Source organism: Carettochelys insculpta, chromosome 28 (assembly GCF_033958435.1).
Source record: "Carettochelys insculpta isolate YL-2023 chromosome 28, ASM3395843v1, whole genome shotgun sequence".
In the NCBI taxonomy this organism is placed as follows: domain Eukaryota; kingdom Metazoa; phylum Chordata; order Testudines; family Carettochelyidae; genus Carettochelys; species Carettochelys insculpta.
In genome coordinates, this window is record NC_134164.1 from 10,577,604 (window position 1) to 10,648,895 (window position 71,292).

At 50.1% G+C, this 71,292-nt stretch overlaps 1 protein-coding gene across 1 annotated transcript; it reads right to left on the reverse strand.

Moving 5' to 3' along the window:
• Positions 1-24,871: 24,871 nt before the first annotated feature.
• LOC142002632 (corticotropin-releasing factor receptor 1) lies at positions 24,872-59,852 on the reverse strand. Its single transcript, XM_074978875.1, has 9 exons — positions 59,804-59,852; positions 56,821-56,941; positions 52,614-52,767; positions 50,864-50,924; positions 49,102-49,174; positions 39,537-39,622; positions 35,039-35,174; positions 33,769-33,810; positions 24,872-25,349 (listed from the first exon to the last, which is right to left on the reverse strand). Exons 1-9 carry the CDS (start codon positions 59,812-59,814, stop codon positions 25,209-25,211), a joined length of 825 nt encoding a protein of 274 aa, XP_074834976.1. The 5' UTR covers positions 59,815-59,852; the 3' UTR covers positions 24,872-25,208.
• Positions 59,853-71,292: the final 11,440 nt, after the last annotated feature.

The following is a 71,292-nucleotide window of genomic DNA, read 5'->3' on the forward strand; positions in this document are numbered from 1 at the left end:
GCTTGATAATAAGCCAGCCTGCAGGTTGGAGGTGGGCCCTGCTGAAAGGGGCTGGTGAGGGTTAATGACCTGGTGCCTTCCCTGCACTGCAGTAACCAAAATATTGGTGTTCAGTCAGTACTTCAGTCTACATGCTGCCAGGACCCCTTTTCAACCAGACTTTCCCAGCAAAACCTGGTAACTCCTAGCCCTGAGATTTATTTCCCTCCCTTGCAGAATGGGGCCTTGGTCAGTTGCAGATTTGAGCTAGAATAAGTGGTGGATTCTCCGTAACTCAGAGTCTTTAATTTATAATATGAAGAATTCTGTAACTCAGCTTGAGGTTAGAGGTGTCTACTGCAGGAGTGGGTGGGTGCAGTTCTGTGGCCTGCAGAGTGTCTTACTAGATTATGAGGGTCCTTTTCTGCCCTTAAAGTCCTTGGCGGGGGGCACTAAGGGTGTTTGAGCAGACACAGTACTGCTGAATCTCTGCCCCTGCTCTGTACATATCAGAGGGATTCCATTTCCAGAGCTGCCGATCCAGCACCTGTTACTCATATGGGAGCAATTTTTTAAAATGCAGTTGCTCTCCAGCTTTGATTACAGTGCATTTCAAAAGCACCAAGATCAAACGAGAGCACCAGCAGTTTCCCTGCTCCCTGGCCTTGCATTTGTGCAGCAGTTGTTTTTGCTGTCTCTCTGTTCCTGGGGAGGGACAGGTAGTCAGTGCCGAGTGCTTGATACGATGATCAACTTCTCAGCCTGTTCCTTGTCAAGAAAATAAATAGTTCCGCCTGTGTTCTAGGACTAACATTTCTACCTGCAATTAGGGTTGATAGCGCTGGTGATGTGTTGCATTGTCCTCCCACCATGTTGCCAAGAAACCTTAATAGCTAATGGGCCTGCACAAGCTTGCTAGGGCTGTCGTACACGCAAGCTTTTCCTAAGCATTGCTTTTGTTTCAGGTTGCAGATGAAAGACATTGAAGGTCAGAGGTGAATGAATCTGGCCTGTCTTCTGGTTTTTATTGATCACTATGTGCATGTCCTGTGATTTCACCTGTTAAACAGGGATAGGCCTGCTCAGACCTTGAATAGGAGCCCTTCAAGGAAAACCATGTTTCTAGTTCAATGTGTTGTGAGAGGTGCTGTCTTCAAAAGTGAGGTCAGGACAGTGGCCCGGACATTGTAGGTGGGGCTGATGGTGCAGCCTATTGAGGCTGCTTGCTACTTCCCATTATGAGACCATGATTTTAGATACTTAGAGCTTTGCTGAACTTTGGTTGAAATTTTCCAGGCCAGGGGTCTGCCTCTGGCTGAATATTGATGGCTTGACAGCTTCTGAGGACAAGGAGAGGATAAAATATATGGTGTGCCCATGTAAAAAAATAGATTAACTTTTTTTGTGGTTCTAGCACCCTCCACGCACTGGAGCATAGAATTAGAACAGGGGCTGGAGCTTGCCCTTACATCAGGGATGTGCCTGTATTTCTAGGCTTGTGAAACTCCGCCCATATTTGGCCAAGTTCCAGTCAGGGCTGGAATAGCATTTTGTGGGCCTGGCTCCACATACATTTGTGGGCCGGTATGGGGAGGTCAGTCCTTGCAGAGAGGTGGAGGCCAGGGACAATGGGGCACAGCATGGAGGGGAAGGCCCTGCTCTGGCAAGTGTGAGGGCATTGTATACAAACCAGTTGCCCACCCAGTTCTGTGTTGCCAGCATCCCCCTTCCCCACAGTGCTGGGTCCCTGCTGCATCACAGCCTCTGCACCCAGCACCCTTGGCACCTGCAGCAGCCCCACTCCACAAATGCCCAGTGGCCTGAACACCTCCTAGTGTACCCCCCACCCTCAGCCCCAGCACAGCTGCCCTGTACCCTACACAGACCTCCCACTGCCCAGCACCACAATCCACACAGATCTCTCCCGCTTCTCTACAACCCCAACCTCAGCACCTCACCCACACCCCCCACTGCCTAACCCCAAAGGACACACTGTGCAGCACTGCCCATCCCAGCATCCCCCTGCACAAACCCACCCCCCTGGGCCCTGCCCCATCGCAGAGCAGGGATCCCCTGTCCCAGGGCCAGGGCAGCAGACAGTCAGGAGCAGCGAACGGCTTCGATCCCCAGAGCCCCACCCAGCCCTACTCACTTGGCCCTGGTGCTCACAGTGGAGGAGGCAGTTAGAGCCTCCAACTTTCCCAGACATCTCTTCCACAGAGCAGCAGGGAGAGGCGGGCCCTTCCCTGGGGAGCCTGAGGCTGGACAGTCACCAGCTTGGCACAGCTGCCCCTGAAAGTGGCTCTCAGCCCCGGCTGTCTGCCGCTGTTGGGGATGGAGTCGAGCCGCCTGCCAGCCACGGGCTGAAATCAGCAAGCGATGGGCGCCTGGAAGAGCCTGGGGTGGGGAGGAGCTGGCCCGCAGGGCCAGGGCTGAGAGAGAGGAGCAAATGGTGGCAGGAGAAGCAGAGTGCAGAGGATCCAGCTGTTCTGGGTGGGGCCTGGTTCCACGGCCTCAGCGGTGCCATTGTCCATCCAGTACTGGCTTGCAAGCCTCTGCAAAAGCCTCTCAGTGTGCGCATGCTCCGTGGAGATTTCTACATTCACAGCTAAATTCCTCAGAGCCCAACAATGCCGGAAGTGCTCCAGCCGGGGGCCAGCAAGACTTGAATGGAGAGCAGGAAACCTGGCTCTCCTGGACTCTCAGTGACTCTCCCACTTGCTGGCCCAGGGGCTTAATTCAAATGCAGAGGGGACAAGAGCTGGCACAGGGGTGTGGGGAAAGGGATGAGAGGAGGGGACAAGGGCAGGGAGCTGGTTGTGGGGATGGCAACTGGGCCAGGAGGCTGGCAGGGATGAAGGAAACTGGGACTTCTGGGGCAAGAAAATGGGGAGTGGGAGCTAGTGGGCCTGGGGTGAAGGAGTGATCTGCCGAGGAGCTGGGATGTAGGGGAAGAAGAGGGCCTGGCTAGCTAAGGAGACATGCAAGAAGCTTGGGTGGGAGTGGGGTGGGACAATAAGACTGGACATGGAAGCAAGGGAGGGAGATCGAGACCCCGTGGGAATGGAGAACATGCTTGAGGGGGGAGGGGTGACTCGAGGCAGGGCTGGGGGAGTGGGGCGGGACAGAGGGGATCTGGGAATGGATGGACAAGGAGATTGGCTGGGTGTCGGTGAGGGATACACTAGGGAGAGTCCAGCCAGGTGTGACGAGGGCTCTGTGCAAGGAGATTGGGACTGGGAAGAGAAGTGGAAGGAGTGGCTGTTGGGACTGGCTAGGTGAGGAGACTGCACTGGGGCAGGGACCTACTGGAGGGGACAGGGCGAGCTTGGGAGCAGAAGCAGAAGAGTAGTGCCCACTATAGCGCACTCCCATGTAGAGGAGCCTAATTCTCACCATTCCTCTGCTGCCAGCAAGGACCTGTGAAACCCACTGGCAAAGTGTCCCTCTCTTTGGAGGGCAACCAAAGTTATCAGGGGGTGGAGCACATGGCCTGTGAGGGGAGGCTGAGGGATTTGGGCTCATTTAGTCTGCAGCAGAGGAGAGTGAGGGGGGATTTGATAGCTTCCTGAAGGGGGCTCTAAAGAGGATGGAGAGAGGATGGCAGAACAAGGAGCAATGGTCTCATGTTATAGTTGGGGACGTCTAGATTAGATATTAGGAAAAACTGTTTCAGCTGGAGGGTGGTGAAGCACTGGAATGTGTTACCTAGAGCAGTGGTGGACTGTCCATCCCTGGTGGTTTTTAAGACCCGGCTTGACAAAGTACTGGCTGGGATGATTTAGTTGGGGTTGGTCCTGCTTTGGGCAGGACTCTACCTCTGTTGGTCTGTTCCAGTCCTAGAATTCCATGATTCCCTCACCCGTTGCTGGGTCACTGAGGAGATGGCCACCTACTGCTGCTTCCGGTCACTCTATTAGCTCATGTGTCCGTGGTCTGGTAGGTGGAGCTAAAGCCTCCAACCCCACTGACCTGTGTCACTCTGCTGGTATTTAACTTTTATCCGTTTGCTTTTTATTTTTTAGCCTAGGAAATTAGCCACAAGAAAACCACCATAAAAAGCTTTCACCAGAAGGGAAGCCAAGCCCCCTGAGAGTCAGGACCTGCCAGAATTAAGGTGGGCCACTCAGTACTATCTTGCCTTTCCATCCCACTTCCCCCGGCCCGGTGCATATGCACAAAACTTCCACCCAGGCACCCTATGGGAGGCAACGGCAGGATGAGTGATGAATGGACCCCTTCTCCCTGCCCTTATGCCATCCAGCACCCCACGCCCAGGAAGTTTCCTCCCAGACAAAGCCAGTGGCACTCTAGCACCAGGCTGCTAGATCTTGGGCTCTCCATTGGCTGTGCAAAGCTGGGGTTGTGGACACTTGTGCTGCCAGCTGCTGGCTCACCTTTGCTGGCTGACCCTGAAGTCTTGCTCAGACTCCAGTGTGGGCAATGCCATTTTTTCCTAATAGCCCATGAGCCAGATGGAGGATCTGTGCCAGGCCCCCTTGTGAAGTGATTCACACTCAGAACGATCTGCTCAGCCCTAATGGGGCCAGCGATGCTGTAAAAGCACAGGGACGATGGGCCGGCCAGTATCTGGCAGCGGGCTGATGATGGAAGGTGCCAAAGAATTACAATATCCAAGTGAGCCTCAATTTGGATCAGGTTGGTGTGCCACATTCTGGAGCTGGTCACCTCCGTGGGCCACGCCTCTGCCTGCAGAACAAAGGCAACGGTGCTGTCTGGGTTCCATGGCTCAGGCTTTGGCTTCAACTTCTGATGTTTGCTGAGGGCCAGTTGCTCTCTAATTGGACATGGAGCTGCGGGAGGGAGATTTGGGCTGGCCCTCGCTGGCCCAGAGGGTATTGTGGTTAAACCCCAAGCCTGATAGCTACAAGCCTTGTGCCCCTTGCTCAGCTCTGCCACTGCCTTGCTGCACAACCTCAAGCAAGTCACCCTGCCTGAGTCTCCCCATCTGTAAAATGGTGATAATGATCCTGCCCCCTCCATTGTAAAGTGCTGAGGGTTAGGGGGTTCTTTAGCCCCTGGCAAGGAGAGCAGGAAGGGCTAGTGTGTCTGATGCTGCTTGGGTGGGTCCAAAAGGCATGAGAACGACTGCAGTGGGTCAGACCAAAGGGCCATCTAGCCCAAAGTCCTGTCTTCTGACAGTGGCTTTGCCAGGTGCCCCAGAGGGAATGCAGAGGAGCGGTGATCATCCAGTGAGCCCTTCTGTCACCCATTCCCAGTTGCTGGCAAACAGCTGATTTAAATTTTCCTTTATACTTCAGGTAGAGGCAGACACCTGGTGGATGGTTCAGGCCTATCACAGAATCACACACTGAATCACAGAATCACAGGGCTGGAAGGGACCTCAGGAGGTCATCTAGTCCAGCCCCCTGTTTCAAGCAGGATCAACCCCTACTAAGTCATCGCAGCCAGGACCTTGTCCAGCCAGGACTTAAAAACCTCAAGGGATAGAGAATCCACCACCTCTCTAGGCAACACATTCCAATGCTTCACCACCCGCTTGGTGAAGAAGTTTTTCCTAATATCTAACCTACACCTTTCCCTCTTCAACTTCTGACCATTACTCCTTGTTCTGCCATCTGACACCACTGAGAACAATTTCTCACCCTCCTCTTTAGAGCTCCCCTTCAGGAAGTTGAAGGCTGCTATTAAATCACCTCTAAGTCTTCTCTTCTGTAAACTAAACAAGCTCAAATGCCTCAGCCTGTCCTCATAGGTCTTGTGCTCCAGACCCTTAATCATTTTTGTTGCCCTTCGCTGAACCTGCTCCAGCAAATCCACATCCTTTTTATACTGGGGGGCCCAAAACTGGACATAATATTCCAGATGTGGCCTCACCAGTGCCGAATAAAGAGGAATAACTACTTCCCTAGATCTGCTTGAAATGCTCCTCCTAATGCACCCCAGTATGCCGTTAGCTTTCTTGGCTACAAGGGCAAACTGTTTACTCATATCCAGACTTTCATCCACCATAACCCCTATGTCCGTTTCCATCATACTGCTGCTGAGCCAGTCGGTCCCCAGCCTGTAACAATGTTTGGGATTCTTCCACCCCAGGTGCAGGACTCTACACTTCTCCTTATTGAACCGCATCAGATTTCCTTTGGCCCAGTCCTCCAATCTATCCAGGTCCCTCTGGATTATCTCTCTACCCTCCAACGTATCTACCTCTCCCCCTAGTTTTGTGTCATCTGCAAACTTGCTAAGGTTGCAACCCAGTCCCTCATCCAGGTCATTAATAAAGATGTTGAATAACACCGGCCCCAGAACCGAGCCTTGCAGCACTCCGCTTGAAACAGACCGCCATCCAGATATTGGGGCATTGACCACTACCCGTTGGGCCCGACCATCAAGCCAGTTTTCTATCCGTCTTATAGTCCAAGGATCCAATCCATATTTCCTTAATTTATGGACAAGAATGTTGTGGGAGACCGTATCAAAGGCCTTGCTGAAGTCAAGGTATAGCACATCCACTGACTTCCCCATATCCACAGAGCTTGTTACGTCATCGTAGAAGCTGATTAGATTGGTGAGGCAGGACTTGCCCCTGGTGAATCCATGTTGGATACTTTTGATCACTTTCCCCTCTTCCAAGTGCTTCAGAATGGATTCCTTGAGGATTCCCTCCATTATTTTCCCAGGGATTGAGGTAAGGCTGAAGGGTCTATAGTTCCCTGGATTGTCCTTTCCTTTTTTAAAGATGGGCACTACGTTTGCCTTCCAGTCATCCGGTATCTCCCCCGATTTCCAAGAGTCTTCAAGGATAATGGCCAAAGGTTCAGCAATGACCTCTTCCAATTCCCTCAGTACCCTGGGGTGCATTAAATCCAGACCCATGGACTTGTGCACATCTAGTTTTTCTCGATAACTCAGAACTTGTTCCTTCCCCACAGACGGCTGCCCTCCACCTTCCCGTACTGAATCATCTAGGACCATCATTGGGAAGTTAACTTTGTCTGTGAAGACTGAGGCAAAAAAAGCATTGAGTACTTCAGCTATCTCTATCCGTCATACTGGCTGGCAAAAGGACCAAAGGGCTATGTGGAGGAGGCAGCAGGGAAAGAACAAAGCTGTGATCACAGCTAGTGTCTGTCCCCCATCCCTGCCTTTGTGACTAGCTTTCACTCCAGCTAGTCCCTGGAGAATGCTGGCATGTTCCTGAGCCTCCTGCCTAGCAGGGAGTAGTTCCGAGCCAGAAGGAAGGGCTCCAGGCGCTTGCTGCTGACTCCGTGACAGGAGTGGAATACTGTGTTCGTTGGAGGTGGTAGGGGGTGGCTAAGACCTCTCCAAAGGGTCTCTAAATGGAGGAGAGGCTGGATATGAGTCAACAGTGTACCCTAGTAGCCAAGAAGGCTAACGGCATATTGGGGTGCATTCGGAGGAGCATTTCCAGCAGATCTACAGAAGTTATTATTCCCCTCCATTGGGTGCTGGGATGATCTTTAGTTGTGGTTGGTCCGACTTTGGGCAGGGGACTGGACTTGATGACTTCCTGAGATCTCTTCCAGTTCTAGGATTCTATGATTTTATAAGTGCCAGAGGACAGATGACCACATCGCCATATCCACCAGCATAACAGGCCCCTTTTTCAGCAACCTCAGCCAACAGGGCAAGACCCCGCTAAGCCATGGCACCTGAGTTCTAGTCCCACCAGAAGGAGTCACACATGCTCTGTGGGGGAAATGGTTTGAGTCAAGGTCCATGCATTGTGGCTTGGGGGACGCCAGCCTCCAGTGCTCTCTATCTGGGGTGTTTTACCAGCCTTTTAATCTCTCCTCGGACTTCCTAATATCCCTACCGTCAGTTTCCTCCAAACAGGAGCCATACAGCCCTTTTAAAATTTCATGGCCAGCAGTCAAGCACTGTCGTTGAGAGCCCTTTCACCGCGACTGACCTGACAAATGTGCACTGGGCTTATTCTGGGCTGTGGGGGAGACAAGAATGTGAGAATTAAAGGATTAAATATTCATGTGAGAGTTTCATGATTTTCATAATATGAATTTCATAATTGCCTAGGGAGGCTGTGTAATCTTCATCTCTGCAGACATTCAAGAGCAGGTTAGATAGACGCCTATCAGGGATGGTCTAGATGGTCCGTGGTCCTGCCATGAGGGCAGGGGACTGGGCTTGATGACCTCCTGAGGTCCCTGCCAGTTCCAGTGTTGTATGATTCTATAGGAGGGAAATAATAATACAGAAGGGAGGGAGAGACATCACCAGGCAAATGGCAAGAAAAATGGCCAAATTAAACACTGTCGGCTGTAAAAGGAAAGGCGGTTCCATCCAGAGGAATGAACTTAACTGTGGCTTGCCCTGGTGTGGCCACTGTGCACCAATGCCATTTACACTGTGGCTTTTCACTAAGCAGGGGACACTCTATAGAGGCCTAGCCTGGAGCAGCAGGGAATGGGGTCAAAGAGGTGAGTGAGCATCAGGACATCAGGGTTCCATTCCTGGCTCTGTCTTGTGACCTTAGGAAAGCTGCAGTGCCTCACTTTACCCAGCTGCAAGTAGCACAGCAGAGGCCTGTTTCTTCCCTGCCTTTTGGTCAGCACTTGCATCAGTGCAAAGGGTGTTAAAATGCAGCCAGGGCAAAAGATGCAGGGTGGGCACAGACCTGGGCACGGCATGACGGTAAGAGTCAGAGATGAAGGCCAGAAGGGGTCAGCAGATCTTCCACCCTGACCTCCTGTGAGGCTCAGGCAACTAACCATCATGCTCTAAGCCCCCTGCCAAGCAGACTTAGGCAAAAGAGTTACAGTCCAGGGGATACAAAACTGTTGTGCGCCACTAGCAGAGAACAGGAGGGATCGGGGTGTGCCAGTGCCTTGGGCCCTGCAATGGACAGAGAACTGGAGGGGTGCAAATGGAGAGCTCTCTTTTAAAAGGGCTATAGGATGCTCCTGGGAATGGCAGAGCAGTGACCCTTAACCTGCTACCTAGCAAACAGTCCAGTAGCTTAGCAGTTCTCAAACTGTGGCTTGGGACCCCAAAGCGGGTCAGGACCCCATTTTAACTGGGTCACTAGAGCCAGCATTAGGCTTGCTGGGACCCAAGTCTGAAGCTGAAATCTGAACTCTACCCCAATCCGGGGGGGGGGGGGGGGAGGGGCATCAACAGCCTTCACACCCCCACCTGGGGTGGCAGAGCTCAGTCTGTGGCCCCATACCCCAACCCAGGGCAGTGGAGCTCAGGCTACGGCCCCCATATCATCACTTGGGGCAGGAGAGCTCTGGCTCTGCTCATTCGCGGTGTCACAGAGTAACTTTGTTGTCCGAAGGGGGCCACAGGGCCATGACAGTTGAAAACTGCTGTGGCTGAATGGTTACAGTAGAATCCAACTGCCAGCGTTCCGATGTCAGTGGACGAGAGGAGCCGGGGAACTGGTTGGCATCATTGCCCTGGGATTTTAAACAACCTTCTGATAAAGCCCTTCCCCTCCCACCCAGGGAGTTACACTGCAACATTTTCATAGTAGCATGTGAAACTCACTGCTACAATTGTCAGAGAGGCAGGCGTGTTAGTCTATCCACAAAAACAACGAGGAGTCCTGTGGCACCTCCTATTGTTTCTGTGGCTACAGACCAACACAGCTACGCTCTGATACTTGTCACCATGCAAGGCACTAAATTTAGCTGTCTGCAGTGGAAATTCATCAACTTCATGAGAAAAAAGGTTGCATAGATACAGACAGACATCACCTCCCTCTCTAAGTGCAAAGGGATAGACATTGTACCAAAAGGGCTGAAGGTGAAAAATACATTGAAATCGACATACTACACAGAAATTGGGCCATGTTTTCTCAAAGAAACTAAGGAACCACCTGATCAGTGTCCATCTGTTAGTCTATAAGTGTCACAGGACCCTTCGTTGTTCTCACTGCTACTAGACATCACTGTGAGTCTGGAACTTGGTAGGATGCTTAAAGGCCTGAGTGCTTACAGCAGTTCTTGTATCACTCTGGCTATGTCTACGCAGGGTGCTGCTTCCGGTAGGGTCATGCAAATGAAGGCACTTGGCAATGCAAATAGCTGCTCATTTGCATAGCCGCACGAGATCACTGTCCTGGCAGAGGCTTCTGTCGTCACAGAACAAGCCATGTTGATGAGGTTCTGTCCACCAAGACCCCATTTGTCAGCAGCCCCATATTCCTGAAAAAAATGAGGCATGGGGGCTGTCGATGGCGGGGGTTTGGTTGACAGAACTCTGTCTACACAGCTTGTTTTGTGATGACAGAAGCCTCTGCTGGGACAGCGAGCTCATGTGACTTTGCAAATGAGATGTGTGTCTATGCAAACAAGCTGTCGTATGCATAGTTGCATGACCCAGCTGGCGGCAACACCCTGTGTGTATGTAGCCTCTGTGTATTGCTCCGTGGGAGACGTGCACGGGTGTGCAAGAGAGAGCTGAGCCCTTCGGTGGAACATGCAATCCGTGTGACAGCTCTAAGCTCGCTTGGTGGGGCTATGCATGGGGCACCAGACTGGATGGGGGCGGATACTGTGGGGTTTTCCATTCCTGACTGCACCATTAACTGCCCATGTGCTCTTCAAGCCCCTTCTCCTTTCTCTGCCCTTGTTCTACAGTTGGAAAATGTTCAGCACTGGGACAGGGGACACTGCGTCCCATTCCAAGCCTGAGCCCCCTATTTGCTGTTTCGCTGCCTTCCCTCACCATTGTTCTTGGCACTCCTGGGTGTGATGTTGCACTGGGGCTGTCACTTCTCTAGGTCAATGCCCAAACCCTGTGCAGCCCAACAGCTCACAAGCCAGGACGCACGCAAAAATGCCCCCACCCCAATGTAGTATTATTTCAGATAGCTCCTGATTGTCATGAGTTTTATGATTTTGTGGGCCCAGAGTTACAACTGTTACATGATTGGTGTTGGCCGTGTTGGAGTCTGGAGAATGGCTTTAGTACCCAAGGGCACTGGAATTCCACTGAGGGGAGAGAGCTGGCTATTTAGGAGGTAAAGCCCCAGTCACTGTGCTAGGTGCTGTACAGACATACAAGAAAAATTGTTCCCTGGCCCTGCTTATAGTCCTAGTGCCAGACACGCATCACTGCAGTCCCTGTGTAGACACAGCTCCCCAGGTGGAACTGTAGCCAGGTCTTCAGTGGGGCTGCTGGAAGCCTGCAGTGTAGACATCCCTTTAGTAGCAAAGTTGATACAGAAGCAGAGCTGGACTGGATGTCCATGTGACTCTGACCTAAGGAACTTTGTGCTAACATCTGGGCTTGTGGCTTAATGCAGAGCACTGCTGGCTGTGGGGGGGAGCTTTTCTGCAGCCTGATGAATTGGACTGGATGTGGTGGGAAACTGGCCCTGCATTCCCACTGGTGCCATGGATTGAATTTTTGACCATGAGTAACATGCTTAACTTCTCTGTGCCTCTATTTCTCCATCTTTGAAATGGGGAGATGGACCCTGGTACATCTTGATGGAGCAAGTTTTAATCAGGCGTTGTTCCAGCATGGAAACAGATGTCTTAGAACCCGGGGGAATTGGTATGTCTGCTTCGGTCCTGGAGGGCTTTATTTTCGAAGGTGAAAAATAAAGTGACTTGGCTGCTTCACAGCTTTTCCACTTGACATTCAGATCTGGCAATGAGCACAGGTGCCAATGGAGCAGAAGGTCTTCCCTTCTCTGAGCAGGGCCAGCTACTTCCAGACCTGCTGTGCAACCGTGAGTGTTCTGGGGGCCCTGCTGTGGGTTCATGGGCTTAGGGAAGTCCCACACTTCTAGGAAGGCAGAGCGCAATGGTTAGACTTGAGTGGGTAATCACCTGGCCTCTGTTCCCACCTGGAAAGTCAGAGTAACACTCAAAAGGTGCTTAGAAGAATAAAGCACTGAGGGGGAGGTATTCAGGTGGGGAGTTATGTACAGTGTGTGACACTTGCTAAGCAGGGGTGGACTTTGTCCCTATCTAGTGGCTGGGCAAACAGGTTTCTTGTTTGTTTCAGTTAGGAGAGTCCTCCTTTAGCTGGGGGACATGAGTGTTTGGAACCAAAGCCTTTGGCTCCCTAAGTTTATACAGGAGCTGGCCTTGGCCTGTTGTCTGCAGGCATGGCTCTGTTCATGGTAGAGGGTTGCCGTCAGCAAACAGGAGAAGTCCAGCCACGGTCAAAGAAGTCCTGAGTTCTCCCCTTTCCTTTTTGTTTTTGATCCTGTAGCTGCTGTAAATTCAGGGCTGTTTTCTCAAGATCTCCATCAGCAGGAGACCGAAAGCAGGATGATAAACATCCCCCTGCCACTCTCCCAGATGGTGAAGGCAGAGCTGGCGTGATCCATGGGGCGGGAGGCAGCCTCTGGAGAAAGCTTGGCTTGTGATTCAAATCACAAATCAAGGGAGTGAAATGAGACACTGCCGACCATCTGTGTCTCCCATTCTGGGCTTTGTGTGGTCGTTCCAACGAAGTAACTCGTGGAGATCCTGATTTTACCTGCCTTGGCTCCCAGCATGACCCCTGTCCTAAAGAACATTCTCCCCGCTCAGTCTCTGCCACTGTACAATGCTGCAGGAAATCATGAAGCTCTGTCCCTCTGTAAAATGCCCAAGCCAGCACTTACAGCAAAAGGAGGCATTCATGGCTGTTGGGGGTGGTGGATGGGAGGGACTGGGTAGCCCAGGGCACTAGCAAGGGCCTAACAGCTCTTTTCCTCTGGGTTACTGCTTTAATAAACAAAGTGGCCAGGTTTTCCCAAGCATCTGCGATTAGCAGGGAGCCGCTGGGGGTCTGGGAATGTGCAAATCTGGCCTTTGTTGGCAGCATCCATTAGAGAGGGGAAGGAGCTACAATTTCTCAGCTACAATTCATCTGCAAATTTGATGCCCTCAGCTCAGGCTTAAACAAAGACTGTGAATGGCTGGCTAAATACAAAAGCAGCTTCCCCTGCCTTGGTGTTCACACCTCCAGATCTACTGCTGGTAGTAAGCCTCACCCTTGCTGACTGAGCTAACCTTGTTATCCCCACCCTTGCTCTGGCTTATTTATACCTGGCCCTGCAGATTTCCAAGACCAGCATCTGATGAAGTGAGTCTGTGCTCACAAAAGCTCATGCTCAAAACTTTTCTGTTAGTCTATAAGGTGCCACAAGACCCTTCGTTGCTGGGAAGGATGGTATAAGCCATGGCAAACTCACCCGCCAGCTGACCCCTCAGACATGTTGGTGGGAGGAAACAATACCCACCCAGGGGAAAGTCTGCAAAAACATCTAATTAATTTAGGCCCCTACGTCTGATTGACTTTCAGTAGGATTTGGGCATGGTTGGAAGTGTTACCTGTCATCTCCAGGGCTCTCTCTAGTCCCTTCAGAGCATCCCCTTTCCTGTGTAAAGGGGAAGCTGGCCAGGACTGCACCCTCTGTGACTTCCAACCAAGACTATTTCACGGCCAATCCGGCAGGCATTCCCGGGGGAAAAGCTTGTCCCTCATACCTCCTCCTGTCACCAGGCAGGTGTGCCACGCTCTGTATGTTAGGCCCATGTGCTAGTGCCACGTGTTAGCAGCTGGGCTGAAGCCTGTGGGAGGTAGGGGAGATGTGGGAAGACAGCAGGGATGTGTGTGTGTTTGTGTGAATCAAAGCCATTGCTCCTTAGTCAACATGGAGCTGAATGGGTGCCTATTAGCTCAGCCTACATCTGGGAAGAGTCCCTCACTACTGAGGGAGGTTTTGCTAGTCATCCACCTGCCTACATTCCCCAGATTGGATAATGATGTTTTCTCTTCCCCTGTAGTTTTCTCTCTTCTTTGGGAAGAAAACCATTAAAACCGTCCGAGGGTGGCTTGTACCACATTGCTGCACAACTGTGACCCCACTGGCCGTGGGTTTAACTAACCGAGTTACAGATCCAGCTAGTACCCAGTACAAAGCCCAGCCACAGAAGCACTGTTTCTAAGACTGATTTACTTTGTGGCAGAGAGCTGTGGGGAAAATGCTAGGGAGAGTGGGGAGAGCTAATGAAGCTAAAGGATACAAGAGATCCAAGAACAAATGGGAATGAGGTGCCCATGAACCAGGTGCCCATGAAGGTAGTCTTGAAATGGGAAGGTTTCTAAGCAGCAGAGGGAGGCTTCTGTGGCAGCCTGCCAGTAAGAGCAGTGGAGCCAGGTGACCCAAGCAGGTCAGACTAGATGGTCAGCATGATTCCATCAGTTTAAAAGTCTATGAAGATGGAGTGTGATAAACTTATGAGCAGGCTGCTATGATGGGGTAGCCACAATTACCCGGGAAGTGCATACACCCTGTGTGCTAACTGTGCATCACTCACTCCTGAGATGTACTGGGATTTTCCTAGACAGTTAGCATGGGATCATCTCAGCCTGCTAGACACTTGTCCGGAGTTCTGAGGAGAGCAAGCGGGTCATTAATCTGGGAATTGGTAACTTTAGTTTGCAGAGTTGTAGCCATGTTGGTCCGAGGCTATTAGACAGACAAGGTGAGTGAGGCAACATCTTGTACTGGACTGATTTCTGCTGCTGAGAGACATGAGGTTTTGAGCTACTCCATGGTAGCTCAAACTCCATGAGCTAACCTAGTGAGGAGGGCTTTAAACTAGGTTCGACGGGGGCAGGGGAGCAAAGCCTGCAGGTAAGTGGACAGCATGAATACATGAGAGATGAATTTGAAATGGGAAGGCGTATGGGCTACACTGGGAGAGTAAAAAGAGGGCCAGGGCAAAACTGGGAGGCAAGACCAAATCAATGTCTGAGATACCTATATACAAATGCAAGAAGTATGGGAAATAAGCAAGAAGAATTGGAAGCACTAATAAATGAATACAACTATGATATCATTGGCATCACAGAAACTTGGTGGGATAATACTCATGATTGGAATGTTGGTATTGAAGGGTACAGCCTGCTTAGGAAGGACAGGCAGGGAAAGAAGGGAGGAGGTGTTGCCTTGTACATTAAAAATGTACACACTTGGACAGAGGTGGAGATGGACGTAGGAGATGGACTGGTTGAAAGTCTCTGGGTTAGACTCAGAGGAGTAAAAAACAACGATGAGGTCCTACTAGGAGTCTACTACAGGCCCCCTAGCCAGGTAGAAGAGGTGGATGAGGCTTTCTTTAAACAGCTAACAAAATCATCCAGGGCCCAGAATTTGGTGGTGATGGGGGACTTCAGCTATCCAGGTATATGTTGGGAAACTAATATAGCAGGGGACAGACTGTCCAATAAATTCTTGGATTGCATTGCAGACAACTTTTTATTCCAAAAGGTTGAAAAAGCTACTAGAGGGGAAGCTGTTCTAGATTTAATTTTAACAAATAGGGAGGAAATTATTGAGAATTTGAAAGTGGAAGGATGCTTGGGTGAAAGTGATCATGAAATCATAGAGTTCACAATTCTCAGGAAGGGTAGAAGGAAAAACAGTACAATAGAGATAATGGATTTCAGGAAGGCAGATTTTGGTAAACTCAGACAGCTGGTAGGTAAGGTCCCATGGGAAGCTAAACTGAGGGGAAAAACGGCTGAAGAGAGTTGGCAGTTTTTCAAAGGGACATTATTAAGGGCCCAAAAGCAAGCTATCCTGCTGCGTAGGAAAGATAGAAAACATGGCAAAAGACTGCCTTGGCTTAACCAGGAGATCTCGCCTGATCTCAAAATAAAAAAGGAATCGTATAAGAAATGGAAACTAGGACAAATTACAAAGGACGAATATAGGCAAACAACATGAGCATGCAGGAGCAAGATTAGAAAGGCTAAGGCACAAAATGAGCTCAAACTAGCTACAAGCATAAAGGGAAACAAGAAGGCTTTTTACAAATACATTGGTAACAAGAGGAAGACTAAGGAGAGGGTAGGGCCATTGGTCAGTGAGGAGGGAGGAACAGTAACAGGGAATTTGGAAATGGCAGAGATATTTAATGATTTCTTTGTTTCGGTCTTCACTGAGAAATCTGAAGGAATGCCTGACATAGAGAATGCTAGTGGAAAAGGGGTAGGCTTAGAAGTTGAAATAAGAAAAGAACAAATTAAAATTTACTTAGAAAAATTAGATGTCTGCAAATCACCAGGGCCTGATGAAATGCATCCTAGAATCCTCAAGGAGCTGATAGAAGAGGTAGCTGAGCCTTTAGCAATCATTTTTGGTAAATCGTGGGAGACGGGAGAGATTCCAGAAGACTGGAAAAGGGCAGATATAGTACCCATTTATAAAAAGGGGAACAAGAATAACCCGGGAAACTACAGGCTAGTCAGCTTAACTTCTGTGCCAGGAAAGATAATGGAGCAGGTAATTAAAGAAATCATCTGCAAGCATTTGGAAAGTGGTAAGGTGCTAGGGAACAGCCAGCATGGTTTTGTTAAAAACAGATCATGTCAAACCAATCTAATAGCTTTCTTTGATAGAATAACGAGTCTTGTGGATAAGGGAGAAGCGGTGGATGTGGTATACCTAGACTTCAGTAAAGCATTTGACACGGTCTCACATAATATACTTATCAATAAACTATGCAAATATAACTTAGATGGGGCTACTATAAGGTGGGTGAACAACTGGCTGGATAACCGTACCCAGAGAGTAGTTATTAATGGTTTTCAATCCTGCTGGAAAAGTATAACTAGTGGGGTTCCGCAGGGGTCTGTTTTAGGACCGGTTCTGTTCAATATCTTCATTAACGATTTAGATATTGACATAGAAAGTACACCTATTAAGTTTGCAGATGATACGAAGCTGGGAGGGGTTGCAACTTCTTTGGAGGACAGGGTCATAATTCAAAAGGATCTGGATAAACTGGAGAAATGGGCTGAGGGAAACAGGATGAAGTTTAATAAGGACAAATGCAAAGTGCTCCACTTAGGAAGAAACAATCAGTGTCACACAGACAGAATGGGAAAGGACTGCCTAGGAATGAGTACAGCAGAAAGGGATCTAGGGGTTATAGAGGACCACAAGCTAAATATGAGTCAACAGTGTGATGCTGTTGCGAGAAAGGCAAACATGATTCTAGGATGCATTAACAGGTGTGTTGTGAACAAGACACGAGAAGTCATTCTCCAGCTCTACTCTGTGCTGGTTAGGCCTCAGCTGGAGTATTGTGTCCAGTTCTGGGCACCGCAGTTCAGGAAGGATGTGGAGAAATTGGAGAGGGTCCAGAGGAGAGCAACGAGAATGATCAAAGGTCTAGAGAACATGATCTATGAAGAAAGGCTGAAAGAATTGGGCTTGTTTAGTTTGGAAAAGAGAAGATTGAGGGGAGACATGATAGCAGTTTTCAGGTATCTAAAAGGGTGTCATAAGGCAGAGGAAGGGAACTTGTTCTTCCTTGCCTCTGAGGATAGAACAAGAGGCAATGGACTGAAATTGCAGCAGGGGAGGTTCAGGTTGGACATTAGGAAAAAGTTCCTAACTGTCAGGGTGATCAAACACTGGAACGAATTGCCAAGGGAGGTGGTAGAATCTCCATCACTGGAGCTGTTTAAGAAGAGGTTAGATAGATGGCTTTCTGGGATGGTCTAGAAAGTGCTTGGTCCTGCCATGAGGGCAGGGAGCTGGACTCGATGGCCTCTCGAGGTCCCTTCCAGTCCTACTCTTCTTCTCTATGATTCTATGGTGCAGATCTCTGAGTGTGACAGCTCATCTCTTTCACCAAGAGAAATTGATCCAGTATAAGATATTGCCTCAGCCACGCGTCTCTTAAATATAATTACCATGTGATCAGCAGGAACCTGTAAATATTCTGTGCCCTTCCAGCCCTGTGCAACATGCGAATTAATTCCATATGAGAATAACCTGAGCAGAAAAAGATGTGTTTGAATTCCAGCAGTAAACATGGAACTGTGCCATGACATTCAGTTTTAATTGGCCATGCCCCAAGGCGCTGCATTGCAACATTATTAGTTCTTGGTCCGGCTTGTGGGAAACAGCCTGAGACCTTGTGCAGTGGTTGAGAAAGTACTGTGGGTTTACTGCCTTAGCGTGTGAACTTGCTCAAAGACCACAAGAGGGGCTGGGGGAAGGAGAACAAGGGTCAGCTTGGCTTCTGCCTGAAATGGCGTCATGGCTTGTGTGCCATCTCTGAACCAAATTGCCCCACTAGCTTACACTCACTAGGGGGCGCTGTTTGCTATGGGGGGAGGGGGGCTCTTTTCTTTGAGTCACTAATGACTGCAATGCCCCAAAGTGGTGGTAGGGGAGGATGGTGCAGTGAGGAGTCATGTTGGTGGCTCAGGAGGAGGCAATCTTGCTTCTAAACCAGTGCTGAGCCCAGTGCAGTGCCAGGAGGTTGCATGGGGTATTCAGTAGGGGGCACTCTCCTCTACCTGTAGAAATGGACAGCTTGAGAGAGAATAGGAATAATTAGACTTTCTGTCTGCAAACCACACTGTGGATGCCACCCCACTCCCCTCGGTGGGGGAATGGCAATGCAAAGGCTGCAGGGGCTTGGCCCCTCACACTGTAAAGTGACAAGAGCAGTAAACCCTCAGAGGCCTTGCCAGGTGTTGATGTTAGTGGAGGCAAGGCTCCTTATCCACCAGGAAATAGCAGCATAGGGAGAGTGCCCCACGACCATGCTGGAAATAGAATCCAGCTCTTCTGAGCTCTGTCCACTAGGCCACACTGCCTCCAAGTAGTAATGTTAATTCTGCTGTCCCTCCAAATCATCATCCCATCCTTATTTGACACTGTAGTGGTGTAAGTGCTCACTACTGCAAAGAAAGGGCTAAGGTGGGCTGGAGGGGGCATGCACAGCTCCCCCAGCCCATGAACGGAAGGCTCCTGGGGACAGCCAATCAGAGGACACCTTGCTGGAGCATATAAGGAGCTGCTTCAGCAGAGCTGAGTCAGTTAGGTCCTAGCCAGGGAAGGGGTAGGACCAGCTCCCACCTTGAGTAAGCACCTCAGTACAGTTGTACAGGGCAGGGTAAGGGGTGCTAAGGAGAGGCTCCAGCCTGACACCTGACAGACAGCTGGCTCTGAAATAGAGGCCCTGAGGGTGCAAGGGGGCCACAGGGGAAGTGGCCCAGGGAGCAGGGCAATGAACAAAAGAGGAGGGCAGAACCAGGTTGCTGTCAGAGGGTCCCTGGGATGGGACTCAGAGTAGTGGGTGGGCCTGAGACCCTCCCCTTCCCCCTTGTATTGCACCGAGCCACACACCAGGGTGGTCCTAATAGATAGTAGTCTGCCCTTGATGAGAGGGGCTAGACCAAGGCTGAAGTGGGCCACAGTGGTGTGTGCCCTGGATTGAACGAGGATGGCTGAACCCCAGAAGGGTGCAAGCGACTAGTAGAGCAGTCACTGCTGGAGGGCAATGTCCAGAAGAAGACGCCACAATCTGAAGAGCAATGTGAGTCCACATCTGCTCGTCTGAAGAGAATGGCACCAGACAATGCCCCAGCCAGAAAAAAGGTGCCTTGCTGAGAAAAAGAAGCTAATTCCTGGATCAACCAGCAGGAAGTGCTATGGAGAATCAGGTTCTCCTCTGTATTTTGTGCCCTGCCTTCTACCTTTGGTGCTTTCTGATGACCGTCAGGGGCTGGAATCTAGATCATTCCCATGGATCTGAATATTCAGCCCCTTCCTTACTCTGGTCCCTTGGCAGCAGTTTCTGCTGAGATGGTCTAGACATGGGGAGAAGAGGCAGCAGGGCTCCTGGGTCTCAGCCAACAGGGGTGATGATCCATGGTAGATCCCACCCTTCCTTCTCCACCAGACAAACGGCCCTCAAAGTCCTCATGAAATAGTTACAAGCAGTTTTAATCCAACAGAGTTGAGAGTACACACAGCAAAACACAGATTTGTAAAGCAAATTGTGTAAATCTGAGCAATTGTCTAACAGGAAATGAAATAAATAGTCACACACACTCAGCTGCTTCCCATTGTCATTCTTTGAAAATAAATCAGATTGCTTTGCACTGAAATGACATGCTCTGCTTTTAAAACGCCCTTCGACCCAGACTTTGGGGTGGTTTCTTACGTTACCATGTCGTATATACAATGAAATCACCCCCAGGCATATCTCATCTAAAGAGAAAAGTGTTGTTCTCTCTCCCACCAGCATGCAAATCAAACTGATCTTGTGGGAAGTCGATTGGGAGTCCTGTGCCCTGACCCAGCTCCCTGTTTGAAATGCTGCCATTTGCTGAGAGGGCTGCAGTGAAATCCACACACAACACGGAAGTCACCTGGCCATGCTGTGTCGAGGGTGGGCCTGCCTGCATGCTAGCTGAAGTGCTGGGACATCCCATCCTGTTGGCTGGACAAAGTGAGGCCTCTCAGAGAAGTGAAATGTAGCAGTAGGGTTTTGTTTTGTAGCTGAGAGGATTCCAAATCTGTAAGCACATGACTGGCTCTGGTGAAGCCCCTCCATTCTGGGCCCTGGCATGTGCAAAGGACTGGCTCTCCTGGGTGGAGGATACAGGGCAAGGGAGGAAGTCAGCTTGATGGCTCCCATCCTGCATTAATTCTCTTGGGCATTGGCCTGGGCATGGGGATACCAAGAAGGGAGCACACTGATCCCTCAGGATGGATGGATTTCCATGTTAAAGTGGATTCTGAGGGATGGGACTCACCCATATGAGATGGTTTGTTTAGGCAGTAGGATTTATAGGCAGTGGGTTTATCTGACAAAGTGTCGGGCTGCAGGGCAAAAATATGCCTAAGGCACTGTGCACTCACAGGGAACGGGTGCCACGCCACATTGAGCTGGCGAGGAGTTGTCAGGATATAGGATTGACAGCAGGTTGGGTATCACATGTTGGGTTCACTTTCCCTAGCATCTGATGAATTATTTCACTAGAAGGGTGGTGAAGCACTGGAATGTGTTACTTAGAGGGGTGGTGGAATCTCCATTCCTAGAGGTTTTTAAGTCCAGGCTTGACAAAGCCCTGGCTGGGATGATGTAATTGGGGTTGATCCTGCTTTGGGCAGGGGGCTGGACTTGATGACCTTCTGAGGTCCCTTCCACCTCTAGGATTCTATGATGCTATGAATGCTGTGACTTTTTCTAGTTTGCTTTTGTTTTGTTCTCCTTGGAGTTTACGTTCTGTGTTAGATCCCTCTGCATCCTGGAGTATATGAGCATTGTTTGACTCAGTCAGTTTATTATTATGGGGCTGTCTTGTTGCTGGTCTGGTCTGGGAGATCAGACTTGATGATCACAATGACATATCATGAAGTTGCAGCATCCCCGTGTTGCTGGTGAATCAGCCCAATAAGAGCACAACATCTTCAAGGATGACCCTCTACAGCAAGCTAGGTTTCTTTCAATGACCTTTGTGGGTTGTGAGCATAAAGAACACAAGCATGGCCACATTGAGTCAGACCAAAGACCCATCTAGCCCAGTGTCCTGTCTTCTGACAGTGGCCAATGCCAGGTGCCTCAGAGGGAATGAACAGAAGGAGAGAACATCAGAGAGTGGTCAAGAGAGGCCAGAGGCCCCATCCTGATGATTCCCGACATTCTGTTAACTGGTTTGCATGGGACCCACTTGCCTCTGAGAGCTAATTAGCTTGCATTCAGGGAGCAGTAACATGAAGTGGGATCCACAGACCTCACCCTGATAAGCCCTCAGATAGATCCTTCCTACATGCCATCCAGCTGGCACATCATCTGCTGAGAGAACTGCTGGCTTATTGGCCACGTAGACCTCTCAGACATGAATGTGACCCATGTGTGTATGGCACATGGGACAGTTCAAACAAACATAAAAATGGCCACCAGGGACTCTGCCAGGAGAACCAGGCCTAGTACAGGGTCATTCTGTTGCTTGCCTTCCTAGAACGAGACATGCTACCTGGCTTGCTTTGGGTTACCTGGGTGTCCTTCTCTGAATGGCACAGCCTTGTAGAGTCATTGATTTTAAGGCCAGAAGGAATCTGATGATCAGCTCATCTGACCACCTGTAGAACACCGGCCTGAGATCTCCAACTTGTGATTTGGGGAGTGCAACAGCTGATCTCCATGCAAGTGCTACTGATGGTGATGAATTTGCCATGTCCCTAGTTGATGTGCTCCAAGAGTTATTTCCCTGGCTCTATCTTGTTTCTCTTTTGAACTGTCTTGGGTAGAGCTTCCAGCCAGGGAGATGCATTGGGAGGAGCAGGAGGGCCAGCCATGAGGGCACATACCCCAAATGTCATGGACAGGAGGGACAAGGGACCAGCCAGATGCTAGGGCCAGAATTCCTGGGAGTCCAGTGTCTAGCAGGGGGTCTTTGCCCACAGCAGGCATTCACCCCTCTCACACTCACTGGCAGTGGCAGGGGAAGTGGAGTAATGTGGCCCCCACTTGCTCTGCTCCCTTCGCTTGGGGGCAGGGTAGGACTGCCCCCATACTCACTGACGGGAAGCAGAGTGAGCAGGGACTTCTAGGTGGAAGGGCAATGCATGGAGATGAGTGTAAATCTGTCATATGGAGCTGGATGCGACATGGCTTCCTCTCCCAAGAACATTTTTCAGATTTTGAACTTTCTTCCCCTTTCAAGTTGAGACAAAAAGTGGAAATCTTGAAAATTGTCATGGCCCCATCCATCGTTTCAGCTTGAGCTAGCTGAACCAGTTATTTCAGTTTCAGCCATATTGTTTTTCAAAAAACACATTCCTTGAAGTAGCTTTAATTTCGGAACAGGAAGTTCTTTTGACTTGGAAAACCATTGAGGAATTGTCAAAACGAGACGTTTTGGAACTGACACATGCTTTTCAACAACTGAAGAGTTTGTCATTACTGAGCTGGCCCTGAGCAAACTTGCATTTTACACAAGTAGACATTATTGGAAGAAAAAAATGTTTCTTCAAAGCTTTCCTTAGTGCTTTACTGTCACTACTGTTGTGAGTTCACAGGTGGAAATAAACCGGCTTTGGATTCTGCTGCAGAGGCGAAGATGCAAGCCAGCCCTGCCCACAGATGAGCTGTTGCTAGACTCTCAGCTGGAGTGGTTAAGGGCAGCTAGAAATGTTTGCTGGACAGTTCTACCCACCCAAGGGAGCCATACAAAATGAAAGGCCCATAAATTGGGCAGGGTTATGCAAATAATGCTCACTGTGATTTGCATACTTGATGAATATGCATAAACATGCTGAAATAGCTGACTTGTAAAATTGCAGGCTTTGGAACATGCTACTCACAACCTAGTGCTGTCTCCTCAGTGCTCGCTGCCGTTCTCCATCTCCGCTGGGCACCTGCTGGAGCAAAGGCTTACAGAGATGCTTGAGATCCAGGGCAGTGCACCCCCAGGTCCCTTAATGTGCCCAGCCAGCTTGCCTGTGGGACTTGTGCCCTGGAGAAAATGCAGCAGCATTTGACCAAATTTTATTTATGTTAGAAAAAATATATATATTAAAACTGTGTTGTGTGATGAGGCATAAACCCAAGGTGTGCTCTGTGTGTTCATGAGTGTGCATGTGTGTGTTCATATGTGCATGTGTGTGCAGCTGTGCACCCATGCATGTGTGAATTTGTGTGTGGGTGTGTGAATGTGTGTATGAGTGCCTTTGTGTGCACATGTGAAAAAGTGTGCTCATACATGTGTGTGTGTGTGTATCTAGGAGAAGTTAAAAGAGTTTGTGAGGCTTTTGACCCCGCTCTTCCCAAGGAACAGGGTGTGACCCAAGGTGACCTCCAAGATCCCATCCTGGCCAGGACAGATGCTGACGCACCCCAGTTCAATCTCCCTGCTGTTTCAATGGGAGCTGCCTTCCTCCTCTGGGCACCTCCTCCCAAAGGCCCTGTTGTGCCAAGTTTCTGCTCTGGGAGGAGCAATCGCACCCCCACCTCTCCCCTAGCACCGCTCACTTACTGAGCCCCAGTGACCCTCCCTCCCCTGGGAATTGATCTGTCTGCTCCCTTGTGGGTTCGGCCTCTTTGCAGGTCCAGAGACTCGCTTGCCATCTGCTCAGTTGTTCTCCTGGAGCCCTTCTTCACTGTGCAGTGAACTCAAGTCCTGGGTCCAGGGTTCGGCAGCTGTGGGTCCCAGTCCCACGCCAGCCCCTTCCTCGGGGGCAGAAGGACTTTGTGCTGGCATTGGTTGGCCCATCGGAGTCCAGGGCATTGACACAACTTGCTGGCAGCCAGCACATTTGCTCTCCAGCTGGGCTGGTGCAGAGGGCTGAGTGCCAGCCTCAAGGCAAGGACCCAGGCTCAGGCTCGGCTGACAATTGCTCAATTCACACAGCTCCTGGGGAGCCGTCGAGCAAGTGCACCAGCATGGACGTGGCTGATGTAGGTCTTTGCCAAGCACCACACAGTGGGTTGGGGGCAGCAGGGCCATCTCAGTGCTGCAACAGGCCGCGTGGACAGGGTGGACGACACCAGGGACGTGTGAGAATAACCTCAGGGTTGTAAGAGACATAGATCAAGCCCAGAAATGGTGCCAGGCAAACTCCATTCATGACCCATGCCAGTGGGCTGCATTCGGGATTAAAGTCCATCAGAGTGTGCCCCTTGTTGCAGCTCATAACAGGTCTCCAGGCAGCTGTCCTGGCCAGGGGAGCCTGGAAGCAGCTTTTACCAGGCTTGCCCACCAGAAGGGAGGAGCAATGCTGGAGGGTGGGAGTGGCTTCTGATTGGGTCATTCCAAGGGTACCATTGGCATGTGCCACAAACGGGGCTTTCACAAGACCTTTGGGTGCAGTCATCCAGGCCGACTGCCAGGCAGCAGTTGATCCAGAGTGAGGGATTTACATCTGAGAGGGGCTGCGACATGCATGGGAATGTGGAGAGAGGCAAGAACACAGGCGGCTCACATCCCATCCCTCTGACTGGTGCTAGGAGCACTGGGCTCTCCCTGGGCCAGCAAGTGTTCCTGTTAGACCTGCTGCTAGGACAGGATTAGGGCTGATGCTGGACTGTGCTGGACCTCCAGAAAACCTGGGACACCGCTTGTTTCAAAGCCTGCCCTGGGAGAATATGGAGCCCTTGCTGCACTGCTGTCCTCAGAGTCTATTGGCCTTGCCAAGGCCACCACATACTGCCCATACCCACAGTCCTGGGCATGGGATTTTCTGGCCTCGTAAGGGCTCAGGAGAATATGACAGAGCTGATCTGAGATCTGCTCTCTTAGGATAAATACTGGCGAGGTGTTTCTTTGGTGTTGGACAGTCCCCGCCAGGGCTCTGCTGTCCTTCTCTGGGCTCCTGGGAGTGGAGGTCCATCCTGGATGTGCACAGCCACCATGCCATGCTCAGTCTGCAGTGCAAGCCGCAGAGGATCTGCTGCAAACCTTGGCTCCCCTCTCACGCAATGGCCTCCTCCATCTCAGACTGCTGTTGACTGCTTGATGCTGTGGAAGCTGACACGCGTTGGTGACGTGGGGATGGACATGGCTCTGGCCACTCGGGCGCGGATGGAGTGCTTGTCCTGCCACCGGTGCCATCTCTTCCGTACAGCAGAACGGACCTGCCAACACAATGCAGAGCACACGGAGCATTTACTACCCATGCTGCTGGACAGCACTTCCCTGTGACCTGAGGCAGATTTCTCTCTCCCACTCCAGTACACCTTAGAGCAAAGGGGCTCAAAGCATGTTACAGGTAGCAATGAACTAAGCCCTCAGACACCCCAGAAGGAAGGGATTTGCGGTGCACAGCATTATCCGGTTTTGGTAGATGGGGAAACTGAGGCACTGAGCAGGGATATGACTTGCCCAAAGTCACTCCCCAGTTCTGGAGCTCGTCTTATGCTGGCGGTTAAACTAGATGATCAGAGGGGAACTGTGAAAAAGTCTCACTTCTTCTCCCAGTGTGATGCAGGGGATGGATCTGAGGCAGACGGGGGAACATGGCACTTGCAAAATGTTGCCCCACTGGGTCATTGCAATGGGAAACTGAAACCCAGCAGTTCTCACTCCCAACCCTTTGCTGTGACTGCATAGGCTGCCTCCTTCCCAGAGCTGGGCTCAGGCACTGGGACTCCTGACTCCCATTCCCCTCCTAGTCACTCTCCATTGTTGGATGTGGCCCTTGATATATCTGTCCTTAAATGGCTGACGGAAAAGGAGAAATAAACCCAGCTCCAGGAACAGGAACGAGTGAGTGGGAGATGAGCCTGGACCTCAGCTGTAAAGAAGGAGCTAGTGGCTCTTACACCGGGCCTGGTGCAGCTTGGCTTGCGATGGACAGGAAGAAAGAAATGGGCTCCCCAAGCTTCTTCATGACTTATCTGGTCTGCACTAATACCACCCTGGAGCAGGGCAGGTGAAAAGGACCTGGGGATTACAGTGGATGAGAGGCTGGGTAGGAATCAACAGTGTGCCCTAAGGCTAATGGCATATTGGGGTGCATTAGGAGGAGGATTTTCAGCAGATCTAGAGAAGGGATTATTCCCCTTTATTTGGCACTGGTAAGCTGTGTCTACACATGCACGCTACTTCAAAGTAGCGGCACTAACTTCGAAATAGCGCCCGTCGCGGCTACACGCGTCGGGCGCTATTTCGAAGTTAACTTCGACGTTAGGCGGCGAGACGTCGAAGTCGCTAACCTCATGAGGGGATCGGAATAGCGCCCTATGTCGACGTTCAACGTCGAAGTAGGGACCGTGTAGACGATCCGCGTCCCACAACGTCGAAATTGCCGGGTCCTCCATGGCGGCCATCCGCTGGGGGGTTGAGAGATGCTCTCTCTCCAGCCCCTGCGGGGCTCTATGGCCACCGTGGGCAGCAGCCCTTAGCCCAGGGCTTCTGGCTGCTGCTGCGGCAGCTGGGGATCCATGCTGCAGGCACAGGGTCTGCAACCAGTTGTCGGCTCTGTGTATCTTGTGTTGTTTAGTGCAATTGTGTGTGGGAGGGGCCCTTTAAGGGAGCGGCTTGCTGTTGAGTCCGCCCTGTGACCCTGTCTGCAGCTGTGCCTGGCACCCTTATTTCGATGTGTGCTACTTTGGTGTGTAGACGTACCCTCGCAGCGCCTATTTCGATGTGGTGCCGCGCAACGTCGAAGTTGAACATCGACGTTGCCAGCCCTGGAGGACGTGTAGACGTTATTCATCAAAATAGCCTATTTCTATTTCGATGTTGCTACATCGAAATAAGCTATTTCGATGTTGGCTTCACGTGTAGATGTAGCCGTAAAGCCACATCTGAAGTACTGCGTCCAATTCAGCTCCCCCAGCCCCACCATATAGAAGGGATGTGGATGCACTGGAGAGGGTCCAGTGGAGGGCAACAAAAATGATTAGGGGGCTGGAGCCATCCTGAGGTCTCTTCCAGCCCTAGGATTCTATGATTCTAGGAGGTGCCTTGTGTGCCTGGTAAACATTCATAGAGCCACAGGCTCCAATGCCAGAAGGGCTCCAGGTGCGAACCTAGTCTGACATCCCATATGACAGGATAGTGCTTCTTGGAGTTGCTTCAGAGGGGCGCTTTATTGATGGCAAAGTGTGAATTCCCTCAGTGGGGACAGAGGCCGCTAGATGGATGAAACTGTGGTGTGGAGGTGGATTTTTAGAGCTCATCATGAACCTTCCAAATGGCTAACACCCTGAGAGCTAGGGCTGCTGAGTAGCTGGCACAGCCACCTTCCATTTTCATGGCTCTGAGCTGTGTTCCCGCTACTCAGGTTAGTGCAGGAGATGACTGGTTCCCACTGAGCCCTTCCAGCTGTCAACAGAGCCTCAACTCACTGTACCTCAGCATGGTTTGCCAGGGCTCTGGGCACTGCAGTAGAACCAAGAGGTAAAATGAGTCAATGGTGTAATGCTGATGCAAAAAAAGCAAACATCATTCTGGGATGTATTAATAGGAGTGTGGTAAGTGAGACATGAGAAGTAATTTTTCTGCTCTACTTTGCACTGATTAGGCTGCAGCTGGAGTATTGTGTCCAGTTCTGGGCACCACATTTCAAGAAAGATGTGGAGAAAGTAGAGATAATCCAGAGAAGAGCAACAAAAATGATTAAATATCTAGAAACATATCCCAGGAGGGAAGACTGAAAGAACTGGGTTTAAGTCTAGAAAAGAGAAGATGGAGAGGGGACAAAATAGCTTTCAAGTACCTAAAAGGATATTACAAGGTAGAGGGAGAAAAATAGTTTCCTTAACCTCTAACAGTGAGGTTTAAATTGGACATTAGGAAAAGCTTCCTAACTGTCATAGTGATGAAGTGCTGTAATAAATTGCCTACAGAGGTTGTGGAATCTCCATCACTGGAGGTTTTTAAGAGCAGGTTAGGCAAACACCTTTCAGGGATGTTTAGATGGTACGTGGTCCTGCCATGAGTGCAGGGGACTGGACTTCATGACTTCTTGAGGTTCCTGCTTGATTGAGGTACATGTCAGTACTAATGACATAAGGAAGGAGGAGAAAGAGGTCCTGGAGGCCAAATTTAGGCTGCTAGGTAAGAGACTGAAATTCAGGAGCTGCAAAGTAGCATTCTCTGAAATACTTCCAGTTCCATCTACAGGGAGAGTTAGGACAGGCAGAACTGCTGGATGTGTGGATGAGGGGTTTTGATTTATTGGGAACTAGGAACACTTTTGGGAAAGGGGGAGCCTATCCAGGAAGGATGGGCTTCACCTAAACCAAACTGGAACCAGAAAGGTTGTAGCTCAGGTTTTAAACAAAAGGCTGTGGGAAAGCTGACAAAGTGGGAGGAGCCCATGTATTGGACAGAGATATTTTCCTTAGGGGTGGATCCATCAAGGGAGATTCTCTATATCCCAGTAAAGAGCAGAGGATGGGAAATGATAATATACAGGTAAGATTTCCTGAGAAACTCTCAAATAAAAAAAGGAGTCCCATTCCATCCCCTTACGCAAAGATAGTTAAATAGTGACAAGTTTTTAAAGTGCTTACATACAAATGCTAGAAATGTGAATAATAAGATGGGTTAACTAGAGCACCTTATGTTAAATGAGGATTTTGACATAACAGGCATCACAGAAACAGAGTTGAATGAGGGTAAGCAATGAGACATAATAATAGCAGGGTACAAAATATACTGGAAGGACAGAAGAGATTGTGCTGGTGGGGGAGTGGCATTATAGGTGAAAAAAGCATAGACTCAAATGAACTAAAAGTCTTAAAGGAACCAAACTGTTCCCTAGAATCTCTGTGGATAGTAATTCCATGCTCTAATAATAAGGATTTAGCAGTAGGGATATATCACCGACCACTTACCAGGATGGTGATAGTAACTGTGAAGTGCTAAGTGAGATTAGAGAAGCTATTAAAAAATTAAAAAAGCCCTTCAGTAATAATGAGGGATTTCAGCTATCCCCATTTGACTGGGTACACATTACCTTAGGACAGGATGCAGAGATAAAGTTTCTTAACACCTTAAATGACTTGGAGTAGCTGGTTCTGGAACCCAGAAGAGGAGAGGAAATTTTTGATTTAGTCCTAAGTGGTGCACAGAATCAGGTCCAAGAGGTGAATATTGCTGAACTGCTTCGAAATAGCGACTATACTATAATTAAATTTAACATCTCTGTGGTGGGAAAAAGACCACAGCTGCCCAACACTGTAACACTTAATTTCAGAAGGGGGAACTACACAAAAATGAGGACATTTGTCAAGCAGAAATTAAAAGGTACAGTGTCAAAGTGAAGTCCCTGCAAGCTTAATGGAAATTTTTGAAGACGCAACTTAAATTACAATTAAATGAAATTAAAAAACACAGAGAACCAAACAAGTACCACCATGGCTGGACAACCAAGTACAAGATCCAGTGAGAGAAAAAAAAGGCATATTTTAAAAAGTGGACATTAAATCCAAGTGAGGAAAATAGAAAAGGGCCTAAACTCCGTTAAATGAAGCACAGAAATATAATTAGGATGTCAAAAAGAATCTGAAGAACAACTAGACAAAAACTCAAAAAGTAATAAAAACTTTTAAGTACATCAGAAGCAGGGAGCTCACTAAACCACCACTGAGGCCACTGGACAATTGAGATGCTAAAGGACCACTAAGATGATAAGGTAATTGTGAGAAACTAAATGAATGCTCTCCATTCTTCTTGGCTGAGGATATGAGGTGTCTGCTATAGACTGCCAGATCAGGGAGATGAGGTAGATGAGGATTTCTTCAGGCAGCTGAGTGAAGGTTCCAAATCACAGGCCCCGGTTCTCATGGGGACTTTAATCATCCAGACATTTGTTGAGACTAATACAGCTGCACACAGACAATCCAGGAAGTTTTTGGAGAGTGTTGGGGATAACTTCTTAGTACAAGTGCTGAAGGAACCTACCGGGGCTGTGCAAAACTTAACCTGCTGCTCACAAACAGGGAAGAACTAATAGGAGAAATAGAAGTGGGTGGAAACCTGGTCTGCAGTGACCATGACATTGTAGATTTCAAGATCCGGACAAAAGGAAGAAGGTTGAGCAGTAAGATACAGACCCTTGATTTCAAAAGAGCAGGCTTCAACTCCCTGAGAGAACTGATGAGCAGGATCCCTTGGGAAATGAAGATGAAGGGGAAAATTGTTCAAGAGAACTGGCAGTATTTTAAAGAAGCCTTACTGAAGCACAGGAACAAACCATCCCGCTGCATAGTAAGAAATGCAAACATGGTAAGCAACCAGCTTGGCTTAATGGGGAAATCTTTAGTCAACTTAAACTCAAAAAGTATGCCTACGAGAAATGGAAACATGCACAGTTCACTAAGGAGGAGTAAAAACATACAGCTGGAGAATGCCGGGGAGTAATCAGGAAAGTGAAAGCACGATTGGAACTGCAGCTGGCAAGGGATGTGAAGAATAACAAGAAGGGTTTCTACAGGCATGTTAATAAACGGGTTATCAGAGAAGGTGTGGGGCCGTTACTGGATCAGAGAGGTAACCTAGTGACGGATGATGTAGGAAAAGCTGACATACTCAATGCTTTTTTTGCCTCAGTCTTCATGGACAAAGTCAGCTCCCACATGATGGTCCTAGACAATGCAGTATGGGAAGGTGGAGGGCAGCCATCTGTGGGGATGAAACAAGCTTTGAGCTATCTAGAAAAACTAGATGTACACAAATCCATGGGTCTGGATTTAATGCACCCAACGGTACTGAGGGAATTGGCAGATGTCATTGCTGAATCTTTGGCCATTATCTTTGAAGACTCTTGGAGATCGGGAGAGATCCTAGGTGACTGGAAAAAGGCAAACGTAGTGCCCATCTTTAAAAAAGAAAAGAAGGACAATCCTGGGAACTATAGACCAGTCAGCTTTACCTCAATCCCTGGGAAAATAATGGAGGGGATCCTCAAGGAATCCATTTTGGAGCACGTGGAAGAGGGGAAAGTGATCAAAAGTACCAAACATGGATTCACCAGGGGCAAGTCCTGTCTGACCAATCTGATTAGCTTCTATGATGAGGTAACAGGCTCTGTGGACATGGGGAAGTCAGTGGATGTGATATACCTTGACTTCAGCAAAGCTTTTGATACAGACTGTCACAACATTCTTGTCCATAAGTTAAGGAAATAGGGATTGGATCCTTGGACTATAAGATGGATAGAAAGCTGGCTTTACGCTCAGGCCCAACTGGTAGTCGTCAATTGCCCAATATCTGGATGGTGGTCAGTTTCAAGCAGAGTGTTGCAAGGCTTGGTTCTGGGGCCGGTGTTGTTCAACATCTTTATTAATGACCTGGATGAGGAACTAGATTGCACCCTCAGGAAGCTTGCAGATGACACAAAACTAGGGGGACAGGTAGATATGTTAGAGGGTAGAGAGAGAATCCAGAGGGACCTGGATAAATTGGAGGACAGGGCCAAAAGAAATCTGCTGCAGTTCAACAAGGAAAGGTGTAGAGTCCTGCACCTGGGGTGGAAGAATCCCAAGCATTGTTATAGGCTGGGGACCAACTGGCTCAGCAGCATAATGATGGAAAAGGACCTAAAGGTTATGGTAGATGAAAGGCTGGATATGAGTAAACAGTGCGCCCTTATAGCCAAGAAGGCTAATGGCATACTAGGGTGCATTAGGAGGAGCATTTCGAGCAGATCTAGAGAAGTAGTTATTCCCCTCTATTTGGCACTGGTGAGGCCACATCTGGAATATTGTGTCCAGTTTTGGGACCCCCAGTATAAAAAGTATGTGGATGTACTGGAGCAGGTTCAGTGGAGGGCCTATGAGGATAGGCTGAGGGATTTGGCCTTGTTTAGCTTACAGATGAAAAGACTGAGGGGTGATTTAATAGCAGCCTTCAACTTCCTGAAGGGGAGCTCTAAAGAGAAGGGTGAGAAACTGTTCTCAGTGGTGTCAGATGGCAGAACAAGGAGTAATGGTCTGAAGCTGAAGAGGGAGAGGTGTAGGTTAGATATTAGGAAAAACTACTTCACCATGAGAGTGGTGAAGCATTGGAATGCATTGCCTAGAGAGGTGGTGGATTCTCCATCCCTTGACGTTTTTAAGTCCTGGCTTGACAAGGTTCTGGCTGGGATGACTTAGTGGGGGTTGATCCTGCTTGAAGCAGGGGGCTGGACTACATGACCTCCTGATGTCCCTTCCAGCCCTATGATTCTATGACTCTGTGAGGGAGATTCCCAAACCCGAGCTGTATTTTTGGTGACAAATCTGAGGAACCATACCAGATTGAAGCGTCATTAGAGGAGGTTTTGGAAGAAATTGATAATGTAAACAGAAATAAGTCACCAGGACCAGATGGTATTCCCTGAAGAGTTCTGAAAAAACTGAAAAAACATGAAATTACAGAACTACTAACAATGATTTGTAACCTATCTTTTAAATAATCTTCTATACCTAATGGCTGGAGGATAGCTAATGTGACACCATTTTTCAAAAACTGCTCTGGAGGTGATCCTAGCAATTTCAGACCAGTAAGTCGAACTTCAATACTGGGCAAGTCTAACTTCAATACTTCAATACTATTAGTTGAAACAATAGTAAAGAACAGAATTGTCAGACACATAGATGAACATAATTGGTTGGGGAAGAGTCAATATATATATTTTTTGTAAATGGAACACACATCTCAAATAATATAACAGTAGAGATCATCGAGTCCAGCCCTCTGCCCAAAGCAGGATCAACCCCCTAATCATCCCAGCCAGGACTAGACTAGACTAAGTAGACTATTCTGCTGCCTTGCAGAAGGTGAGAAACACTTTTCAAAAGAAAGATTTTGCAACTAAATCATCATCATCATCCACCCTCAAAGCTCCCAGCACAGAGAACAGCCCCAGTGGTGAATTCTTTAGCAAACCCCAGATGGTTAGGTCAGAGGGCAGCTGGCATGGGAGCTGTCTCTCCCTGAGAGGAGGTTGAGGACAAAGACAGTAAAGAGATGCTGTGTTTTCCTTCGGTGTCAGAAAAAGCTTGTTATGTTCTCTGTCCCCTGGGCTCTGCTGCTTCTATCTTGTAGCCAGCCGTCTAGTCTTACAGCTAGAAAAGGCGTGAGAGCACTTGCATGTGAAACACAGAAACGTGAGATAAGCCCAGAGAGAGGCTTTAGTTTGGCCATACGTGATTCTTACCTCTTGGGTCACAGTGTGCGAGGTTTGGTGAAATGATCCCTGTACTCAAACAAATGGTGTGCATTCCCAGTAAACCTGTTCATTTAGGATAGGATACAGGGATATCAGAGAATCTTAGAATATAGGTCTGGAAGGGTGGTGGTGGTCAGAGCTCTGGGCCCCTTTGTCCTCCTCCATCAGTTGGCTGATCACTTCCTAGCAAGGTAAATCTACCACACTTATTTCATTATTGTTCCAGCTCTCAGGAGACACCAGGCTCCCTGAGTGACCAGTCCTAGTCACATCTCCCCATCCATCATTACAGTCGTTAGACTGAGTCCCCAGGGCTGTTTCATTTGCATGGCAAGAGCCGTCCAGGTGACAGATCCCATCTATCCCCTACCTCACCAGGAAGTGCTCACCTCGCTGTTCAGGAAGCAGTAGAAGACAGAGACAAAGAAGCCCTAGAAAAAAGAAACATAATTATTGTTAGGTGTATGGAGCAGGGCACTGGGCTCATGGGATGCTCTGGGGCTGACAGGCTCCTGAGGTGCATTGATCAGACATGTCCTCTCTTGCCATAAATATTTTACTCCAGAAGTGAGAATTTGACTGTTGTTAAACAAAACAGAAAGTTTCTAGACCAGGATCAGCAACCCTGGCACAGGTGCCAAGAGCGGTGTGCGAGCTGATTTTCATCGGCACACGAGGCAGGAGCTCAGCTCTGCCCCTCTTCCCCCATGCAGCTGGGAACTTGGTCAAAGCCAGGCTGCCTGTGGATTAACAAAAGACCAGCTAATGCTACTAATCACCTGAACGGTAAAGCTCTGCACCTTCATTTATTTATTAATGAAGCTGTTGTAAGTAGGACTATTAGTTACTTTGAAAAGTATCACTGGCACTTTGACCATACAGAGAAGTTAAAAGGTCAAATTTTGGCATGTGCCTCTCAAGAGGATGGAGAGAGGCTGTTCTCAGTAGTGACAGATGGCAGAACAAGGTGCAATGGTCTCAAGTTACAGTGGGGAAGGTGTAAATTGGATATTAGAAAAAACTATTTCACTAGGAGGGTGGTGAAGCACTGGAATGTGTTACCTAGACAGGTGGTGGAATCGCCATCCCTACAAATTTTTCAATCCCAGTTTGACGAAGTCCTGGCTGGGATGATTTAGTTGGGGTTGATCCTGCTTTGGGCAGGGGGCTGGACTCAATGACCTCCTGAGGGCTCTTCTAGCTCTAGGATTCTGTGATTCTAAAAGTTGCTGACCCCTGTTCTAGACCTTGCAGTTGCAGAGAAAACCTGAAGAATTGAGCTGGGTCTGACCCAGAGGCTCAGGAGGCAAAGAAACAGACTCCTACAATTCATATCTTTAATCTCATGAGTTTTAAACCAGTCTTTGAATGGATGAGGTGTGGGGCCAGTCAGGACACAACCATGCCATTTCCCAGGGTTTTATGCAGAACCCAGTAGTGATGTCACTGAGGGAGGGCACTGATCACACCAGGGCTGGATATGGGTGCTCAATATCCCAGCCACACCAGTCTGTAATGCCAGTGCAGGGCACCACTGCCCCAGGATGTGGATCTGAGGCAACTGCAGGCACCTTTTCCAGTGGGGACATATCTCCTAGGGCTGTGGGCTGGTAAATCAGGGCCAGCCTGTGCATGCAGGGACTGGCTGGGGACACGTACCTGGAAAGATTCCAGGAAGGAATTGAAGTAGATGAAGACAATCCGGGAGATCTCGTCTTCCCCAGGATTGACAAAGAACAGCATGTAGGTGATACCCAGCAGTGGCAGCAGGACCAGCGTGGCCTTCACAGCTTTCCTGAGGAAGGAATACAAAGTTCAGTCACATCAACAGAGCAGCAGATTTATCCCTGACACTACCCTAGGCATAGCCTAGCAGGGAGGCTGGGAGCAGTTCCTCTGACTGGACTAAGACACAGCAATCAGATTATTGTGAACCGAGGAGCGAGGGAGCTACAGGAGCCTGATAGAATGATGGTCATCAATGGATGAGGGAAAGAATGAGTCTTCTCTGCAGCCCTAGATGTAGAGGCTCCTGCATTAAGATCCAGAAGCCTCAGATTTGAGCCTGCCTGTAGGTGGTTACAAGTAGGGGCTGGTCTAGGATTTCACTTGGGTCTCTGAAGCTCCAGACGGGTTTCTTCTGCTAGGGGAAGTATGTAACCCACACATTTAGGGGTGTGGCTCACTGCCTCAGGTGGGGGCAGTTAGCCCACTTACAGAGGGAAAGAGTGGGTCTCCCTGCCAGCCTGAGCTGACAGGCAGCTGGCTTTTAGCTCCAACTGTAGAGGCTCCTGCATTAAGCTCTAGAGATTCCAGGTTTGACTCCACCCATGGGCGGTTACACACAAACACTGGAATGTCAAGAACAAAAGTATAATTAGGGAGATGAAGTGTAATTAGTCAAAAAATAATCTGAAGAGCGACTAACACAAAAAAGTGCATCAGAAACACGAGCCCTGCCAAACTGGTAGTGGACAATTGAGGTGCTATTGGAGAACTTGAGGAATAAAAGGCTGTTGTGAGAAGCTCAATGAGTTCTTTACATCAGTCTTCATTTCAGAAGATGTTAGAGAGATTTCCCCAGACCTGAGCCATTATTTTCAGGTGACACATGTGAGGAACGGTCCCAAACTGACGTGTCAATAGAGGAGGTTTTGGAGCAAATTAGTAAATTAAATGTGATAAATCACCAGGACCAGATGGAATTCACCTGAATACTGAAGAAGCTCAAGTATGAAATTGCAGAACTACTAACCGATATGTAATCCATCACTGAGATCAGCTTTGGCATCAGATGACTGGAAGATAGCTCATATAATGCTGATTTTTAAAAAAGCCTCCGGAGGTGATCCTGGCAATTAGAGACTGGTGGTACCAGGCAAGTTGGTTGAAATTATAGTAAAGAACAGAATTATTGGTCACATAGATAAATCCAGCATGCTGGGGAACTGCCAACACAGCTTTAGTAAAGGAAAATCATGCCTCACCAATCTATTATGATTCTTTATGGGTGGGAAGGTTCAGCAAACATGTGGACGGATGTGATCCAATTGACATAGGGTCCCTGGACCTAAAATAATTATAGGTATGGTAGAGCTTCTGTATGGAAAGAGATTAAATAGACTGGAATGGTTCAGCTCAGAAAAGAGGACTAAGAAGGGATAGGATAGAGATCTGTAAGATCATGGTGTGGAGAAAGTGAATAAAGAAATTTTGTTTACCCTTCCACATAACACATGAAATGGGTGAAACTCCAAGGAAATAAACAGGCAGGGTTTAAAACAAACAAAAGGAAATACTTCTTCACACAATGCACAAGCAACCTTTGGCATTCACTGCTGGGGGATATTGTGAAGACCAAAACTACAGCAGTGTGTAAAAAAGAACTAGGTATATTCATGGAGGACAGGTCCCATAAATGGCGGTTAGCCAAGTTGGGCAGGGATTCAGCCTTGTGCTCTTGGTGTCCCTAAAACTCAGTGGCTGGCTAGCCAAATGCAAAACAGTCCTTGTCTCAGCCATGTGAGAGGTACATTCTGGCCCCACTCCCACAGGGGAAGCTTCACTCAATAACACTGAGCTGTTGTAAGAGAGGCAACCCCATGGGATTCAGTTTCTGGAATGCTTTTAAAAATCTGGACCAGTGTCTCTGCATGACCCCTGGAATTCGGAGACTTAGCAATGGGCTCCTGCTGGAGAGTGCTGGTCAGCAGAGGAAGGGTTAAATTTTCTTTGCAGGTGTTTTCGCTGCATTGATTATTTCCTCCTAGTCCTTTGCTTTGCTCCCAAGCAGTGATTTAATTCTCACCTCTGTCAGCAGGGCCGGCTTTGGGAAGCAGAAGGTTAGCTCCCATTGGGGCAGGCTGATTATTCAGCCACTAATTGCTCCCGTTAGGGGACGGTGCAGCAGTGCGCCATATCTACCATGGGCTCTCTGCCTGGTGTCTTCAAAAGCTGGGTGTGATTACAGCCATTATGGTCAATGGGGCTGGTGCTTCCCAGAGGGGAACCTCAAAACGTCTGACACTTCACACCCCACGACCAAGGCTACAATTTAATGACGGGTACTTTTAGTAAAAGGCATGGAGAGGTCGGGGCAATAAAACCGAAATTCCCCTGATTAAATACGGGTGGGGTGGTCTGCTTCTGTAGAGGGCAGCCAAGGGAGTGTGGTTCTGTGTGGGCACAGCTGGATCACAGCCAGTGCTCCAGCCCAGGGGCTACCTTGGGCTTGGGTGGCCCTGAGGGCCATCACACTGGCCACTGCAGAAGCCATGGCGCTCACAAAAGTGATGAGATCTGTGACCTCCATGACAGACATGGAGCCCTACCCAGGACCCCTCTTACTTGGCTGGCAGAGCCAGGCAGCAGTGTCCTTTATGTTCATGTGTCTCCTTCAGGGTGGGGACTGGGAATCTAATGAACCTTCAGGAAGAAGGTGGAGGAAATTGTTTCTTAATGAGGGCTCCAGATGGTTTCAGAAACAGCGCTGCTGAAATGCAGCCACCTCTGGGGTGGAGCATGGCAGAGTACGTGGGAGGAACAAGGAATGTTTGCCAAAGAACATCAGGCTGAACCCAAGCACTCTCAAAGCCAGGAGAAAGGATCTTTCAAGTGCACACACAGCAGATAGGGTGGCTGCAGGCAGCACCAGGGAGCCAACTGCTCTGCTCTCACTGTGAAGATGAAGGGTTGGCTCGACCCTGCTGGTCTGTATCCCTACTCACAGCACACAGAGCTCCAGGCGGAGAGACACACGTGGGCCCAGGCCTCTGTGGGAAGCCACTTTATCAAGAAATCTCTGTATCTGAGGCTGTGTGGGCCTGAGGGTTTGCTGGTTCCCTCTGGAGAGACAGGCTTGTGCCTGCCCAAGCGAGAAGAGTGGAAAGGGGGCTTGAGTGGTGTTGGGCTGCAAACAGGAGTTATTCAAGTAATGAACTCAGGGAGCAGCAACGAAGGGTCCTGTGGCACCTTGTAGACTAACAGAAAAGTTTTGAGCATGAGCTTTCGCGAGCACAGACTCACTTCATCAGACGGAAATCCAAGAATTCCAAGACCAGCATCTGATGAAGTGAGTCTGTGCTCACGAAAGCTCATGCTCAAAACTTTTCTGTTAGTCTATAAGGTGCCACAGGACCCTTCGTTGCTGTTACAGATCCAGACTAACACAGCTACCCCTTTGATACTTGAACTCAGGGAGGTGGTGCCCAGGGCCCTGGTGCTAGCAGCAGCCAGTGCTGCAAGTAGATCAGGGACCCAAAGCTGGGGCATTCCCATGCCAGGGTTACTTCCCAGCTGGTGACCAGCTGTGGCAGGTGTCTATGTTGCTCTAATTTGTGTGCTAGGAGTGTGGCAAGTGAATCACTGGCTGGGGGAGCCTTGCCCACAGCTGGCCCCCACATCCCTACCACTCAAGGACCTGTCCCCTTTCCCCACTCGAATCCAATGCCAATGCCCCCCCACCCCAGCTCTGGAGTGCCACACAGCATGGGTGGGTGCTGCCCAGCCCAGCCCAGCCATGAGCGCAGGGTGGGTGGCACAGGTGACTGGGGGGAGGAGGTTCAGGGATCGCCATGTAGAGGGCCGAGGGGGAACCCCAGCACTACCACATGTCACCTAGGGGGGTGAAGCATGGTCCCTCCTGCTGGCCCTGAGCACAGGGCAGGTGTATGTGCAGAGGGCAGGGTGGCTGGCATGCACCTCCCCTTGGCCCTGGAACATAGGGAGGTAGGGTGAGTGGGTGGCACATGGCCCCCCAAGTCCCCCAGCACTGGCCAGGCAGCCCTAGCCCCCCAAGCTCACACACCACCCCTGAGAACCAGACGGTGCAGCCCCAGTGACTGCAGCCCCCCAGTGCTGAGTGGCCCCAGACACTCCAAGACTTGTTTGGTTCTGGCAGCAGCAGCGCACTGCCATGAAGAGCACCTGGTCTGGGCTGGGCCAAGGGGGAAGGGCACAGCCAGGGCCACAGCAGGCTGGTTGGGTGGCACAGCCTTCCCTGCCCATGCAACGCAATGCCCATGGCCAGGCGAGTGGTGAATATGGGCCCCCCTCTGCCAATCTGCCACACAAAGAGAGGTGCTAGCAGTGCCTTTGCAGGGCTGTGCTGCTGCGTGGACTCTGCGGCTTGTGCTTTCTGTGGCCAGCGGGCTCCTACCTGTACTGGATGGTCTCGGAGGTGGTTGAAGCGCGGAGCTTGGTCATGAGGATTCTGACGATATTAAACAAAAAGATGAAGTTGATCTGAAAGAGACGAAAGAAGGAAAGTGGTCCATGTTCAAGTGACACATTGAAATCAGTCCTGCCCCACCCCCACCCCCTGCAATGGAAAAATCACCAAAGGAGCCCAGGAAAGAGTTTACTGTACATGGCTCAATGCCCTCCTCCAGAGCCAGGCACCCCAGCCCCACCCCTAACCCAGTGCCTGGGTCTCACTGGAGCTGCTGCAGCCATGTGTCTCTCCCTCCCGGCACTGGGGCGTGTGCACAGAGTGGCGGTGAGCAGTCGTGGGCACGTGGCTCCAAGCAGCAGCTACATGTCATTGAGCAAAGAGATACTTGCGGTTTGAGAGCCATGGGTTGGCCACCCCGGTCTAGTGCGTGGAGAATAGGTCCTGAAAGCTTTCAGAGCCTCGGGCACTACAGTGAGTTCTTATTTCCCACCCCCAGGGATTGAGGTGGGGTTTCAGTCTGGTTCCTAGCAGGCATCCATCCACAGCACTATATTGCCCTGCAAGCCAGCACACTCCGTCCTTCCTGAGAGGCACAAGATTGCAGTCCCACTGGGCAGGACTGAGGTTTATGGACAGATTGGAATAACACCCAGGCCTCTAACATGCCAACTCTGCAGCTAAGCCACTCAGCCACAAGTCTTTCAAAACCAGTGGGCTCAATATGTGTACACTTTGGTGAGTCTGTCACTAACTTTGGCTCCGACCACGAGGCCTCTCTCCCTCACAGACTCTGGACTTGTGCTCTCCTGTATGTGAGCAATAATTCACACCCACTTGTTTATTGTGGTTGTGCCTAAGGATCAATCGAGACTGGGGCCCCACTATGCAAAGTGCTGTGCAGAAGTATAGAAGGGGCTGGTCTTACAATTCCAACAGACCAGTCAGGCCCAGGGTGGGGAAGGGGAAGAAACACACGTCAACGTGATGCAGCAGACAACATTGTGAGCCATTATTTTTTGGGGGGTTGGCAGTTAGTTGGAGGGGCTCAGCTAAACTGTAACAAAAGGGAAGGGAAAGGGATGAAGGGGACGTGGGAGGTGGATGAAAAGTCTTGGCATGTCCCAAAGCTCCTACTCTGGCTGCCTTTTCTCTGAGCAGGTGGAGTACCTGGCTGGTTCCCCCCTGCAGTGTTCCCCTCCAGTCATGGTTACGTCTGTTTCTTAAGCACTAGGGGGTTGGTGGGTGGTAGGGACCGGCAGATCCGCAGTTCACATTCCTCTGAGTATCCTTATGGCTACATGTGATGGAGTGGGTCTTTCCAGGACATTAGCGTCATTCACTGTGGTGCCTGCCCATCCCGGGAGTTGCTGATGGACAAGCAGGTCCGGACTGGTCGTGGGATGTCAGCACAACCCACCGAGGAGTGGGTGGTACGGCCCCCACTGTGCCCAGTGCAGATGGTACGAAGGGTCCCCTGGCCTGCTGGGGAATGTTGCACATACGTTCTGACCACAGCACCTCCCATGTGTGGCTCTGTCAGGTGTGTCAGACTGTGGGCAGCAGCGGTGTAACTGACAGGCTGCTCCAGACCAGGCAGAGGCATGAACCAGCCTGGAAATTCAAATGGTTTATGCTGCCTGGGGCTATGCACTTGCTGCCACCCTGACCTTGGAGACAGAAGGGCAGCTTGGATCCACCTGCCAAGTCAGGCCCAGGCACGTGTCCAAGGGCCAGGGCTGCCCAAGCAGCTGATGAGCAATGGTTTAGTCCAAAGCAAGTCGCTGGGACCAATCTGGGTGTCACTGGGTGAACCTTAAGGGCTGGGTATGCAGGCGGGCAGACAGGATAAGCAAACAAACCCTCTATGTGAGAGTGCCCCGCTCCACCACCCTGGTTTAGAGATGCAGCCAAGCCACCCTCTCCTGGGATTCCGGCACCAGACCATGCGGAAACTTGAACGTTGTTTCTCTTCACGTGGTGGAACAACCAGAGCTCCCCTCTCCTGCTTCCTCTCTCCTGGCGCTGTTCCTGTTCCCTGATAGCGACAGGAGCTGGCTGGGGAACGCAGTTATTCGACTGGCTGCTCAGTGCTAGGGCACTGGCTGGGCAGAACACTGCAGTGCCAGCGAGGCATCCAGCAGAGCCAGCCTGGCCTGCCTGGGCCGCCTTGCCTCTGCAGCAAGCAGAGGGTGACAAGCTTTGTTACCCCAATCAGAAAAGCACCAAGATATTTCTTGGTTATGCAAGTGGGAGAGGAGTGTTCTCTCTTGGGAGCTGGGTCTGAGCAGGCCGGGGCTGGTGCCCAACCATCTGACTCCCCCACAACCCTGCATTATGTGTCAGCCAGTTCCCTTGCACATGCTGGCTTTAGGACCCAGGTGAGCCAGACACACACAAGAACAGAGGATGCTGCACAGCTGGGGGAATCAGACCTAAGGGGAGCAGAGCCCTGCCACTTGCCCTGGGCCCACTGTGTGCTCTCCCATGCATCGACTGATGTATTCATCTCAAGGCAGCAGGTCTGATCTCAAAGGCCAGACTCAAGCCCCAAAGGAAGTGCAACACACACAAACAGTCCAGTGACTGGGTCTGGCCACGCTGTACTAAGTGCAGATCCCTGAGGCCACTGGGGGCTGGTTTGGCCTCTGGTGCACCACAAGTGCATCCTCAGAGCTGCTCTTTCATCTGCTGGCTAGAGTACATGTCCCTGCCACCATGCTTCCTGTGCTGTGGTGTTGATGTAGGCCTGGCTAGGCTGCCTATGTGATTCCCCTTTCACTGGAGGAATCATCAGCCCATCACTGCCTGGCACCTGGTAGAGCCAGCAGAGCCCCGCAAGAGTGAGCTAGAATCTGTTCCTTCTCATGCATCAATGAGAGAACCAGGTTCCAGTCAGCCACTCCTGTGCAAAATTGCTGGAGCCCATGGGGCTGGCCAAGTGGGTAAGACTGGAACTTAGCCAGCAATACTGTTGACATAACACCGAGGGCATGACGTGGCCTGCTAGACCTTTATTCCTGGGGATGCTGAAGCTTGACTCTAATGTCCCAGTGGGCATCTGTAGGAAAACTATTTTTCTGATTGTAAATGGGGCCATTTGATGTGAAATCACTGAGCTGCCACAATCCTGCGTGGCACAAGGTCTGTATTACATGTGTTTTAAAACACGTGTGGCTCTACTTTGGAAATTCATGGAATCATTTTGTGAAGGTAATGCTTGGGGAAAGAGGTGGCTGGCTTCTGTTTTTTCCATCAAAAACTCGCAAAAAAACAAGGTCATTTTTATTTTAAAACCCTATTATTTGACCCCAAAAAGGCTTTGATGAAAAAAGTCAACCCTGCTCTAATTCTGATGGAGCCTTTGATGACATAATCAGCCCTGTTCTTTACCAGGGCTCCCACTTCCTTCAACACACGAGACGGATTGTCTCAGGGAACAGGGCAGCTTTATTTATCATCTCCCAAGAACTTTATTATCAAGACATCTGGGGGCCAAGTTCAGTGTCAGAACGGGGCTTCTGTCTGTGGAGGTGAGAAGAGGTGTGAGGCGCAGAGATGTTGGGGAAGGGTTAAAAGGTAGAGGGGAGAAAAAAAGAGGTGGAAGAGAGAAAAAGGAGGAAAGAGGAGGAAGCAAATGGAGAAGGAGGTGAAAAAGAAACGGGAGACAGATTCTGTGACTCCTGAGGCAATCAATCCATTGCCTGGAAGCTTTCCTGGCTGCTGCTCCATTAACGAGGTCATGGGGAGAGCTGCAGACAGATTTAAGTAAAACGGACACATTAAAAACAGTGACTACCTAAAGGGCTGGGAAATGAGAAGCCAAGCTCAATTAGCCAGAGAACTAGGGGGGGGACACCAGTTGATACCAGCGATTTAAAGTCCTGAGTATTATCACTGATTGGTAGGAAGGGAGGAGCATCCATAGGGACCTTTCACATGGCTTTTCCCCTCCTGCCAACACAGTGCAAGTCCCATCTGCCCTGAGCCGAGCCAAGCCCAGCATCATGCACCTTCACATCCCCTGTTTTCCAGGGCAAGTCAGCTGAGCAAGGACCACAACCAGACCCCCATGACCGAGGTGCCAAATGGCCTGCAGAGAATCCCAGCTGGTGAGTGCTGGTTCCTTTCCATGCCAGGTGCACTCAGGTACCAACAGAGCTAAAGCCAGGCCGGGATGGATGAATGTGGTTTGACCTGCTTTAGCACAGACATGCTGCAGTGGATGCTCCTTTGGGGACTGTTATAAAACAAAAGAGGAACTTCCCAGGCATGGGGAGTATTTTGGCATCCCTGAGAGGATCAGGCCATTCAAACAGTGCCTCCCTGGTGTGGCATGACAAGCCCATGGGTCTGGGAGGAGGCACAGAACTACCTCCGCCACCTTCTACATACTAGGGAGGTCTCTGGGTTTACAGTGTCCCCAGCACTTTTCTGGTTCCTTCTCTGGAAGTGGGGGAGCAGAGGTGTCTCCTCCTAGAGACCTACCTAGACCTCTCCCCACCCCACAACCTCACATCATTGCTCCTCATTCTGTCATCTACTGAGAATAGACTCCCTCCATTCTCTTTAGAGCCCCTTTCAGGAAGCTGAAGGCTGCTATCAAATCATCCCTCTTCTGCAAACTAAATAAGCCCAAATTCCCTCAGCCTCTCCTCACAGGTCACATGCTCCACCCCTAATCTTTTTGTCACCCTCTGCTGGATGCTCTCCAGTGCATCCACATCCTTTCTGCAATGGGGGGAGTCCAGAACAGGAGGCAAAAATCCAGATGTGTTCTCACCAGCGCTGAACAGAGGGGAATAATTACTTCTCTAGATCTGCTGGCAACATTCCTCCTAATACACCCCAATATGCCATTAGCCTTCTTGGCTACAAGGGCACACTCTTAACTCATATCGGCAATGTCTACACTAGAGGGTTTTGCCAGGAAAATGTCTGTTTAGCCGACAAAACCCAAGGAGCGTCCAGATTCCCAAGGTGTTCTGTCGACAGTAAGTTGACAGAATGCAGCACTTTTGTTGACAGCTGTACCCTGCTTCCCTTGAGGAAGGACGCAGATGTCAGAGATCTGTTGACAGAAAGCTAGTCTGGATGTTCCAGGGAGCTCTCTGTCAACAGACAGGGACCCGGGCAGCCCTGTCTGCTGTGCTTCCGATTGGCTGTTTTGCTGATAGAGTGGCCAGGCAGTCCATCCTCTCTCTGTTGACATAGCAGATCTCTCTTGCGATCCACTTGGCAGTTTGGCTGCGATATGTTGACAGGTTTTGTTGGAAGATATTTTCCAATAAAAACTTCTGTTGACAGATCCCTGTAATCTAGACAGAGCCATCCAGCTTCTCATCCACTGTAATCCCCAGGTCCTTTTTTGCTACACTGCTACTCAGCCAGTTGGTCCCCAGCCTGTAACAGTGCTTGGGATTCTTCCATCCCACATGCAGGACTCTGCCCTTGTCCTTGTAGAACCTCACCAGATTTCTTTTGGCGCAATCCTCCAATTTGTCTCAGTGCTACCCAGACACTGAAGCCTCACTCCGCTCAGTTAGCAACACCAGCCTCCGGCAGCAGTTCATGAAGTTTTCTAACAAACACCTTTGTGCTTTCTTCAGTGCTGCTCCTCAAACACCTGCAAGACCACCTCCTAAAAACTCCTCTTTGCCACGAGATGCTGATTATGCAGCTGGTGTGCTGAGACCTCAGCCTGTTCCACCAACCCGGGGGCTGGGCAGTGGGAAGGGCCTGCCTTCCCCTGTTACCGTCACCTGTTGCCTCTCCCCCTTATCCTTATATTATAGCTCTTTAGGGCAGACATGTATGTTGGATCTCTGCCTCAGGCCTGGAGCTGCTACTGCAATGAAACAAAGATAATGTTACTGATTTGAACAAGCCACTTGGACCATTCCTGTCTGGAAGGGTCAGTACACGGCCCTGTGGACAGTGATCTGTCTGCGCTGTACAGCTGACGTGGGTCAGACACAAGAAAGTGTTTGGCACCTGGGAAAAGAGCAGTGAACACCCTGGGTGGAGCTGTGGAATTTGGGGTGCAGGAACAGGAGGCACAGACCGAGAGTTACCAGTAGCAGGGCGCAAACGTGGATTGGGTGTTGGGGTGTAGGATAGCTGGGGCTGGAGTGCTGAATGGGGAAGCAATTTTCAACATGGTTGTCAGTTACTGTTTGTACTGTGGGAGCACCTGGAGGATCGGGGTGCAAGGCACTGCACAGAGAACAGCTCCAACATACTTAAACAGTTTCTCAGTTGGGAGCCAAGGGAGTCAGATTTTTCGGGGGAGGTTCAGCAGCTGGGCCATTTTGATGGATGTTCGGTCTAGTTAGCTGCTCAGCTGCTGCAGGGATGGACATCCAATGCTGGTGGGGGAAACTACGTCACATTCTAACCATTCTGCCTGCTCTGAGCCAGGCCAGCTGGCTGCCTCCATTCCTGCCATGCTCTTTCATTACCCCTCGATCTCCCCCACATCACCCTTTCAGGGGCAGCCAGCAAGTCACAGCTGCTGCTGTCCCCTGGCACTCCACAAGAACAGCTGAGCACCAGACACCCTGACAGGCTGGCTCCAGCACATCACCCATCGGGGCTCAATGCCGATGGGCATTTCAGTGAGCGTGGATATTTCCAAGGAGATACTGACCTACTCAGATGGACGCTCTCCCTTCACCGGTCCCATGGCCGAGCTGCTCTCCCTGGCCAGTTCAGGGTAGGGGGACCATCCATCCCATTTTGGCCAGGACAGACAGCCCTGTTCTTCTGGCACCAGGAAGGTGTCCAGATTTATTTTAACAAAGGGGCTAATTGCCCCATATTTGGCTGCCACCCATTTCCCAGTTCCTTGTGGTTGGGGGAGCTGGTAGCTGCACCGGCACAGCTGCCACCAGGCTCCCCGTGGCTCAGAGGAGCCGGGAGCTTCACCAGTGAGCAGCAGCCCCATTCCTGGAGCCCCAGCACGTGGGGCAGCCAGGAGCAGGGCTGTCCCCCACCAGCCGGGAAGCAACCCCTCCTAGCAGGGTGGCAGTCTAGGTCTCAGGTGACCATCTGTCCCATTTTGGCTGGGATAGTTGTATTTCACAAGCCAGGAAGGCATTATCTGCTCCCCCCCACCCGCCCGACCCCAGTGTCCCATACGTGGCCTAGGGCAGGGTCTGCAACCAAAATAGCGAATTTTAAATTCGGTTACAAAATCAATATTTCAAGAGCTGCAATGCCTGTGGATACGACACAGTCCTTAATAAACAACATCAGCTCCTACTTTTTGTAAGCCCTACATTGAGAACAGCGCACAAACGATTTGGAATGTGATCCATGTAAATATTTAACCCTTTTCTGAGTCCTAGTAGGCTCCAATATCAGTCCTATCTAGTGGCAAGGAGTACCAGAAATTAACTGGCGATCCAAAGGTGGTCAGTTTAGGAGCATACAGTACAGCAGGGGTGAGCAAACTTTGTATGTCAGGCCCCACTTTTTGTCCTTGCAGTTAGCGGCCCTCCCACCCCAGCCTGTCCAATGCCCTGGAAGCGAATGTTAGTCTCCTGTAAATTTTGCACCATGCTCCCTTGGCAATGGCGGGGATTGAGAGTGGCTTTCAAAGCACACTGGCAGCAAAAGAGAGTTAGCCAAGGCCCATTCTTCTGACCCAGGTTTGCGGTGCTTGTGAGGCCTGGCTCTCTTGCTCTTTGCCTTAGTTGCCCCATCTGTGAAATAGGTTTAATAATATTCCCATATCACAGAGATATTGGGAGAATGAACCAAAACTTATCTGGGTGACCCCCACTAGCAGTCTGTGGTAAACTTGCTCTTGAAGCATCCTAGCTGCTGGGACCTACAGCCCAAGCCATGAAGGGAAGCTGAAAGCCCATCAGTGGTGGGCAGACCCTGAGCCTTAGGTCATCACAGACCTAGGGAAGTAGGTGGAAGAGAATCCAATAGCCCCCGGTGAATGTGAGCACACTTTTGACATTCAAGTTGAACACTTTAGCTGCGTCTACACGTGCACGCTACTTCGAAGTAGCGGCAGTAACTTCGAAATAGCGCCCGTCACGTCTACACGTGTTGGGCGCTATTTCGAAGTTGAAATCGACGTTAGGTGGCGAGACGTCGAAGTCGCTAACCCCATGAGGGGATGGGAATAGCGCCCTACTTCGACGTTCAACATCGAAGTAGGGACGTGTAGACGATCCGCGTCCCGCAACATCGAAATAGCGGGGTCCTCCATGGCGGCCATCAGCTGGGGGGTTGAGAGATACTCTCTCTCCAGCCCTTGCGGGGCTCTGTGGTCACCGTGGGCAGCAGCCCTTAGCCCAGGGCTTCTGGCTGCTGCTGCTGCAGCTGGGGGTCCGTGCTGCATATACAGGGTCTGCAACTAGTTGTTGGCTCTGTGTATCTTGCACTGTTTAATGAAAGTGTGTCTGGGAGGGGCCCTTTAAGGGAGCGACTTGCTGTTGAGTCCGCCCCGTGACCCTGTCTGCAGCTGTGCCTGGCTCCCTTATTTCGATGTGTGCTACTTTGGCATGTAGACGTTCCCTCGCTGTGCCTATTTCGATGTTGGGCTGAGCAACGTCGAAGTTGAACATCGACGTTGCCAGCCCTGGAGGACGTGTAGACGTTATTCATCGAAATAGCCTATTTCGATGTCGCAACATCGAAATAAGCTATTTCGAAGTTGGGTGCACGTGTAGACGTAGCCTTTATTTCCTCTCTTCTGCTCCCCTGAGTCCATAGCTTGGGAAAATCTCAGTATGAATTAATTTGAGCACAGTGTCCAAACCCCTGACAGTAACTGTACGGCAATCAGGCCACGGCAGCTCTGTGTGGTAACAGTAGCAATGCAACCTCCCTGGGAGCTGCTTGTCCCCAACTCTTGGCTGGCTGGCTCCATTCACAGCTGTGCTAGCAGCACGCTACCTGCACGGGCTGAACTCTCAACCTGAACTCACCCCCACAAGGAGTGCGTACCTTGCCAGTGAATGGCAATGTCTGGGCTGGCTGGCCCCATTCACAGCTGGGCTGCAAACACTGCTGGCTGGAGGGGCTCAGCTCTCAGCCTGAACTTGCTCCCCGTAGATCTTATTTCCCTAAACCAAAAGGGAGGGGAGAAGGCCCTCCTACCACAGCTCCGCTCCTGCCAACTCCATTTCTGACTTTGCTCCCTCCTGACTAGCAGGAGCAGCTGTAATTTGAGCCAAAGCACAAACAATCGGGGGTGGCGGTGTGGGGGGGTGGGAAAGCTCCAGGGCTGCAGAAGGCATTCGCAGGGTAGAGCAAAATCCCAGACATTTTTAGATTTTGTAAAAACCTGTCTGGACTGAGAGTTAATGGCTGAAAAAGAGGACATGTCTGGGAAAAAATGGATATATGGTAACCCTAATTCCAGCGTTCAGAGCCGCAAATGACTCCTCAAAGAGCCGCATGTGGCTCTGGAGCTGCAGGTTGCCAACCCCTGGCCTAGGGAGTTATGGTCACCCTAGCTTAGGGTAATGTCCCCAGTGAGATCAGACAAGAGTGAAGATGTCCTCAAGAGACCAAGAACCTCTGTGCTTACCAGCAGCACCAGGATCATGGGGCCTTGGTAGATGTAATCGGTATAGACTCCAGCTCGCTTCCCAAACCAGCATCTGCAAATCAAGTGAATGGGGCAGTCAGCATCCAGGCTGTGAACTTCAGCACACCGTCCTGGGATGACCCTCCCTAAGACCTTGTCTGCATGGGAAGTTTTATTGGTGTAAAATAGGTTGTGAATTTAAAGCACAACAAGTAGTTGGGTATAAGGAGACTTGATCTGGAATTGAAGCTTGGCTAACCCCTGGATTTATTACTCAGCAGCTCACTGTGTGCATGCTCTTCTTCTGGAATGAAGGGCTTTGTTCTGGTGTCATTTAATCTAGCTAAAAGGGAACAAGCAGGCCCACTGATGGGGATGTGGGAGGCAACGGATCCCGGAGTTTCAAAGGGGCCCAGAGCTCTGGTCACTGCTGCTGCTACTGTGGCCGTTGCTGAAGCTCCAAGCCTCTCTGAAAAGCCATGGCAGCCCTGCTCCACATGGCTCTGAGGCACAGAGGGCAGGGAGGGCTGCTTATGGCTGACAGCCCTAGGCCCTGCCCTGTCTGCCCTTGGCATGCCCCATTCTGGGGCATGGAGCGCAGCCCTGCTCCCACCTTGCCCTGGGGTGCATGTCAGCCCTGCTTGGAACATGACATTATTCTGCAAGAAGGACAGAATTCAGAAGAGCAGTGACACTTTAAATTCACACCCTACCCTCACCTGAATTAAATTCCTAGTCTAGGTAAGCTTCAGAGGCCTTTCTAGGGGTTATTTATGTTGCTTTGGAAGTAGTTTAATCAAACTGGAGAGAGGCCATTATCCTGGAGTTACAACAGCCACTTGGACTGCTGTAAGGGTAGAACTGCAGTGGTATAACTACACGAGCCTACGATCCCATGCAGGCAAGGCTTGAGAAGGTCCACCTTGCTTTTGCCACATGTTAAGTTCAACTGGTGCATCTCCTGCGGGAGTGGGAAAGGTTTTGGGCTATGTCTGTACTTACCAGGAGACCGACCCAGTTAGGGTTGATCTTGAGGGGTTTGATTTTGCACGCCTAGTGGGGATGTGCTAAATGGAACTATCAGGAGTCAAGTGTTAACCCCTGTGCTACTCATTCTCCCCAGGAGTAAAGGAGGTCAATGGGAGAGTTTCTCCTGTCCACCTCCCGCAGGGAGGATGGCTTGATAAGTTAATAATAGATTGGTCGATTCCAGCTATGCAGTTGCTGTAGCTGGAATCGTAGCTCTTACAATTGACTTTAAGGTCTAGTGTAGATTTGCCCTTTGTCTCACATGTCAAAGCTAGGGCTGAACAACAAGCAAACTGTCAGGTGCCACAATGGGCTAATTTTAACTCCACAATTCACAGGAAGAACACAACACATGTCTGCTAAGTCCTCCATTAGCAGGTCTGTGAAAGTGGTTCAGGTGGAGGCAATGTGCTAAATGGAGCTGGGATTTAATCTGCCAGCCAATTTATAAACACTTTGTAGGGACCAAAACAAAAAAGCAGTCCAGTAGCACTTTAAAGACTAACAAAATCATGTATTAGGTAGTGAGCTTTCCTGGGACAGAACTTGACTCTGGCAAACATCTCCCCTTAAATTCCCACTCATCCCTTGAAGGGGAAAGCCCAGCAGGAAAGAAGATGCCTATCTATCTGGCCCCTCTCTTTGCATGGAGCCCGCCTTCTTTAAACTCTGGGCAGTGCTTTAGTATCAACATCGTCCTGATCAGACTAGGTGCAGTAGAACTCAAACTTACTTCTCATTGTCATAATACAGCTTTCCAAGGGCCCAGGCGACAATGACTGGAAAGGGGATACCTGTGAGCAAAGAAAGACACAGCTTGGTCTCAGCAGCGGAAGTGCTGACAAAAGTCTAGGGAAGATCTACACCAGATTCCTGCATAGGACTGTGGGACCCTCGCAAGATGCTGAGCTTGGCACGTGCTCTGGCAGAGCTCTGCCTGCCCAGGCAATGCAGATGTGTGCAGTGAAGCCGATTGTCCTGAGTATCACCAGTAAGTTGCTGAGCTCTGGTTCCATAAGTATTTTGCTCTGCCTCAGACTCCAGGCTCAGGGGCTAAGCAGGAAGCAATACCTCCTGGTCCAGAGCCCTCCCCTCCGCTCCCTTCTGGGAGTCAGGGGGCTGAGCACACACTGAGGGCTGCCTGGGGGACTGAACATTGTTCGTTTGAGGGCCCTAGGGAATCTAGGTCTGGGGGGTGGGGGTGTTTGATCTGCCAGTCCATGCTGCCTCCAAGCTCTCCAAGGTCCCCAAGATCCAGGAACCACAAAGCCATAGGGTTCAAGTGTATGGAACAGCAACCAGGCATAACAGAGATGGGGCCTCAGGAGCATGAGTGGATCTATCCAGTGTGGCCCGGCAAGTACTATTCCTGGGCCTAAGACCTCTATTTAGTCCACAGTCCCCATGGTATGGGGCCCACTTGCCCTTGCTGGGGTTTAGGGTTCAGGCTCTTGGCTCAAAGGACAGCAGGTAGGTGCCCCCTGGTCCGAGTGGCCTGTCCTTCCAAGCCTCTGGCTGAGCCCTGCAGTTACTAGGGCAGGAAGCCCAAACACCACTTGTGGGAGCTCAGCTCCCCTGCTGTCTTTGATGCTGTTGGTATTCTCCAAAAACAACAAGAAGTCCTGTGGCACCTTATAGACTAACAGATAATTGGGAGCATACGCTTTGGTGGGCAAAGACTCGCTTCGTCAGCTGCATGAGTGGGGGAGTTGCAGAGGAGAGTATAAAGAGGGATTCTCCTTCACTACATAAAGAGTATAAAGGGCAGAGCTTTATATTCTCCTTCACTACTCTAATCTCCTCACTTCTCTCCAGCCTCTGCTTCCACTCTCCCTCACCCCCACTGGGGGGAGTGGGGGGGGAGACTTTTTAAAGGCCTGTGGCAGCCTCAAGTGAGATCAGATGACCCTTATTGATTTATAGCAGCCTCTTCCCCACTGCCTGTGATAACACCTCACTAGTCAGGGCTGTTTCTGCTTTCTAGAGCTGCTTCTCTCACCTTGTAAGCTACCCCCCTGGCCTGACCCTGTCACACCAGCCTCATCTGGGCAAGACCCAGCACGTGAACCATGCAAGGGGGGATTACAGTGTGTAATCAAGGGGAATGCTGGCAGCTTGTCTGCTCTGCCTGGCTCCCCATGTTCAGGGCTGGTATCTACCCTGAGGTCTGTGCACATCTCCCTGCCTGCCATGCTGGTGCCCAGCCCCAGGGCACACAGAATGAGGTCTGGGCAGTGCTGGGAGAAGGCTGTGGGGTGGGGGGGGCCTCTGAATTCTCTCCCATCTGCCTCAGACCTACAGGATGGAAGGACGCAATTGGAGAATGCTAGTGGTGGCACAATACGCTCTCAAGGCCATGGCTCACCAGCTGGCTCTCCCCATCCAGACAGGGGTTTACACAGAAAGTCAGAAGTACAGCTATCTGCTGGCACCCACGCTTCCTGGGCCAGGCCCCAGGCTCACCCCAACTCCCGGGGACTTACACCAGCCAATGCAGATGAACATCCACTTGCGGAGTTTGTCGGTGGAGTAGGTGAGCACGATGGCTGTGTGGAGGTAGCAGCCTTCGCCGAACATCCAGAAGAAATTGGTGACATGAAAGTAATTGTAGGCAGCTGTGACCAGACGGCACCAAGCCTGCCAAGGTAGGGTGGGAGGGAGGGGGAACGAAGGACGAAGGTCAGGATGTGAATTTGGCACAGATCACGAAGTGATGAATCAAACAGCAAGCACCTTGCAGAGTTTCTTCTCTCCGCTGGGCTGCTTGATCCATCTGGGCCTGAAAACAGACAGCACTACTCCCACAGGAAAGCCAAGCTCCAGCAGCTGCAGATTACAGAGGGGAAACTGAGGCACAGAGGGACTGTGACTTGCCCAAGCAAACCCAATGGGTCGGTTACAGAGAACTCAGGTCTCTGCAATCTACCTTGGTTCTTATCTAGTTCCCATTAAAGTACCTCACAGTGGTGCTTAGATTCATCCTCATGACAGGCCCTGTGAGGCAGGGCACTGGTGTTATCTCTCTTCAGCCCTGGGAAACCAAGGCACAATATAACCGAACTCTGAATGGCAGAAAATAGATTTGAACACAGGTCACCGAAGACCTAGCTAGGGCACCATCCCTTAGCCTCTCGGGCGAGCTCCATGGCCTTCCTCACTAGGAACTGACATGTGGGTGTACTCTGGGTGTGGCCTGGCACAGTTTTGGCTTTTTCTCCTCTCCTGTGGTTTCACATCCCCCTTCCCCACCCCTCACAGAGGCTAGGTAACCTGGAGCTGGGCTGACCTCAAACTGGGGGCTGCAGGGAGAGGGTGAGAGGGCCAGTCCATGGGTGTAGCCGTGTGACTGTTGGCCCAGATCCCCAGAGACATTTAAGTTCCTAAGTCAATGTGAGTTTGGTGCCCAAATGCCTTTGAGGGGCTGAGCCATCGTCTTGTCCAATGGGACGCTTCTTCCTCCCCTGGCCGCACATGCACCAGGCTGCTGCTCCCATCTATTTCCTCTTAGCACCAAACATCCCCAGTGCCCACTAAAATGAACAAGCCCCCTGTATGGACCCTGGGTTGATGGTCAAGCCAGCAGGGCTGGAGCAGAAGCTGGCACTGGGGTCGTGTGACAGACTGTGCCCTGCACAAGGGCACTAGTTAGGAGGAGCTGGCACTGAGGTTGTGCGACAGAGCGTGCCCTGCACAGGAGCAGGGATTAGCAGGAGGTATGGACATGGCTCTCTGCCAGTAGTCCATCTCCTCTGATTTCTCTTAGCAGGCGTCCTGCCAGCCGTCAGCTCCCCTTCACTGATTGCAGGTGATGAGTGCTGTGTTTAGGGCCCTGTGATGTTGGGGAACCCGTCAGTGGCCCTTCCCCTGAGAACAGGTCTGCCCAGCCCATGGCAGTGGTGTTTCAGCTTGGCGTAGCCAGTGCAGCTGGGGCTGTGCCTCAGGCCTGGACCTTAGGGGAGAAGATAGTTTCAGAATCTTAGGTCCAGCCACTGCATTTACATGGCTATTTTGAGCACCGCCGCACGAGTCCAGCAAGGCTGACTGTTGCCGGGGCTGAGACTCACGGCTGTGGGCTGCTGCTCACAGGGTTGACGTACCCTGGTGGGACACAAGGGTGCAGATAACTAGCCTGTGAACCCCCTCAGGGGGGCCTCAGTGAGTCCTACTGTGACCTAGGGCTTTGCCCCTTACCTCAGGGTGCCTACAGCACTGGTAGGAGCTGCTTGCCCTGCTGGGAGCCAGGCACAGCGCAGGTCACTGCCACACGCATGGGGCTGTTCCAATTCTGGCACCACCTGCCTCCTTCGCCAGTGCAGCTCTAACCCCAGCTGCACCTGTTCGTCACGAGGACCGCTCTCAGCTCCAGGACCCACAGACCAACCCGGCTGGGCGGCCCCAACTCACAGGCCAGGCAGCACATGCTGTGTGCAGGCAGTACCACCCCATGGCTGCAACTTGGAACACTGGGTATCACAGACCACCCTGGGCAGTGTCTGCCACGTCGGGTGTTTAACAAGGCACCCTGGGCAGTGCCTGATATGCTGCTGTGCAATGTTGCACCCCAGGCGATGACCGATATGCTGGGTGTGCAGTGTTACACCCCGGGCAGTACCTGATATGCTGGGTGTGCAGTGTCACACCCCTGGCACTGACCAATATGCTGGCTGTGCAGTGTTACACCCCGGGCACTGACCGATATGCTGGCTGTGCAGTGTTACACCCCGGGCACTGACCGATATGCTGGCTGTGCAGTGTTACACCCCGGGTGCTGACTGATATGCTGGGTGTGCAGTGTTATACCCCGGGTAGTGACTGATATCCTGGCTGTGCAGTGTTACACCCCGGGCGGTGACCGATATGTTGGGTGTGCAGTGTTACACCCCGGGCACTGACCAATATGCTGGCTGTGCAGTGTTACACCCCGGGCGCTGACCGATATGCTGGCTGTGCAGTGTTACACCCCAGGCGGTGACCGATATCCTGGCTGTGCAGTGTTACACCCCGGGCGGTAATCGATATGCTGGCTGTGCAGTGTTATACCCCAGGCGATGACCAATATGCTGGGTGTGTAGTGTTACACCCCGGGCGGTGACCGATATGCTGGGTGTGCAGTGTTGCACCCCGGGTGCTGACCGATGTGCTGGGTGTGCAGTGTTGCACCCCGGGTGCTGACCGATGTGCTGGGTGTGCAGTGTGTAGCTGGTTTGAGCTCCCGGAGGGGTTCCTCCCCCTCGGTGCCAGTGGTCGGCCACTCTGCCCCACTGCCACAGGTACCATAACAAACAAATGTCAATAGTTCTGGGATTGCCACCTTGCCTCAGATGGGTGACAGGTGACAGTTCAGGAGCCCGGCCTTGCTTCAGGTGGGCTCAGGGGAAATTAGCTCAGGTCAGGGTCTAGCCCTAGGTCAGCGCAGGACACACACACTCGCAATACGCCCAGGCCCCAACGCAGGGCGGGGCAGCAAACACTCAGCCCCAGGAGGGCCCCAGCCCTGGTTCGGGGCAGGGCAGCAAATCAAACAGTCTCAATTCAGGGAAATGAGCTCAAGTCTCAGAAGGGCTGGGCCCTGGGGCAGGGTGGGGAGGGAAACACAGTTCCCCAGCCAGCCCAGGCCCCAGCTCAGGGCAGGGCAGCAAACAAACACGCACAGGCTGTCTCCTGGCTCAGGAGAGTCCCAGCCCTAGCTCCAGGCAGGGCGACCAACCCAGTTCATGCAGGGTACTGACATGTCACCTGTGCTGGTGGCAGGGGAGGGAGACCACCACCCGGCAACTGGGTGGCAGGGCAGAGGACACAGGCCTGCCCACTCCACCGCGTCCTGGCCCAGGGGCCCTGGTTGCAGCAGCACGGTCAGCTGCGGGGGTCAGTGGGGAATCCAGCCGCACCACGCTGACCCTCGCCCATCCCTGGGGCCGCTCCTGGGCTCCCCCAGCACATGGCCAGGTGTCCGGTCGGTCTCTCAGGGCTCCAGTCTGGCTGGCCTGATCCAGGCCTGCAGCTCTGCTGCCCCAGGCTGGCTCGGGGCGCAGGCTGAGGCCGGTCCTCTGGTCAGTCCTCTAGGATCTGCTGGGGTCCCAGGTGGCCCCATCCAGGCCTCAGCCCCTCAGGCAGGCAACCCAGAGCTGTCCTCTGCCTCCACTGGAGGCTCAGCATCGACTGGGTCCTCAGGCTGGGCTGTGGTAGTCCTGGCCCAGCCTCCTGACTTCTCGTCAGGTGACTGGGAGGGGCCAGGCTCAGTACAAAATGGCTCCCAGAGGGGTTTCTTCCCCTTTGGGTAATGGGGCGACCTCTCTGCCCCACTACAAATGCGACACCCTGGGCAGTGCCCGATATGCTGGGTGTGCGATGTTACACCCTGGGCAGCACTTGGAGCAGTCAGGAAACATAGACAGTCACTCTCAGGTGTGCCCACAGGCCAGGTTGGCAAGCCAGAGCTAGCTTTGATCTACAGAGTACCTCTAAAACCAGCTGCAGAGAAGCTGCAGAACAAAGGCTTCAGTGCAGGCTGTGACTAGCACCTGCTAAAGTCCAGGCTGCTGCAGCTTCCCTGCGTTGTTCCTTGAGCTATCTTTTCTCTGCGTTGCCCAGAACAGCGGCCACATGAATACAAACCCACAGCCATGCTGCAGCCGCTGTCCAGGCTATTGCAGCTGTGCTGCCATTTATACTGGCCGGTGTGGGACTTACCACATTGCTTTCATGAACGTCTGGATTCATGGTGAGCTGCACGACAAACCAGGTGGCATTTCGTAAGATGAAGGCTGTGATCAGGTTCCAGTGGATGATGTTTCGGAGGCACCTGATGCTCCTGGGGACACAAGAGGAGAAAGATGCCTGATTCGTTCAGAGTATCACAGCTCACTGTGGCTTAAACTATGTATCTAAAAGTTGTCATGTAATATGGCACTAGAAGATGAATAACTCACTGATCATATTCTGGTTTGATGCACGTACACAGTGAGTTTCAAGAGTTTTGGCTGCACACTGGAGCGATGGCTAATGTGTTTGAACCAGGCTTAGAATCATAAAATCATTGGACTGGATGGAAATTTGAGAGGTCATCTAGTCCAGTCTCCTGGGAGGATCAAGCATCATCTAGAACATCCCCAAGAGGTGTATGTCTAATTTGCTCTTAAAAATCTCCAATGATGGAGATTCCACAACCTCCCTAGGTAATTTATTCCAGTGCTTAATCACTGACCTAAACCTTCCTTCCTGCAATTCAAGCCCGTTGCTTCTTGTGGCCTACTAACGACACTTGTAGTAATACATCCCAGAATGAGGTTTACTTGTTTTTCAACAGTGTTCTGTGTGTGCGGGGTGTGGGGGTGTTGGGAGGGGGGATGGACAGGACTGGTGAACAGGTTTGTTTTAGGCCAGGGGTCTGGAACCTGAGGCTCTGGAGCTGCATGTGGCTCTTTAAGGACTTCTTTGTGGCTCCCAACACTATAATTGCAAAGCGTAAAAACCTACCCCAAACCTCCTGATCATTTTTGACAAACACAGAACATCTAAAAGCCCCAAACTGAACAACTCATATCTAAATAGCAAATGATACATGATCTTGAAACATTGGACAACTCCTAGCATCCTCCAGAGAGAGTGAGAAGGAAGAGAGTGGCACAAACACACACGTAAAGTGTGAGGAAACAGAATATAGTATGCAAATAGTATGCTGCAGTAAACACATATCACATTACAAATAATTGTGTGTGTGCTGTTCTTAAAATAGGTGTTACATAAAGTACAGTTTGACATTATTTATTAAGGATAGTCTGTATTCACATTCATTGCGGCCCTTGAATTACTGAGTTTTTTACCGAACTGGAAAAATATGGCTTTTCTTGCTATTTTGGTTTCTGACCCCGTCCTAGGCTTTGTCACCATGTTCAAGCTGAAAGTGGCAGTGGGGTTGTCTGCACTAGCTCCCTACTTCGAAGGGAGTATGGTAAGTAGGGTGTTGGGAGATTATTAATGAAGTGCTCTGCTGCCTATGCAGCACTTCATTAAGCTAATTCTCCCCCGTGGCAAGTCCAAAGTATTAAACTTCAAAGTGTGGCTTGCATGTAGCCGCAGCTAACCCGCCGGTACTTCGAAGTGCCTGGGCAACTTCAAAGTCCCTTTACTCCTCAAACATTTTTTTGTGGTCTGACAACAATTTTTTTATTTTTTCAAGAAAATTGTCATAGGTGTTCCACATGCAAAATATTATTGTTTGGTATTCTGTGGTCTCAAAAAGCTTAAGAAACACTGCCTCACAGCACTGTAACTTGCTGTGCTCCTGTGGGTGTCTTTTCACACCCTGAGCAGGATTGGCAACCCACAGAAATTTCATTTATGGACTAAATGGGAAAAATTTGCAGACAGACAAATTTTTTTATAGACGTAATTTGTATCCTATATAAAGACGACATAAATGGCCAAAAGTGAAAAGTAATCATTATCATTCACACATCACAAGAACTCACTTTCATTTAGTTACTCTCATTGCCAATGTGCTTACGCTAACTCTGGGATAATATAGATGATAACATCACATGAATCTCATAATTCACGTTACATCGCTCAATCATTGAGCTAAATAAACAATTAAAATGTCCAAGTTCTGCTGTTCTGCAGTAAAATGGCTGAAGCAGCACAGAAGAAATGTAATTGCTATGGAATAATTGCTGTTTTTTGAAATTTTATTGCACATTTATGAAATTTACAGACACCTACGGACTTTACAGACACATCCACTTTCGGCTAACTTGTTATAGACTGTAAATTTACCGATGGTTGACAACCCTGACCCTGAACAAGAAAATTACCATGCTGTAACTTGCCAGTGTAGACAAGCCCCTGGACCAAGGAAAGATTTTGCTTGGGATGGTTCTTCAGGCAGAGACAATGAAGGTCCGTTTACATGTCAGGTAAAAAAAACTATCAAGCTAACAAGTAGGGGAGGAGAGAGCACAATGCTTAAGTCCCAGCAGGGAGAGAGAGATGCTTGGCTTTGGTTTTACTCTTCAGAGAATCCGCTGTAGAGTTTTATGGGCCTGTACGCTGGGTCTGAACGGAGCTCTGCTCAACGCTGCTGCCAGCAGAGCTATGCAAAGTGAGCTTCTCAGGATTGCAAATGGCTGCTTATTTGCATACTTCCAAAGCATACCATAGCCACATGAGTGTTCGATGCCCGCATAAGGGACTGGTGACAGAGGCAGGTTTAGCTGGCAGAGGCACGTCCTCTGAAGTGCCAGTGCCCCCTTCTGCTGGCACAGAACTCTCACATGGCTATGGTAAGGAGCTTTGGGAGTATGCATAAAGTAGCCATTTGTAATCCCGAGAAGCTCACTTTGCATAGCTCTGCCGGCAGCAGCGCTGAGCAGAGCTCCGTGTAGACCTAGCCATAAAGATGAGGGAGCCATCAAGTGAGAAAGCCATAGAATCAGCTGACTGGACTCATGCTACTTTCAGATGGTGCCACTCCAGGGCAAGGCAGGGGTTGCTCCTGCATTTACTGGAGGTGGTCTGGCATTTCCCGAGGAAAAGGAGGGAGGGGGTGGAGCCTGGGCAGGATAAAGGCAGAGCAAGTGTGGGAGGGGGAGGGCAGAGATGGAATATGGGAAGGGAGGAGAACAGGGCCTGGATGACACTTGGACCTTAGCCATGGGCTTCTTGGGTCTCTTACCTCAATCGCATGAAGAGGACAAAGGCCAGAAGCAAGGCCCCTAGTGAGACGCAGTGTCCCAGGTAGTTTATGATGACGGCAATGTGGTAATGCAGCTTGCTCTTCTTCTGAGGGAGAAAAGACACAACAAAGGTGGATCAGCAAGGGTTATGGCTACCCCAGTCACTGCTTTGTGCAATGCTTCGAGATCTACTGTTAAGAGAGCTCGGCACTGTAATTGCAGGCCTGTCCCAAGGCACTGACTGTCTCTTTAGATAAGACCGAGATGTGGGGAAGGACGGAAGAGAGTGATGCACAAACAGTGATGGTTTGCAAATGCCATGCTAGATTCCCACTGGGTTTTTTCCGTAGCATTTCTAACCATTCTTTCCCACTATCTCTCTCCATCTGGATCTTTGTGTTTTGGTTTCTCAAGTGTCTTTTCATCTTTGTGTCTGTTTTTCTTTAGGTTCCAGTCAGCTGCTCGACCTCTTTGTTATAGTACAGGGTTCACAGGCAGGGTTCCTTCTATTTCTTTTCATCCATGGGTGGAATAAATGTTATATGCACCAAGGCATGGGCATGATGGGTACCACCAGTAGAAACACACGCTGCCAAATGTGGGGGCACTCTTCTAATCAGCTGGCAGTCCTTGAATCTCTCCCGGGTGGCCACCCAAGTGCTCAGCTTACAGAGGACACTGCTAACAGGTACCTGCAGCTGCCTTCTTCCTGTCCTGGAGGGGCCCTGAGCAGAGGAGCACAATGCATCTGCAGGGTGCCCTGCGACAGGGCACAGACATCATGGAGGCAGTCACCAGATATCTCAAGAATAAAAGCATGGGTATGATTTTCACTGACATTTAGGCTCTGGCAGCGTGGAGGAGATCTAAGCAAGTATAGGTGGAATTCACTCCCACTTTCCAGGTCCTTCAGCAGCTGGCACTGTGCACAGTGGCCTTGATGTTAATGAAAATCAGGCCTGACATTCTTTAAAAGCTACTTCCCTGTTTTATATCTGACAGCCTCACACATTAAAATTGAAAGGCTAGTCACACTTCTCAAAGTGATTTGGGGGCCTTGAACATTGGATGCTTACCTGAAGCCACTTGTCCAGGACCTGATTTTTAGAATTGGGTGGCTTTGCATGTTCTGAGCACCCAGCCTCCAGCTGGTGTCTCATGTTGAGCCCCTGACTTCTGAGACATCTCCATATCTCAGGCAACTTCTGAAAATGTGGACTAGAATCTCAGTCTACAGCGGAAAGATGGACAGAGGAATGTAAGACCTGTCATAATAGGTCAGCTCATGGTCCATCTTGCCCAGTAGGCTGTCCCTGACAGATGGTACCAGGGCATCGGGGCATGTCTAGAGAGGACCATTTGGGATGTCTGGCCACTCTGTCAACAGAGTAGATTGCTCTTTCAATCTGCTTTTGTGTGTGGACTTGATCTGTCATCAGAAGTTTTGCCAGAAGAGCTCTTCCAATAGTAACTTCTGTCGACAGATTGCTGTAGTGTAGATGTAGCCCTTGAGATTAGATGGTTCCTTCTAGCTTCACCAGATGGTCTGGGGCTGGATGCAGGAATCATGGGGAGAGCTCTCTGACCTGTGTTATGAAAAGGGTCAGACCAGATGACCCCTTCTGACCTTAGAAGCTAGAGAATGGATTTTCCCTCCCACCTGTTCTGGCTTCTAGAAGCCCGCAGCATGGATATACGATCCCTCATCTCCTTTCCATAACCCTTGCTGCCTCTGAGCCCCAACATAAGGAGTGCACTGGGGCCATGCTGTGATAGGACAGGAAGGGCAACAAACCACAGGTAGATGTGGGGAGGCTGCCATAACTAAGAGCAGCCATCTAGGCTGCCAGTTTCTACCTGTGACAAGTTTGGCCCCTATTGCAGTCTCGAATTGAGAGCAAAGGCATCCTGGCTCCATTCCACTTGGAATCTCAGCCTGTGATGCTGCCTGGACAGAGAGAAGATGATATATTTTGGTCTTTGTGACTTTTTTCCCCAGGTTTGACTAGTGTGTAAGGCATTAAAAACTGCCCACAATTCACAGTAGCCTGAGTGTCCCATTCAACCTTTGGCACCTTTGCTGACATTCTCAACAAGGGACTCTGCTAAGGCTATCTGACAGTGCCTTGTGTTGTTGTAACTCTCAGACCTAGGTGTGGTTCATTATCCCATATAGTGGTGCCTAGACCACTTTTAGAGAGGGACAGAACATGTGTCTCCTATAGCCTTAGCTGTAAACCAGCTGTTTTGTAATTCAAACTGTAGAGGCTCCTGCTTTGAGCTCCTGGGTTCAAGTCCACCTGTGGGTGGTTACTTATGTTACTGAGATATGTGCAGGAAGAGCTCTGAACCGAGACCCAAAAAATTCATCCCATGCCTGGCTACCAACGTGGCTAGTTTATCCCCGTGACAGAAGAATCAGTACAGCAATAAATGGTACTAAGATATCATGTACTCTGGCAGCAATGAAGCAACATTACCCTTGGCCACATAGACCCGTGAGCCTCAGGCCTCAGCAGTTCAGGAGCCAAATGAGCACTCAGCAACACCCCACAGAGACACAGCAGAGTGACTTCACTGGCTCGTTCACTACTGATATAATTCTCCCATCAAGGCCTGACCACATATTATTTTATCAATCACGTTTGGTTAATGACATAGGAAGAGCCTCCCATTTGGTTAATAACATATGACAAACTTCCTGATTGGTTAATAACTTTGATTGGTTAACAGTTAAATCACACTGTGTTTTACTACCACAGGCTGCCAAGAGCCACTTGCAGCTCTTGAGCCTGAATGTGGGTAGCACTAGCCTAGACACTGACTGCTATGGTGCTTTATTGGCAGGGAGGCTCTGGGCTGGTTGGGTACAATCCTGCAGTCATGTTAATAGAGCACATGCTCTGTGTTGCATTCCAGTGATAACTCTGCAAACCAATTGTCTCATGCCCTCCATAAAATCCCAGGGGCTGGGATACAGCGTTATGCTATCAAAACAAAAAAGCAGTCCAGCAGCACTTTAAAGACTAACAAAATAATTTATTAGGTGATGAGCTTTCATGGGACAAACCCACTTCTTCAGCTCATAGCCTTACTAGAACAGTGCTGGCTGACAGATTTGTGAATCAGGAGTGTTTTTATGTCTGTTTTATGCCCATTAAGAGAGTCTGAAGTCTGTCCAATATACAAAGCATCGGGGCATTGTTGGCACATGACGGCATATATGATGTTAGTTGAGGAACATGAGAATGTGCCTGTGATTCTGTGAATAACCTGGTTAGGTCCAGTAATGGTCTCTCCAGAATAGATATGTGGACAAAGTTGGCAATGGGCCTTGTTGCAAGGAAATGTTCCAGGACTGGTGTTCCTGCGGTATAGACTGTGGCTGTTGGTGAGAATCCTCATAAGGTTGGGAGGTTGTCTGTAGGAGAGAACAGGCCTGTCACCGAGGGCCTTCTGTAATGTGGCATCCTGATTAAGGATAGGTTGTAGGTCTTTAATCATGTGTTGCAGTGGTTTGAGTTGTGGGCTGTAGGTGAAGACCACTGGTGGTCTGTTCTTGGCTTTTTTGGGCCTATCTTGGAGTAGCTGGTCTCTGGGTATTCGTCTGGCCCTGTCGATTTGTTTTTTTATTTCTCCTGGTGGGTAATTCAGGTTTATGAATATTTGGTAAAGATCTTGTAGTTTTCAGTCTCTGTCAGTAGGATCAGAGCAAATGCGATTGTACCTAAGGGCTTGACTGTAAACAATGGATTTAGCTGTGTGTGCAGGATGGAAGCTAGAAGCGCGTAGGTAAGTATACTGATCAGTGGGTTTCCCGTAGAGTGTGGTACTAATCAGGCCATCCTTGATTTGTACTGTAGTGTCCAGAAAACGTATCTCTCGCATGGAGTAGTTGAGGCATAAGTTGATGGTTATGTTGGTGATGCAGCTGGTTCTGTACTACCTAGGTCAGCACTGCAGGAGCTCCCGGTGCGTGGACATGGCTGCCTGTGGACATGGCTGTGGCACTTTATTCGTGGTCACTCACTGGGGCACTCTATCACCTCCTAAGGGTGCCTGGGTCACTTAGAAGCAGGTCAAAGACCTTGCCGTAGGCTTGGCTGACCAGACTGGGTTGTTTCAGTTGGTCAGCAAAGGTTGTGTGTTGTGATCCAGCAGCCTTAGCAGTTCCTGCTGCTGGCAATTCATCAAAGAGGGAAGAAGTCAAAGACGTCTCCTTGTCGTTACACATACTGATCTTTAACTGAGTTCCCTCTAAGCTGCCAGTATATTAAGCCCTGCACGGGGCTCAGGGATGCAGTGGCAAGAGATGCCTCCCTCCAAACCCCAAAGCTGCTGCAAGTGGGAGAGAGCTGCCTGTTTCCACCAGCCCCAACACACAGCCACCACAGCCGGGGGTACTGGCTCCCTTCCCTGTCCCCCAGAATTGCCTTGGCCGGGGGCCAGGTGCCCCTTCCTTAGCTTTGACCTAGCCTAGCTTAGACCGGCCTTGGCTTGGGAACCGGTGTCCTTCCCCCAGCCATGCCAGCTGGAGCTGCCATGGCCATGGAGAGGCACCTCACACCTGGCCTCAGGCTGTATGGGTAAGAGAGGGCTGTGTGGGAGCCTTTTCGTCCTGGGGCAGCCTGCAACCCAAACCTTTCATCCCCAGCCCCACACCAGAGCCTGGACTTCCAGACAGAGCCCTCGTCCCACATCCTAACCCTATGCCTCAGACCTGAGCCCCCTTGTACACCCCAGCTCTTCAGCCCTACCCTCGTCACACACTCTCTGTGTGAGGAATGACTTTGTTTATGTGACACATCACCTAAGTACTGGGATTCTGCACAGGGACATAACAACATAGTGGTAACTCTGCTCTTTTCCCATACAACACCCAAGCTTATTCCCGTCAGATCCCAAAACGTCCTGGGGAGACCCACTGCCTTTTAAAACTTTATTTCCTCTTCTTCCTCCTGGCCACCCACTTCCAACTGCATAGAACAAACACAACCCGATCCAACAGTCTGTGGCACGTACCTCCTCGCTGAGGATCTCCTGGCACTGGGAATAATTGACGCGGGCCGCCCAGCTCCCATTTATGTGACATTCTCTGTACCCATTGTCTGGGGAAAGAGACACAAGCCCATCAAACAGTTAATAACACAGGATGCAGGGAGCCGGATGCAAAACATTTTAAAAAAAGAGCTTCGCAGGTTGCTATGGTGAGACTTTTAGGTTGCCATGGCACCAAGCCAACTGAATCTTTTTTGCTATAATACTGACTCATTTACTTTATTATTATTATTTCAACATGGAAACCAAGTTGCCACTTAGTAAATGCCATGTTTGTTCTTTCACAAACTTTCTTTGCAAACAAGGACGAAAGCAGGAGCCAAGAAGGGAAGAAAGAAGAGCAAATCTAGAGCAAAGTGCTGGCGGTAATTTTCCCTTTGTATAGGTTAAACGACTCTAATCTGATGCCCTGGGGACCTGACTGGTGCCTGATGAGAGAATATTCCAGACCACAGGAGGTCAATATTGTCTAGCAGCATTACCAACACTTCCACTGCTTACTGGGATAAATTGCAGCTAAATAACAGCACAGAACACTGAGAGCCAGGACTGGTGGCTGTAAGGAAGCTTTATGGGACCACTGGAAAAATGGCCTCACCCATGGTAAGTGGTCATCCAGCTAACTAAAATCAGGCCGGATTACTGATGTTGCCAGATGAGAGAGTTCTGGATTACAGAGGTTCACCCTGTACTAGCTGCGTGGTGTCCTCTGTGCAGTATGGCCTCAGGTGCACCATGCTCCCAAGGTCATGCCAGCAGAAGCGGGGCTTGCAGGTGGGAGCGAGCCACGTCATTCCTGGTATTCAGGGCTCTGGAACACAGGCTCCAGCCCTCTAGCCCAAGCCCTGCCAGCCAACCCCAGACTTCTGCAATAGCAATTTCCGCTTTAGCCTCGCCACGAATGTCATTTCCACAGGTATGACTCGAGGCCCTGTGAACTGAGAGGACAGCTCCTGTGGCAAGCTCAAAGCAGTCTCCTATCAGCATTGTCATGGGAAGAATGGTAGAGCGCTGGGGGTACTGCATGTCTTTTATTAGCAAACAGGCCACTGTGCTCTGTCAGAGAAATCAGATTCAGAGATTATCAGGCCAGAGTGGAACTCTCCTATGTTGTGCCTCAGTTTCCTCTCGTGGGTGTATAAATCAATCCAGAGTCAGATTTTACTTTCATGACCCCTAGTTCATGGCAGACATTAATCATCCATAACCAATGAACTTGCTTAAAGAAATAATCACAGGCTTCTATTTCCTCTTCACCAGAGTCACCTTTATCTTCTTGTTGCCTTTCATCAGCACGTTGCCAGTAGCCCTTTGCATCCCTGACTCAGCTTCTGGGACCTGCACAGCCCCTGCTGACCTGACCTCCCAGGCAGGTGTGCAAGGTCATGGAGATGGAGCAATGCGTTCTTCCAAATGACATCCCCTAAGAGGGATACCAGACAAAAAGCCACACGTTTGGTTTTGTCTCAGCCCCTTGGTGGCAGTGATAACCTCAACATGGTGCCAGGGAGCTCTGTGCTGCAGGAAGTGGTGCTAATGGCTCAGTGCTAGGAGTATTGGCTCCTTGTGTCTGCACTAAGCACAGTGCGGTACTAGGGGGCACCACGCCACAAGCAGTGCTGTCAATGGCTCGGTGGTGGGGGCAGTCTTCCCTTGTGTCTGTGCTAACCACTTAAGAACCTAAGACTGGCCAGAATGGGTCAGAACAAAGGTCCGTCTAGGCCAGTGTCCTTTCTTCCGACCGTAGCCAATGCCAGGTGCTCCAGAGGGAGCAAACAGAATAGGTGATCAAGTGATCCCTCTCCTGTCATCCAATTCCAGCCTCTGACAAACAGAGGCTAAGGACACCATTCCTACCCATTCTGGCTATTAAATATTGATGGACATAACCTCCATGAATTTATCTAGCTCTTTTTTGAACTCTGTTAACATTCTGGTCTTCACAGCATCCTCTGGCAAGGAGTTCTGCAGGTTGACCATGCACTGTGTGAAATAAAACTTGGTTTTGTTTGTTTTAAACCTCCTCCCTAATAATTTCATTTGGTGATCCCTTGTTCTTTTGGTATGGGAACAAGTAATTAACTTTTCCTTATTCACTTTTTCCACACCAGTCATGCTTTCATAAACCTCTATCATATCCCCCCTTAGTTTCCTCTTTTCTAAGCTGACAACTCCCAGTGTTTTTAATCTCTCTTCATATGGCACCCTTTCAAAAACCCTAATAATTTTTGTTGCCCTTCTCCTAACCTTTTCTAGTGCCAATATATCTTTTCTGAGATGAGTTGACCGCATCTGTACACAGTATTCAGGATGTGGGCGTACCATGGATTTATATAGACACAATATATTATTCCGTGTCTTATACTCTATCCTTTTTTTAATGAGTCCTAACCTTCTGTTTGTTTTTTGACTTCTGCAGCACATTGGGTGGATGTTTTCAGAGAACTATCAATAGTGAGTCCAAGATCTCTCTTTTGAGTGGTTACAGCTAAATTAGACCCCATTATGTTGTATGAATAATTGGGATTATATTTCCAATGTGCATTACTTTGCATTTATCAACGTTAAAATTCATCTTGCATTTTGTTGCCCAATCACCTAGTTTTCTGAGGTTTTTTGAGGCTCTTCACAGTTCGCTTTCCTCTTAACTATCTTGAGCAGTTTAGCATCACTGATAAATTTTGCCGCCTCCCTATGTACCCTTTTCTCCAAATCATTTATGAATATGTTGACTCAGACTGGTCCCAGTGCGGAGTATAGAGCCCGGGCCCTAGCCTGCAGACAGTGCTACGAATGGCTCAGTGGTAGGGCATTCTCCCCTTGTCCAGTGCTAACCCCAGTGTGGTGCTGGGGGTGCTGTGTTGCATAGGGTGGAGTAAGTAACTTTGGAGGGGTGATTGTTCCTTAAAGTCACTGTGGGTCCCGATGCCTGAGGCCTGTAGGAGGAGGCACACTTTCTTGAGCAAAACACAAAGTACGTACCTTTCCCACCCCACAATGTGATTAGCTTCCTCTCCACCTTTGTAGTGCCAGCTTTGTGGTGACAGGAAGTGACAAAGCAGCAGTAAATTCCAGCAGAACACCTTCCTAGCCCCTTGGTATCAATGTGCTAATAGAGCAATTGGTTAGACAGGCAAATTGGCCTTTCAGCCCCACTGCCCACATCAGAGCCTTCTGGACTGTAACTGTGATCACATACCAATTGTTTCTCACTCACAGAAACAAATGGGAGGGGTAAGAGCTTAGAGATCCACCAATGTGCATCAGACACTGGGGATTACAATGCCAGCTGTGGAGAATTCTCAGGTATGCAGAGAGTCCTTAGACTGTTCATGAAATAAAGCAGCCAAGTAGCCCAACTCTAGGTTTATTCATGTTTGTAATCAGTGATTTTTTGGTTGAAAAAGAGGAACTGATACTGAGCCAGCTTCCCGCCCTCTCTCCCCAGCCAATCCCACAGCTGGGGCTGCGGATATGCAGGCACAAAAAAAAGCACTGGTGGTAATGATTTCGCAGCATCTTCCAGCAAATCATCACTCCTCAGACCAATTGATACCCTTAAGTGTCACAGAGTCATGCCAGGTAATGTTGATCCACACACCATGCCCAAGGCTCATTGATCGCATTCACCACTCCTGTTGTCACTCCAGTCAATATATGGTAACGAAGGCTGACAAATGATTAAAAAAACTGCAATTAATGGCGAGATTAAAAAAAAGGTGATGCTTCATTGAGGTTTTAATTGCAGTGTTAAACAACAGTAGGGTACCAGTTTAAATTATTATAAATAGGTGTGACTGTTTTTCTACATTTTAAAATATATTGAAAGTGAACGTGCAGGAAGGGACATACCAATATTTAGCATATGTGGCCCATACCTTGGAACTCGGCTGCAGCAGGTTCAGGCAAACCCCTGTTCTCACTTTCAGGAGACTTTAGCTGTGTCTACACTACAAAGTTTTGTTGATCGAAGAGGCCTTCTGTCGACAAAACTAGGGAGCATCCACACTACAGATGCATTCTGTAGAGAATCTGTTGACAGAACCTTTTCCCTGGCAGAGTTATGGCTTGAAAGTTTGAGGCATAGTACTTCTGTAGACAGATTCTGTCAACAGAAAAATAGCATAGACATGCAGGGCCAGGGAGGAAGAGGGGGGCTCTGTTGACACAGAGGGCTTCCAGTTCACCGTGCTGCCATGTTTGCAGAGCTTCCGGTTGGTTGTTCTGTCGACAGAAGTCTGGGCAGTCTGGCTGCTCTCTGTCAACAGAGGGCATCCACAGGGGGAACACCTCTTACATGTGGACATGTTCTGTAGACAGAGGTTCTGTTGGCAAAACTCTGTTGACAGTGACTTCTGTAGACAGAACTTTGCAGTGTAGACCCAGCTTTTGTGAATCAGAAATGGGCAGCATTATCTGCCATAAATGTAAACAAACTTGCTTGTCTTAGCTATTGACAACAAGAAGTAGGACTTGTAGGCACTAAAGTTTTACATTGCTTTGGTTCTGGAAGTGGTTATGCAGCAAAAAAAGAAATCTGCATTTGTAAATTGCACTTTCACGATAAAGAGATTGTACTACAGTACTTGCGTGAACTGAAAAATATGATTTCTTTTATCTCTTTTACAGAGCAATATCTGTAATCTACAATAACGCAGATGGTGCACTGGACACTTGGTATTCTATGTTATACGTGAAATCAATGTATCTAAAAATGTAGAAAAGTGTCCAAAAGCCTTTATAATAACAACCTTAAATTGGTGTCCTAGTGAAGGTTTCTGCTATGCTGTGAGGCCATGCAGGGGCTCAAGATTGCCATACAGGCAGCTGCCGTGGCTGGGAGAGAGACCCCTCTCCTCTGCCTGTGACAACTCCCTGCTGGAGCTGGAGGAGCACGCCTCATCCCTGGCCCCAGTGGGGAGCAGCCGCAGGTGAGGGGAGGCCCATTCTCCGAGCCCTAGAGCTGGGCTGGATTAGGAAAGAAGCATTTGGGACTGCAGCTCAGAGCTCTGGGTTATGGGGGAGCAGGAGGGGACCTTAGCCTCCTGCCCTGGGCTGCAGCCTTTATGCCCTTGTGCTCTGGGCCGGGGTGGTGACTCCATGTACTGCTGATCTTTCCCACCCTCTGGAGCCAAGTCACAGTGACTGTAGGGCAGCTCTATCTCTGCAGCTCCCATTGACCAGGAATCATGGCCTATGGGAGCTGTAGGGGGCAGTGCCCGCAGGTGAGTGCTGGCCACACAGAGCTGCTTGTTCTTCCTTCCCCCCACAAATGGGAGCTGCCCCGGGAAAGCACCCTGCACCCCAATCTCCTGTCACAGCTCCAAGTTCCCTCCACCACTGTAGCTCCTTTTACACGCCACACTCCAACTATGCACCCACTCCTGTGCCCTAACTCCTGCCCAGATGCCACACCCCCATCCCACCTTCCTGCCCTGAGCCTGCTCCCACACTCTGAACCCCGTGACCCCTGTCTGGCGATATCTTCTGCACACCAAACACCCGACCCTCAACCCTGCCCCAGAGCTTGCACCCCCAGTCAGAGCCTTCATCCCACCCTACCCCGAGCCCCCTCCTACACACCAAACCCTGGGCCTACCCCTGCCACAGATTGTCCCTGTGCAGAATGAATTTTGTTCTGTCCACCAGTGTAAAGGGAAAGTGTTGCACATCATCTCCACATTGGTGCACAGAACAAAATTCATTCCACACACGGACATTAGAGCATGGGAGAGACCACTGCTCCTCCGACTGTTTGGCAGGGCGGTTAAACTGCAAGGACTCGCAACTGATTTTAGAAGTCTACTTAATGTGTTTTGCATTGATCGCGTGCCTTAGCTGCCATTCCTTGACAGCCCGAATGGCAACATAGCTCCACAAAGGCTGCCGCTCATGAGCAACAGCGTAGCAGGTTTGTTCACAGCATAATTCAGCACAGGAATTGAAATCAGTCCAGGAGAGATCCAGGATTGTAATAACCTGATATTGGGGATCAGAGTGGATCTTCCTGGTGCTGGATCCAAGCACCCTAGTAATACTCCAGGTTACCCTGGGCCTTTCAGAGCTCCCCCAAAGCACAGGAGCTGGGATGGCGACCCTGAATCATCCATTGACCTAGATGGATCTGTTGCTAGAATTGCATGGGGAGCCCACTATTGTAATGGCAGGCAGTACCTCAAGGTAGGGATGAGGCACATGGCCAGCAGCCTGTGTGTGTCTATCTGTGCGCGTGTGGGTGTGGGCGCAGTACTGGAACAGGTTGAACCTCTCTTGTCTGGCACCCTTAGGACACGAGCAAATTTGCTGGACGATGGGAGGTCAACATTTTCTAGCAGTGTTACCATCATTTCCATGGCTTCTGGAGCTCTTGGAAGGCATTTAGGGGTAAATTACAGCTAAACAATAGCACAGAACACTGAGAGACAGGCCT

Coding starts and splice junctions, on each gene's coding strand:
- LOC142002632 (XM_074978875.1), bottom strand. Junction 39,623..49,101: donor CCATGATCCTGGTGCTGCTG/GTAAGCACAGAG, acceptor CGTCTCTTTCAG/ATCAACTTCATCTTTTTGTT. Junction 25,350..33,768: donor ACTGCTTCCTGAACAGCGAG/GTGAGCACTTCC, acceptor TTGTGTTGGCAG/GTCCGTTCTGCTGTACGGAA.